This window comes from Bos grunniens, chromosome 2, assembly GCF_055505025.1.
Source record: "Bos grunniens cultivar Pamir isolate PY7600 chromosome 2, Bosgru_T2T1.0, whole genome shotgun sequence".
Taxonomy (NCBI): domain Eukaryota; kingdom Metazoa; phylum Chordata; class Mammalia; order Artiodactyla; family Bovidae; genus Bos; species Bos grunniens.
In genome coordinates, this window is record NC_141166.1 from 39,894,417 (window position 1) to 39,966,505 (window position 72,089).

Here is a 72,089-nt window from a genome sequence, read left to right on the forward strand (position 1 = left end):
TTTATAAATACCAATAATTGGTTTAAAAAGCACAAAAATCTGTGAGTCCAGCTGGAATAAAAATGAGTGATTACTAAGAATAAGGCTTGTTATCTACCAACATACTGTGAATAATTCCTTATGGTTATATCCACAGATCATGTAAATGTTTTCAGTACTCTATAACATGCTAACTTATTTCTTATAGTTGTGCTAATACTAGTAGTGAGAGTTATGCAGAAGAATACTAATATTTATTTTAGCAAAAATGTATATAAATAGTGGGAAATGTAGCAGGATAAGGGAAAAATACATAGGAAAAGGAGTCACTCTAGTTAAATTTCAATCAGGTGTATTTTCAAAAATCTGATGAAATTTATTAATTCAATAAAAATTCCACTACTTAAACAAAATCATGTTCTTAATTTTAAAAATTATTTATCTTACTTTCTGGTCTGATCATTAGTGTCAACTACTTACTTTTGTCTCATAGAATTAGTTATAACTTGAAATTATGCATTATAGGGAAAATGTTAAAATAGAAGGGACTCGGCCAATATTATTAATAATTTTATTAATTTTAATATGCTTATGTTTCTTTACTCCTTTCTGCTTGTATAGCTGCTTCCTAGCTATAATGACCCCAGTTCAAGTCCCATCCATTTAAAAAATTTTTTATTTTATACTGGGGTGTAGTTGATTTTGTATTTTGTCACAGCAGCTCTTACAAATTAATATACAACCCTAAGCAATCATAGTTAACATCACCAGTAATAAAACAAACAAACATTATGTTCTCTTGATATAATGCACCAAGAAACACACGTCACTTCTTTGGGATCTGGACAAAAATGAAAAATGTGAATTTTATAATGATGAAATGGAAGATAAATTCATATTGAGGGACATTCTATTTTAAAAAACTGGCTAGTATTCTTCATATATGTGTATGAAAGACATATCAGGAAAGTCAAGGAAAAACTGAGGAATTGTTTCAGATTAAAAGAGACAAATGAGATAAAACACATGAATATAATGGTTGACCTAGATTAAATTTTAGATCAGAAATAGCAAATTAGTGGGACTATTAGAAAACTTTAAATGAAGTATCTAGATCAGCTAATATTATTGTACAAATACTAATTTCCTCATTCTGATAATTATACTATGATTATATGAGATATTAATATTTGAGTAATCTTAACAGAGTTTATACAGAAATTCTTTGTACTATTTTTACAGCTTATTTGTGAGTCAGAAATTTTTTCAATGTGAATGTTAAAAACATTAAAACAAACACAGAAGTAAAAATAAAGTCATGCTACAGATGTAAGCCACCAGAGAAGTTTTCTTCCTTTATCTGAAAATTAAACCATTCCAGTTCTGCAAGGCAATGGATTAGAGGCAATTTTGAAAAGTTTTGTGTTACTCTACAGCCTTAGGTAGTATTATAACCAAGCTATGATAGCCCAGTAGTTTGGCAGAAAGATTCTAATATTAATTCCCCCTTTTTATGCCACTTAAAAATTCTTTCTCTGAGTATTTTTTTTCTGATTTTTAATTATTTTAAAGTCCTCAAAGTTTTGATGCATGAGACAGGGTGCTCAGGGTTGGTGCACTGGGATGACCCTGAGGGATGGGATGGGGAAGGAGGCGGGAGGAGGGTTCAGGATGGGGAACACATGTACACCATGGTTAAGTCATGTCAATGTATGGCAAAAACCACTATAATATTGTAAAGTAATCAGCCTCAAATTAAAATAAATAAATTAATTTAAAAAAAAAAAGAATGAACTCTTCTGACTATTCAAAATTTCACTTGCACATGGTAACACAGAGGGTGCATTTCAGAATCCTGGAAAGGATTTCACTACAAAGTAAGCTGCTGTGTTCTGAGGACCTGTAGAGAGAATTGAGAGCAGCTCCTGGAAAACAGACAGGAAAAAGGGGAATCTTATTCCTACAGCTGCAAAGAGATGAATTCTGCCAACCGTCTGAAGAAGGCTGGAGGTAGATGTTTTTCAATAGTGGCCAGATGAGAATGCAGCCCTGGTTAACACCTGGACTGAATTCAGGTAGACCCTGAAGCAGAGAAACAGCTAAAGGAACTCAGATTCCTGACCCACGGAAACCTACTAAATAATAAATGTATGTTGTTTTAAGCCATTAAACTTGCAGAAAGTTGCTATACATCAATAGAAAACTAACCTTCTCCCCCACACCTCTCCAAATCCTTATATTACCATGAAATACTTGACCTTACTTCAGGAGACAGCCAAAAATGTGTTCTTCACAAGAGGTGGGGAGTGCTTCCTGGTGGTACTTTGTTTTGTGTTTCCACATAGATAGGAAGGCTAGATGTTACATTGTAAATTTTGACTTAATTTTACACCAACAACTGCATATTCTTGAGCACTAAGGCTCCAGAAAAACATCTATTTCTGCTTTATTGACTATGCCAAAGCCTTTGACTGTGTGGATCACAATAAACTGTGGAAAATTCTGAAAGAGATGGGAATACCAGACCACCTGACCTGCCTCTTGAGAAACCTAATGCAGGTCAGGAAGCAACAGTTAGAACTGGACGTGGAACAACAGACTGTTTCCAAATAGGAAAAGCAGTATGCCAAGGCTGTATATTGTCACCCTGCTTATTTAACTTATATGCAGAGTACACCCTGTTTATTTAACTTTTATGCAGAGTACATCATGAGAAATGCTGGACTGGAAGAAACACAAGCTGGAATCAAGATTGCCGGGAGAAATAGCAATACCCTCAGATATGCAGATGACACCACCCTTATGGCAGAAAGTGAAGAAGAACTAAAAAGCCTCTTGATGAAGGTGAAAGTGGAGAGTGAAAAAGTTGGCTTAAAGCTCAACATTCAGAAAACGAAGATCATGGCATCTGGTCCCATCACTTTATGGGAAATAGATGGGGGAACAGTGGAAACAGTGGGTGACTTTATTTTTGGGGGCTCCAAAATCACTGCAGATGATGACTGTAGCCATGAAATTAAAAGGAGTGTTCCTTGGAAGAAAAGTTATGATCAACCTAGATAGCATATAGAAAAACAGAGACATTACTTTGCCAACAAAGGTCCATCTAGTCAAGGCTATGGTTTTTCCAGTGGTCATGTATGGATGTGAGAGTTGGACTGTGAATAAAACTGAGTGCTGAAGAATTGATGCTTTTGAACTGTGATGTTAGAGAAGACTCTTGAGAGTCCCTTAGACTGCAAGGAGATCCAACCAGTCCATTCTGAAGGAAATCAGCCCTGGGATTTCTTTGGAAGGAATGATGCTAAAGCTGAAACTCCAGTACTTTGACCACCTCATGCGAAGAGTTGACTCATTGGAAAAGAGTCTGATGCTGTGAGGGATTGGGGGCAGGAGGAGAAGGGGACGACAGAGGATGAGATGGCTGGATGGCATCACTGACTCAATGGACGTGAGTCTGAGTGAACTCCAGGAGTTGGTGATGGACAGGGAGGCCTGGCGTGCTTCGATTCATGGGGTCGCAAAGAGTTGGACATGACTGAGTGACTGAACTGAACTGAAAGATCATATATTCATTCACTTACATTAGAAAATTGTTGTTCAGTCACTAAGTTGTGTCCAGCTCTTTTGTGACCCCATGGATTGTAGCCCACCAGTCTTCTCTGTCTATAGGGTTTTCCAGGCAAGAATCTGGAGTGGGTTGCCATTTCCATCTTATGGGGATCTTCCCTACTCAGGGATCGAACCCATGTCTCTTGCATTGGCAGGTGGATTCTCTACCACTGAGCCAAACTTCCTGTGGCAAAAATTAGTCCTGCTCACCAAATACAAAAAGTGTTTCTCTATATTTCTCACCTCCTCCCAGTGCCCTGTGACTATTCTGCCCCATCCACATGTGAGCAGAAATTATGTGTTCACTTCCAGATTGGAATAGTGGAAAGCTTTTGAATGATGTCAATTCCTTTTATCCTTGTGATGACAACTGGTGTGACCACATGTTCCAGATGGCATGGCTAAAGATGATGAAAGCTTCTTTCAGCCCGTGTCTTGGAGATGCCTTTGGAAAAAAGCCTTTGCTGACCAATGTGGTGGATCTAGCATGATGGAGAAATAAAGATTTATTGTCATAAATCACTGGAATCAGAGGTTGTTTGCACAGCACAATCTAGCCTATCTTTATTAATCTAATCCCACAACAAAATAAAATAAAATTTTGATATTACAATTAATGTCAAATATTTGTCAATGCTTGAAGCTTTTAAAGAAATAGATAATAATAATAATAAGGGAATAATCTTAATAATAAGGGAATAATAGAGAAGAAGATCAATATGATAAGATTGTCTTACTTATGGAAGTGAAGCTGTAAGTTTATGTTTTCTTCTTAATGTGTAAGACTCTGAAACATCAAAAGTTAAAGGAAATATAAAAAAGAATGTAGTAACTAAAGAATTGTTGCTTTCAAACTGTGGTGTTGGAGAAGACTCTTGAGAGTCCCTCAGACTGCAAGATCAAACCTGTCAATCCTAAAAGAAATCAACCCTGAATATTCATTGGAAGGACTGATGCTGAAGCTGAAGTTGCAATACTTTGGCCATCTGATGCAAAAAGCAAGCTCATTGGAAAAGACTCTGATGCTGGAAAAGGTTGAGGATAGGAAGAGAAGGGGATGAAAGAGGACGAGATGGATGGGTGGCATAACCGACTCAATGGACATGAGTTTGAACAAACTCCAGGAGATGTTAAAAGGCAGGGAAGTCTGGCATGCTGCAGTCCATGGGGTTGCAAAGAGTTGAACATGACTGAGTGACAGAAAAGCAACAACAAACTAGAGAGCTATAGTTTCTGACAGTTTAAAAAATTCTGAAGTCTACAGATTTTACCACAGATGAATAAAATCTGAAAGGTACATTTTAAAGTATTTGAAAGAGCTAAATTTGGTTCATTCTAGATACAATTAATATTTTCTGTCCAAATTCTCTGCAATCAGAAGGTCTTGATCACAGGAGAAGCCAAATAACAGGGAGTAATGAGTCCTGAACTTGGGCAGCATCTCATCTATCAAGCTGTCAGTTTTAATCACTGGGTATTTTTTGCCACTTTATGAAAACAATTCTTGTCCTTAGCTTAAAATTGGAGAAATTCCAGGTAATACAATATAGAATGTTTATAAAAAGTAAATTATCTAATAGAATACTCTAACTATCCTAAAAATTGCCATTGTCCCAATGTTCAGACAATGGGACAGACAAGTATGAGTCTTCCGGGGCCTTCTCAAATACATAAGCCAAATGAGTTTTGTCTTAAGCCTGTGTTTTCAGACTTGTCTTTACACACATACACACACACACACATTCAGTCACTCACTTGTTCACTTATACATTGTATGGATAAGAATATCTGGATCTTGAGAGTGGGAAAAGATGTCCTTGGCCTCCATTGCTCTATAAGAGGTTAACAAGAAATTGGACGTGCTTTACAGCAAATTGTGCTGGATTGAATCATGTATATAATGGATGATTCAGACTGGGGATTTTGCTGGCAGTTTAGGACATTCTGTGCTTTGATGCTAGTTAACAGTCCAGTCATAAGAGTATTTTTGGGCTTCCCATGTGGCACAGTGGTAAAGAATCCTTCTGCCAATGGAAGAGACATAAAACATTAGGTTCAATCCCTGGGTCAGGAAGATCCCCTGGAGTAGGAAATGGCAACTCACTTCAGCATTCTTTCCTGGAGAATTCCACGGACAGAGGAATCTGGCGGTCTACAGTCCATGGGATCACAACAAAGTCAAACATAACCTACAGGCTGAACAACAACAAGAGATTTCTTATGGAGTAAAGAAATCAAGCACTCTATATTCTTCTGTTGCTATGGCCCTTCATGAAACATTAATGCACAGGAAACATACTGATTATCTTAAGTAGCTAATGACTAACACAGCACCTGGGTTGTCTCTTGGGAGGAAGTCTAAGTGTGTTTATTTTCTGCCTGGTCCAGTGTGAGCTCTGCCATGGGCTTACCCACATCAGATCAGATCAGTCACTCAGTCGTGTCCGACTCTTTGCGATCCCATGAATCGCAGCACGTCAGGCCTCCCTGTCCATCACCAACTCCCAGAGTTCACCCAGACTCACATCCATCAAGTCAGTGGTGCCATCCAGCCATCTCATCCTCTGTCGTCCCCTTCTCCTCCTGCCCCCAATCCCTCCTAGCATCAGACTCTTTTCCAATGAGTCAACTCTTCGCATGAGGTGGCCAAAGTACTGGAGTTTCAGCTTTAGCATCATTCCCTCCAAAGAAATCCCAGGGCTGATCTCCTTCAGAATGGACTGGTTGGATCTCCTTGCAGTCCAAGGGACTCTCAAGAGTCTTCTCCAACACCACAGTTCAAAAGCATCAATTCTCTGGCGCTCAGTTTTCTTCACAGTCCAACTCTCACATCCATACATGACCACAGGAAAAACCATAGCCTTGACTAGACGAACCTTTGCTGGTAAAGTAATGTCTCTGCTTTTGAATATGCTATCTAGGTTGGTCATAACCCACATAAATGGCCCAATTTACCCATCCTCCTCTTCTCTTCACCCTAGAATTCCCATTTCCTGATCTGCTGAAAGAACCAAGTCACTCTCTTAACTATTCAATGTTTACTAGAAAATATCCAATGTTGAACAGAAGGTTTATGTTGTAGAATAAATAAAAATGGAACTGTTTAGCAGAACTCAAAATTACTTTTTTACTTATATTCTATAAACATGTAGTTGCTGCTAAGTCAGTTCAGTCGTGTCCGACTCTATGCGACCCCATAGATGGCAGCCCACCAGGCTCCCCCGTCCCTGGGATTCTCCAGGCAAGAACACTGGAGTGGGTTGCCATTTCCTTCTCCAATGCATGAAAGTGAAAAGTGAAAGTGAAGTCGCTCAGTCGTGTCCGACTCTTAGCAACCCCATGGACTGCAGCCCACCAGGCTCCTCCATCCACGGGATTTTCCAGGCAAGAGTACTGGAGTGGGGTGCCATTGCCTTCTCCGAAACATGTAGTTAAGAGGCAACAATTGATGGAAATTCTGATACCATGGACTGCTATCTTCTGTTCTATATTTCAATAGTTAAAATGGAATGAAGAACATGGCACAAGTTATTCTTTCCTAATTGGTTACTGATTTTATTTTGTTATTATAAGATAAGCAATATAAAGACCCTATGCTATTCCATTATAAGTGTGTTTTGCTTCTTCTGAGAGAAAATAAGTCTCTGTGAAACAATTGCTTTCCCTCAAAAACCTCACTTGTTTTCTTTTTATTTGCATTGAGTGCACTATTTATCCACAAAGTCATGCGCTTAGGAGATTCTGACAACATCAAAGTTCTATAATCTGAGGAGAGAGAGCTCTGCTGGTTACAAACCTTAGAAATATCAGGGGGTCCGTGGGTAGTTGGGTCTACTGCACTCATGCTGTATTTGATGTAGGATCACTGGTGTTAAGCTGCTGAGCATGAATTTGTTCTCAGATTGATGTATCCTTTCTTACAAATAGGCAGCAATATAACATCTCATAAATGAGATACTTTATTCAGTGAGTGCTTTTCACTCAGAGACAGATTCAGGGTTTATGAGCTCTGAGGCTGATACATCCTTTTTATTGAAATCCCTGTTGTACAATGTGAAGGAAGGCAGGATTACTTTTGTAGCCTTCTAACTCAAGAGATACTTCAAACTCAGACTCACCTGGGATCTGTGCATATTAATCTAGGAACTCAAGGCTCATTGCAAACATTTACATTTTTCCATGTGTTTCAGGTAATTCTAATGTCAGGCAGCGTTGAAAGCATACAGTGGGCAACAGGAGACAAAATTTCAACTTAATATGTCTTTCTTAAGGTTCAATGGTTATTTTGCTATGAGTAATAGCATTTCTGGGCTAACCAGATGGCTCAGTGCTAAATAACCCTCCTGCCAAGGTAGAAGGTGCAGGTTCGATCCCTGGGTCAGGAAGATCCCCTGGAGAAGGAAATGGCAACCCACTCCAGTATTCTTGCCTGGGAAATCTTATAGACAGAGGAGCCTGGAGGACACAGTCCATGGGGTCGCAAGAGTCAGACACAACATAGCAAGCAAACAACAACAAATAGCATTTGTACTATATAAAAAAGCAATTTGCATCTTCACTTATAGTTTAATGAGCAGTAAAAAATTTAGAATGGTCACTATTTTATGCTTTTTTCTATTAAAAACTCTAAATGGGCCTTTGTAGCTTAAGTATGAATGTATACTCATATGACTAATTTTGTTCCTTAAGACTCAGACCACAGTCTTAGGGAAAATGTTTGTAAAGTATCATACTAACCTTTGTTTCCATTTAATGTCATCAATTTAAATCTTGCAATTAATTTTCTTCTAATTGAGCTATATGCTGTATCTAGCTCTAAAATTTAATTTCCACCCCATTTTCAGATATATAAATTATACCTTCAGATTTTTAAAAACATAATTGCAAAATATAATTTTTAAATATATTATTAACCTATTTTTCTCTTTCCTATTTCTCCAGTTTTCCTGTCTTTGTCTATTTCCTTTGCTGCATACCCTCCTCATTTTCACTTCAAAGATATTTTTATGACTTTTTGAAGCTGGCAAGTCAGAAGTGCTTTCTGGTATATTTATCTGCCAAGGATTTTGTATGTAGCAATTTCTTAAAAGAGTTTTAATGTCATACTTTTCATTTTAAAACGGTTGCATAAGAACTCTTAAGGTGTTTAATTCAAATCTCAAGTGCAGAATTATCATTTTGAAATATAAAAATGTGACTGAAAAACTGATGAAAGAAATTGCATGTTCTACTATTAACAAACAGGAAGGGAAATGATGATTTTCCTAACAGAGTTAATGGTTAGAATCAAGTAACACTCCAGACAAAATCACATGTGGAAACATGTTTCAATCAACTGATTGAAAGGTGCAAACTGAAATTTTTCCCCAAGGTGTTACACAAATATAGGAAGAAAAAGGAAATAGAAACAAGATTTTCAAAGGGCCTACTAGATGTTAAACATGGGGATAAGCATAACACATATGTTATTCTAATAGTCCTAACAAAAAGCCAGTGAAGTAAGTATTACACCTCTGCCTTAAAGATGAATAAACAAGGGCTCAGAAATCTCAGTAACTTTTGCAAATCACAGGAATAATATTTAGTATCTACTTGTATAAAACTTTGATTCTATTGTTCTACATTTTTAATGATTTTCAATATAATAAATATCTTCTCATCAGGCAAAAGAGAATGCCATTTAAAATTTTTGATCTATTAAGCTGATTAACTTAAGAAAAGCATAATCTGAATTAGTGACATTATCTCTCTTACTTCAGGACGTCTTACATCATTTCAAACATGCCAACCACCCTTTGGGTCTCTATTATGTACATTTGTTTTTCCCTGGACTTCTTTGCTTCTACACAATAAATATCATTCAAGCGAAAAGCAAAGGAAAAAGGAAAGATATACTCATTTGAATGCAGAGTTCCAAAGAATAGCAAAGAGAGATAAAGAAGCCTTCCTCAGCCATCAATGCAAAGAAATAGAGGAAAACAATAGAATGGGAAAGACTAGAGATCTCAAGAAAGTTAGAAATACCAAGGGAACATTTCATGCAAAGATGGGCTCAGTAAAAGACAGAAATGATAGGGACCTAACAGAAGCAGAAGATATTAAGAAGAGGTGGCAAGAATACACAGAAGAACTGTACAAAAAAGATCTTCACGACACAGATAATCACAATCGTGTGATCATTGACCTAGAGCCAGACATCCTGGAATGTGAAGTCAAGTGGGCCTTAGACAGCATCACTATGAACAAAGCTAGTGGAGGTGATAGAATTGTAGTTGAGCTATTTCAAATCCTGAAAGATGATGCTGTGAAAGTGCTGCACTCAATATGCCAGCAAATTTGGAAAACTCAGCAGTGGCCACAGGACTAGAAAAGCTCAGTTTTCATTCCAATCCCAAAGAAAGGCAATGCCAAAGAATGTACAAACTACTGCACAATTGCACTCATCTCACATGCTAGTCAGAGAAGGCAATGGCAGCCCACTGCAGTACTCTTGCCTGGAAAGTCCCATAGGCGGAGAAGCCTGGTAGGCCGCAGCCCATGAGGTCGCTAGGAGTCAGACACAACTGAGCGACTTCACTTTCACTTTTCACTTTCATGCACTGGAGAAGGAAATGGCAACCCACTCCAGTGTTCTTGCCTGGAGAATCCCAGGGACAGGGGAGCCTGGTAGGCTGCCGTCTATGGGGTCGCACAGAGTCAGACACAACTGAAGCGACTTAGCAGCAGCAGCAGCAGCAGACGCTAGTAAAGTGATGCTTAAAATACTCCACGGCAGGCTTCAGCAATGCATGAACCATGAAATTCCAGATTTTCAAGCTGGTTTTAGAAAAGGCAGAGGAACCAAAGATCAAATTGCCAACATCTGCTGGATCATGGAAAAAGCAAGAGAGTTCCAGAAAAACATCTATTTCTGCTTTATTGACTATGCCAAAGCCTTTGACTTTGTGGATCACAATAACCGTGGAAAATTCTGAAAGAAATGGGAATACCAGACCACCTGACCTGCCTCTTGAGAAACCGGTATGCAGGTCAGGAAACAACAGTTAGAACTGGACATGGAACAACAGACTGGTTCCAAATAGGAAAAGGAGTATGTCAAGGCTGTATATTGTTACCCTGCATATTTAACTTATATGCAGAGTACATCATGAGAAATTCTGGGCTGGAGAAAGCACAAGCTGGAATCAAGATTGCCAGGAGAAATATCAATAACCTCAGATATGCAGATGACACCACCCTTATGGCAGAAAGTGAAGAGGAACTAAAAAGCCTCTTGATGAAAGTGAAAGTGGAAAGTGAAAAAGTTGGCTTAAAACTCAACATTCAGAAAACTAAGATCATGGCATCCCATCACTTCATGGCAAATAGACGGGGAAACAGTGGAAACAGTGGCTGACTGTATTTTGGGGGGCTCCAAAGTCACTGCAGATAGTGATTGCAGCCATGAAATTAAAAGACACTTACTCCTTGGAAGGCAAGTTGTGACCAACCTAGACTGCATATTAAAAAGCAGAGACATTACTTTGCCAACAAAGGTCCGTCTAGTCAAGTCTATGGTTTCTCCAGTGGTCATGTATGGATGTGAGAGTTGGACTGTGAAGAAAGCTGAGCACTGAAGAATAGATGCTTTTGAACTGTGGTGTTGGAGAAGACTCTTGAGAGTCCCTTGTACTGCAAAGAAATCCAACCAATCCATCCTAAAGAAGATCAGTCCTGGGTGTTCATTGGAAGGACTGATGCTGAAGCTGAAATTCCAGTACTTTGGCCAGCTGATGGGAAGAGCTGACTCATTTGAAAAGACCCTGATGCTGGGAAAGATGAGAGCAAGAGGAGAAGGGGACAACAGAGGATAAGATGGTTGGATGGCATTACCACCTCAGTGGACATGGGTTTGGGTGGACTCCAGGAGTTGGTGATGGACAGGGAGGCCTGGCGTGCTGTGGTTCATGGGGTCACAAAGAGTCAGACATGACTGAGCGACTGAACTGAACTGAACCTTGCATCTATGGGGAATTTTTATTTTTCTCGTAAAACGACACTGAACATACAGTTTCACGAAAGAGAAGTGCAAGCTTTGATTAGTCATGATAGAAAGCCCAGGATTTTGTCATTGGAGAGAAATTTACACACTTGAGAGCTGATAAATTATCAGAAGAAGTATACTGATTGTCCTAAAGGATTTTTTTGCCAGTTTTTCAATAAATATGATTTTAATATAAAAGATAATAAATGGTTCATAATCTAAATAATATTTTTCCTTTTTATTTCAAATTTTAACTTACCCATAACAATTGGCTAAATTCCCAACAGAATAGCTGGGAACATATAACTCTCAGCTGTGAGAATGTACTGTGGGTATTACTTCTATTTTTGTTAGGGCATTGCTGTTGAATTGTATTGAAATGGAAGTAATTTTCCCCAGAAAAATCTTTTTAATATGGAAACATTATTTTGAACAAATGAAGAGCCATCAACCGCATGAGTTAGAAAAAGGGAACTACAAAGAGATAAGTAGTCAAGGACCATCATAATAGCATAACCATACAAACTAGACTGTATTTCTAGGACCTAGAATTTAGAAATATTATAATACAAATCTCCAAGAATCCTAAAAACAAGTTGATCATCTTTTCCTCAATTTCCTACATGTTTATGTATTCTAATTTTCTGATTGAAGTTTTTAGCTTATAATGAAAATGTCAGACTATTTCTCACATTGATATATTTTTTGTTTTGTTCTCTTTCTTAATATAGGACACATACAACAGAGATGTGATTGGTTTTGAAATGCACAGAATATTGAAAATTAGAAAGTTTCCACCATTTTATGTGCTGAAAATATCAGTTCTGTCTAGGAGCAATAAAGTGATCACACTCCTGATCCAGGGTAATAATAAAATTCAATTAATTGAAAATAATGATGTAGGATACCTTATATTAGAGCTCTAGTCAAACTTTAACACAGGAAATGTGTATCTGTATTTTGGCTCTTTGAAATCAACTATATCTCAGAAATGAGTGAATTTTTTCATTTTAATTTGAATTTCTGATCTTACTATACAGATAGCCTCAAAACCCTGGGATGTCATTAGGTGTTGAACGCACAAGTCTACCAGTGTGTGCCTTAGCAAATTGAAAGATACATTTTTCGCCTAAAGGATGTTGGCAAAGACTAATGGTGGGTGTAGGAGCATGTCATAAGGGGAAATTGGGAGACGGTTTAAAACCATTCAAAAGAATGCAATCCATATTTATTAGACATTAACATGACTAAGGCACTCTTCTAGATAACATAAGTTACCAACTGCAATCTCTACTACCAAATGGAACATCAATATAAAGAAATGATTCAGAGAAAGGCTTTCCTTTTATATTCATAAACTTAATAAACTTTGTGGGCTGTGGAACAAGTTTTATGACTAGAACCTTATAAGCTACCCTCAAATAAAATTACATATTGTAAATTTGCTTCTGCTGATTAGTTCATATGATAACATAAAATTTTAAATATACAAAGTGTTTTTCCAAAATATTTAATCTCCAATTACTTAGATTCCACCTATTGAAAATCATATATTTACCTCTTTAATTTATTTAGACTTATAATAAATACATAGAATAAGTGCAAATGCATTCATTTAAATTATAAGTTTTCAAAAATATATATATTATAACAATCTTTCTGGTTAATTTTCTTTGTAATACATTTTTACATTATCAACATACATAAAGAAGCCCAGATCTGTACCCAATAGCACAATATGTTGTTCGTATTATTTGGCAAAAGTACAATCATTGCTGATGAAAAAATACTAGAAAAAGCAAAAAGCTGAATGTTAATAATATGGTTTAAGTTTCATTTACTGTTTTGAATGTGTGATATTACGTAGAGCATTCACTTAGTTCTTAATAATTCATAAATACCACATTAAGGATTCTCAGGTTATAAGGAATAGGACGTGGCCAGGTAAATTATTTGGCATTTATAATCTGAACACAAGAAACTGGGAAGACTCAGATATGAGAAGACTCATATCTCATAAGATATGTTTTGCAGCTCTGGAGATATGAAACAACAGTTGAAACTGTCCCCAATTACTATTACTACTCTTGTGATCTAAAAGAAATACTAGACATTGCATGTCATTCTTTAGAAACCAGAATTTTGCTTCCTTCTGTTCTATTGATTTCATAATAATTATAACCATGCTTATTTACTGTTTTTACCTACTATGTGTGATAATATAGTTCCTGATTCTACTCCTCTCTATGAAATAATTTTTTTTCAAGAAGGAAGGTATAAGTAAATAATATTAGTCACTACCCAACATGAAGCAGAGTTCCTAAACCAGATTTTTTCAAAGACTGTGGGTTCTGGATTTCAGTTCAGTTCAGTCCCTCAGTCATGTCCAACTCTTTGAAATCCCATGGACTGAAGCATGCCTGGCTTCCCTGTCCATCACCAACTCCTGGAGCTTACTCAAATTCATGTCCATCGAGTTGGTTATGCCATCCAACCATCTCATCTTCTGTCATCCCCTTCTCCTCCCGCCTTCAATCTTTCCCAGCATCAGGGTCTTCCAAATGAGTCACTTCTTTGCATCACGTGGCCAAAGTATTGGAGTTTCAGCTTCAGCATCAGTTTTTCCAATGAATATTCAGCACTGATTTCTTTAGGATTGACTGGCTGGATCTCCTGGCAGTCCAAGGGACTCTCAAGAGTCTTCTCCAACACCACAGTTTAAAAGCATCAATTGTTCAGCACTCAGCTATCTTTATAGTCCAACTCTCATATCCGTACATGATTACTGGAAAAACCATAGCTTTGACTAGATGGACTTTTGTTGGCAAAGTAATGTCTCTGCTTTTTAACATGTTTTCTAGGTTGGTCATAGCTTTTCTTCCAAGGAACAAGTGTCTTTTAATTTCATGTGAAATTTAATTTCAATGCAATCACAATCTGCAGTGATTTTGGAGCCCTCCAAAATAAAGTCTCTTACTGTTTCCATTATTTCCCCATCTATTTGCCACGAAGTGATGGGGCTGGATGCCATGATCTTAGTTTTCTGAATGTTGAGTTTTAAACCAACTCTGTCACTCTCCTCTTTCACCTTCATCAAGAGGCACTTTAGTTCTTCTTCACTTTCTGCTATAAGGGTGGTGTCATCTGCATATCTGAGGTTATTGATATTTCTCCCTGCAATCTTGATTCCAGCTTGTGCTTCATCCAGCCTGGCATTTTGCGTGATGTACTCTGCATAGAAGTTAAATGAGCAGGGTGACAATATACAGCCTTGATGTACTCCTTTCCCAATTTGGAGCCAGTTTGTTGTTTCATGTCCAATTCTAACTCTTGCTTCCTGACCTCCACACAGATTTCTCAAGAGACAGATCAGGTGGTCTGGTATTCCCATCTCTTGAAGAATTTTCCATAGTTTGTTGTGATCCACACAGTCAAAGGTTTTGGCATAGTCAAAAAACAGAAATAGATGTTTTTCTGGAACTCTTTTTCTTTTTTGATGATCCAGTGGATGTTGGCAATTTGATCTTTGGTTCCTCTGTCTTTCCTAAATCCAGCTTGAACATCTGGAAGTTCATAGTTCTTGTACTGTTAGAACTTGGCTTGGAGAATTTTGAGCATTACTTTGCTAGCATGTGAGACGAGTGCAATTGTGCAGTAGTGAACATTCTTTAGCCTTTTCTTTCTTTGGGATTGGAATGAAAACTGAGCTTTTCTAGTCCTGTGGCCACTGCTGAGTTTTCCAAATTTGCTGGTGTATTGAGTGCAGCACTTTCACAGCATCAACTTTCAGGATTTGAAATAGCTCAACTGGAATTCCATCACCTCCACTAGCTTTGTTTGTAGTGATGCTTCCTAAGGCCCACTTGACTTCACATTCCAGGATGTCTGGCTCTAGGTCAGTGATCACACTATCGTGATTATCTGGATCATGAAGATCTTTTTTTGTATATTTCTTCTGTGTATTCCTGTCACCTCTTCTTAATATCTTTTGCTTCTGTTAGGTCCGTACCATTTCTGTCCTTAATTGTGTCCATCTTTGCAAGAAATGTTCCCTTGGTACCTCTAGTTTTCTGAGGAGATCCCTAGTCTTTCCCATTCTGCTGTTTTCCTCTGTTTCATTGCATTGATCTCTGAGGAAGCCTTTCTTATCTCTCCTTGCTATTCTTTGGAATAGCAATTCAAATGGGTATATCTTTCCTTTTCTACTTTGCCTTTAACTTCTCTTCTTTCCTCAGCAATTTGTAAGGTCTCCTCAGACAACCATTTTGCTTTTTTGCATTCCTTTTTCTTAGGGATGGTCTTGATTTCTGTCTCCTGTACAATGTCATGAACCTCCTTCCATCATTCTTCAGGCATCCTGTCTATCAACTCTAAGCTTTTGAATCTATTTCTCACTTCCACTGTATAATTGTAAGGGATTTGATTTAGGTCTTACCTGAATGATCTGGTGGTTTTCCATACTTTCTTCAATTTCAGTCTGAATTTGGCAATAAGGAGTTCATGATCTGAGCCACAGACTGCAACCGGTCTTGTTTTTGCCGACTGTATCAAGCTTCTCCATCTTTGGCTGCAAAGAATATAATCAGTCTGATTTCAGTATTGACCATCTGGTGATGTCCATGTGTAGAATCCTCTTGTTGGAAGAGGGTGTTTGCTATGACCAGTGCGTTTCTTTGGCAAAACTCTGTTAGCCTTTGACCTGCTTTGTTTTATACTCCAAGGCCAAGTTTTCCTGTTACTCCAGGTATCTATTGACTTCCTACTTTTGCATTCCAGTCCCCTATAATGAAAAGGATATCTTTTTTGGGTGTTAGTTCTATAAGGTCTTATAGGTCTTCATAGAACTGTTCAACTTCAGCTTCTTCAGCATTTCTGAAGAAGGATATCTAGACATGTAAAAAATGTCTGTTTGCTGAATCATTGGGTTGTATCTTTGGAAACCAAAACACTGACAAAATTCTTGGTAAATTATAAGAAGAAACTGTTTGTTGTTGTTCAGTCATTCAGTCATGTCTGACTTTTTGCAGCCCCATGGACTGCAGCATGCCAGGCTTCCCTTCCTTCACTACCTCCTGGAGTTTGCTCAAACTCATGTCCATTAAGTTGATGATACCATCCAACCATCTCATCCTCTGTCACCCCCTTTTCTTCTGCCCTCATTCTTTCCCAGCATCAGGAAAAGAATATTCAGGGTTGCAAGGAGATCCAACTAGTCCATCCTAAAGGAAGTCAGTCCTGAATATTCATTGGAAGGACTGATGCTGAAGCTGAAACTCCAATACTTTGGTCACCTGTTGTAAAGAACTGACTCATTTGAAAAGACCCTGATGCTAGGAAAGATTCAAGGCAGGAGGAGAAGGGGATGACAGAGGATGAGATGGTTAGATGGCATCATTGACTCAACAGACATGAGTTTGAGTAAACTCCAGGAGTTGGTGATGGACAGGGAAGCTTGGCGTGCTGCAGTTCATGGGGTTGCAAAGAGTCAGACACGACTGAGTGACTGAACTGAGCTGAATTGATTTCCTTTAGGTTTAACTGGTTTGATCTCATTTCTGTCCAAGGAACTCTCAAGAGTCTTCTGCAGCACCACAGATCAAAAGCATCAAGGCTTATCTGTCTGTGGAATTTCCCAGGCAAGAATACTGGAGTATTGCCAGTTCCCTCTCCAGGGCACCTTCTCAATCCTGGGATCAAACACGTATCTCCTGCACTGGCAGGGAGATTCTTTACCACTGAACCATCTGAGAAACCCTTAGAAACTGCTATGGCTACATTATTTAGTTGGGAGCACAGCCCCAGCAGTACTTAGTGCTTCATGGGCTTGTCTCCTGTTGTGCAAGGGTATATATTGAGGAAAATCCTGTTCTTTAAGGAGGTTTCCATCTGAACTCAGTTTTTAGGCACAACATTATTTAACTATCTTCTTAAGCGTTCTAGATTATCCTTTCTCTGTGTGTTTATGAGTTCCCACACTGAAACATCCAGGGTTCAATCTAACGTGGGTCATAAGAAATTATTTGAAAATGGGTGATCAACTTACTTCTTAAAAAAGTGTACTACTTTACTGAAGAGACTATGTCTTATCTATCATCTATTTATTATTTATCTATATCTATACATAAACACATATATATTAAACACTAAAAATCCTAGACTATATATGTATTTAAATGGTATAAAAATAATAATCAAGTTTTTTACAAATTACAAGAGAATTCTAGAAGGTATGACTAAGGCATTTCTTCAGCATGTAGACGCAGATATTTGGGGAATTAAACCACATTCCTTAATTTTTCAGAAGTGCTATATTCTTTATTTGCTGATGTTAAATACTATTACTGAATTGAAAATTCGTGATTTACCTCTGAGAAATCAAAGATTTTTGTAAGCAATATTATTCTCCAAATACAAACCCTTTAATTAAATCCTGATAAATCATGAAATTTTTTAAATTAGAAAATGCTACATGTTTCTAGATAAATACACATTCTTGATCAGCATATACTGAGTATTCACATCTCCATGAAGAAAATAAACCATTATGAGCTGTCACCTTACATTTTATGGTGATGTCCATCATCCTCATTGAACTATATGTTCCTTGAGATTTTACCTTTTATCTTTATAGCACCAGTACATGGAAAACTTAATTTCTACATGCTCTTTTCTTAATTTAGTTGCTTGGAAAAATAAATGACATCAATAATAAGCATAGTCCATAAGTTATTAGATTATTAGGCCCAGTTGCTTTAAGGGAAAATTATAGATGACCTTAGAAAAAGCAATTGAGGGCATCAGAAACCAGAAAGCAGTGAGTGAAGCGAGGTTAGTGAAAGTACTTCAGACCTTCACCAAGTTCTATAATGAGAGAATAAAAAAGAGCTGATTTAGTGCAAGAATGGAAGGAGATTTTGATTGATTGAGGATAATGAAATCAGTATATTTAGAGAGTTAAAACAGGAGAATTTGAAGTTGAGAAAAATAAGACCTATTCTTGTGGAAAGAAGTTAAAAAATGCAGCAGGAGACAGAAGAGAAAAGGGTTAGAGCAAAAGGGAACAAAAGAAGGGACTCTTTCCACTTTATTCTTGGATTGAAGATAATAAGGATATATTGTAAATAATACATACAGTTAGCCTACTGAATAAAATTTTATATACATATAATTTCTGAATTATATTCTGTCCTGTTGCATTGGCCTATGTGAAAAGTAGGAATAAAAAATCATTTTGAAAGTATTTGATTTTCTCCCTGACATCCATCAAATTCTTAATTCTTACATATATACATAAAATACAGGTACAAACATACATGTTGTACATATATATTTATATACGTATATACACAGGACTTCCCAGGTGGCGCTAGTGGTAAAGAACCCACCTGCCAATACAAGAGATGTTAGAGACATGTGTTTGATCCCTGGGTCGGGAAGAGCCCCTGGAGGAGGGCATGACAACCCACTCCAGTATTCTTGCCTGGAGAATCCCATGGACAAAGGAGCCTGGTGGGCTACAGTCCATAGGGTCTCAAAGAGTCAGAAATGACTGAAGTGACTTAGCATTCACACACATGTATACACATATACATACATATCTATTTATATATAAATTATTATATTTTATGTATGTACACATGTATAGCTTATATTTGTAATATATAAACATTTTCTCTGTAAAATGTAATATTACGTAAATTGTGAGTTTTAGTGTGCAGCACTAATACTATTAGAATTAAACATTGTAAATCTTTCTGTAAGATCGTTTAAGCATGAAAGCTTCTGAGTCAGCAATCCACTCATACTGCTACATAAATGAATAAGCTCATAAACAGAAATAGCTTCATTTATACACAATTTTAGCTTCCTTTTTCCCTTAATGGATCTTGCTTAAGACAAGGCAAACAAACAAATAAAAAAGCATTTCAGTATGGATCACCCAGAATATACTGATGAATATACACATGTGTACTCACATAAACATACACACATACAGCCATTAAGATAATTTTGAAGACTTTGTTTTCAAAAAATGTGGAAAGGCTTTGATACTAAGCAGATAAGCCATACTTGATTCATTCCGGAGGAACACTATATTCACTCAGTGGTTTTCACTGACAAGCCAAATATAAAGCTGAAATATAATGAAAAGTACACGCTATACTAAAGAGAAGCAGTAAACAAAACGTTGCTCCTGTGGGGAGACAAGGCATATGACAAAAAGCAAAATTCAAACCTTGATTAGCTCAGAGAGCTTTGAGCATGTCCACTGTGGCTGCAGAGCTCAGATTCCTCAGAAATATTTTATCTGCCACCTTCATATCACCTATACTTGTATTCAACTTTACATGCATGGAGAAATACAATGACCATGAGATCTTGCTCCATAGCAAATTCATTAGTATTAGAATAGAATTCATGTAATTTTTGCCTACAGAGCCTAAACAGGAGCTTAGCAGAGCTCCAACCTAACAATGGTGGTGGCATCCAAAGAAAGATGTGAATGACAGTGTTATCAAGAGACTGACAAGGTGTGCACTTCTCTCAGTCCTATGCCATAGACACTCTTAAGAAGGAGACCTTTGGCAGCAACCTGCTATTATCTTTTGGCAGGTGGAGTAATATTACTGGAGGTGATGATGATTTCAGATTGTGTGGGAGAGGAAGTCAATGTCAGCAAACAAAGGGGCCAAATGGGCTTCTTCTCAAAGGGGTTGCATAGTGAGACCAGATCCCCCATATTCTTTGTGTCCAAAAACCTGAAGAGAATCACACATACTGCAACCAATAATAAAAGAGCCATCTGTTAGAGTTGGACCCAATATGGAACAACTCTGATTTTCCAGACATACCTTCAACAGCACTTTCATCAATTTGTGAGGCTAATACCAAAAGACTATAGAAAATCCAGGACTCTGCCTCAGATTTCTTAGCCCCCAAGAATATTTATTTATTTATTTTCCAGAAGTCACGTATGAATGTGAGAGCTGGACCATAAGAAAGGCTGCAGTGCCAAAGAAATGATGGTTTTGAACTGTGGTGCTGGAGTAGACTGTTGAGAGTCCTTTGGACAGCAAGGAGATCAAATTAGTCAATCCCGAAGAAAATCAACCCTAAACATTCATTGGAAGGACTGATGCTGAAGTTGAAGCTCCAACACTTTGGCCACCTGATGGGAAGAGCTGACTCACTGGAAAATACCCTGATGCTAGGAAAGGTTGAGGGCAGGAGAAAGGGCTGACAGGATGAGATGGTTGGATGGCATCATCAACTCAATGGACATGAGTTTGAGCAAACTCCAGGAGATGATGAAGGACAGGGAAGCCTGGCATATTGCAGTCCATGTGGTCACAAAGAGTCAGAAACGACTTGGCAACTGAACAACAACAATATTTATTGTTCCAAAAGATGACACTTGATATAGGCCTAGAGGGTCACCATTTCTTGAAGGTCCATTAAAGGATGATTTTGCATTGAACTTACTAAAACCTAGGAAATATGTATCTGATCATATTACCATCAATTCTGTTTATGGCACTTACTGGAACTTCCATTTGGAGTGGAAACTTGTTAGCTATTGGCTTTAAATCCTTTTAAAGGAAAAATGAAAAAAAAAAGACTGGCTTTTATTTCCAAGGAGAAGCTTTTTTGTTAAATATTCAGCATATATATTTAGCTATAAGTAAATGGAATGGTGCAATTCTGTTTAATTTGGTTACAAATGCTATTCATCGAAAGGGTGATATAAACATGATTTTTTTCAAAATCGAACTAGAAAAGTCAATTAAAGTTTAAGAAGATTTTATTAGTTGCATTTTGTATATTTGATAGTGTTTATTTAACTCAAGTATTTGATTGTTTCATAATATTTAGATGCAGATACTATTGGCTATCTCTGTGCATAATTGTAAATTATAATTAATTGAAGGCTTTTTTAGTATTGCTCCATTCACTTTTACTTGATGGTGTTGATGAAGATGAAGATGATGGTGATTCTACAAGGTCTCCAGAGCAATGTACAGTGTTAATAGAAGGATTTTAGAGAAATAAATTTTCTAGAAATGTTTATGCCACATATGAATGCTAGAAATGAAAAATAAATGCTGCCAGTAGTACCCAAGATGACAGAGCATAAGAAAGACTTAGGGTGTATTTCACTGTCTTCAATAGGCAGAAAATGATTTGCCTAATTCTGTCAGAGATACAGAATGTGTAGCATTAGGAACTGAGAAAACGAGTTAAATTATGCCACACAGATGGCTTCCCTAGTGGCTCAAATGGTAAAGAATATGCCTGCAATACAGGAGACCCGGGTTCAATCCTTAAGTCAGGAAGATCCTCTGGAGAAGGAAATGGCAACCCTCTCCAGTACTCTTGCTGGGAGAATCCCATGGACAGAGGAGTCTGGTGGGCTACCATCCACAGGGTCACAAAGAGTCAGAGATAACTGAGCAACTAACTTTCACTTTCATGCCACACAGAAACTTTTATAACTGCTTATACAAAACAAAAACGTCTTTGCAACTTGTGAATTTTACACAAAATAAGCAACCAACAATGCATGATATTCATTAAAATCATGCATGGCTCTATATAATTTAAAACAGCAATTTTTAAATTAAAACATCATTTTTTTGTTCTTGCAAAATGATAAATGAGTCCCGTCATAGCTATAAATGGAAGTCACTAGACTCTTTCCCTTAATCATAAATAAATTTCTTTGAGCTTATGCTTTGATCCACTTAGATTTCCTTCTTTTCACATAGTAATGCTTGATTTTTATATTTGAGACAGAACTGTCACTTGCTGAAATGCTGAGTAAAGACAGTAAGTACTATTTATGAGGAATGTTATTATTCAAAAGAAGTAAAGGGATGTTTTAGTGTTCTGTATTGGAGAAGGTGATGGCACCCCACTCCAGTACTCTTGCCTGGAAAATCCTATGGACAGAGGAGCCCGGTAGGCTGCAGTCCATGGGATCGCTCAGAGTCGGTCAGGACTGAGCGACTTCACTTTCACTTTTCACCTTCATGCATTGGAGAAGGAAATGGCAACTCACTCCAGTATTCTTGCCTGGAGAATCCCAGGGACAGGGGAGCCTGGTGGGCTGCCATCTATGGGGTCTCACAGAGTCAGACACGACTGAAGCGACTTAGCAGCAGCAGCAGCAGCAGAGGACATGGCAATCTCAAGTACTCAGGCTCTGCCGAAGAAGGGGAACTGTTACCTAAACCCACTTATAAAGGCAGGTTTGCTCAAAAATACTGCAGGAAACAAAAATTACAGTGTAAAAAACAAGACTTATGAATGCAAAGAGAAACTGTCAACTGGGTGGTGGGAGGAGTAAAAAATGTCACAAAGGTATTACCTAAAGGAGATCCTCAAGAATGAGTTTTAGAATTCTTTGAGGAAATTGCAGTCTATGAGCTAAAATTAAATCTCTTCAGTACATGCTTTCAAAAATAACAAAGCTGACCTGCTATTAGCAAGACAGGATCTTTGAATACATTATTCAGGAATGATAATTACTTTTGCACCAAAGAATTTATTCTTTTTGTCTCTAATGTAGTCTGTAATTTCACACTTGCCAGGCTCCTGTCTGTCTCTTTTCATTACAATTTCCCCCTTTCTCAGCATACTGAACCCACTCCAGCAGACCAAGGCCACCTCTGTCCAGATTAAGTTTCTACACTGACACGAATAATATAAGGAGCATCCATCCTAGATGGGCTCCTGTGACCCAGTTTTTGAGTCTGACCTAATGGTCTGCTTGTAGATAGTTCTGATACCAACTTATCTTGTATAATAACCCCTGTGATTGATTACATTTGGTCCACCAGATAATCCAGGATAGTGTACCTCTCCATCTGAAGACTCTTAACTAAATCACATCTGTAACATTCTTTCTGCTGTGTAAGGGAACATCATATCAGGTTCAATGGATTAGGACATGGATATCTTTCCAAGAACAAGTGTTTTTTTCTATTGCAATCCTGTACCTCGATTCACCAGTTTTTAATATTTCATCATTCTTCTTTATAATTTCTCTTTTTCTCTCTTTCCTCACACACACTCTCCCTCCCTTTTGGTATTTATCATACCCTTTGTCAAATTTACCTCATAATAATTTATTATGTATTTGTTTCCTAAGAATAAGGACACATATCCACAATTAATTAAAATATTCAGAAAATCAAACATGGATACAATATATTATGATATCTAGACTATAGCCCATATTCTAATTTGGTCAACTATCCTAATAGCAATTTGCTGTGGTACTTTTCTCCCTCTAACACAGGAGCATACATTGTGTCTTGTGGTCACGTCTTTAATATCCTCTAATCTGACATGGCTCCTCAGCTGTCTCCTGCCTTGTACAGTACTGAGGAACGAAGATGATGTTTTACGGATCATGTATCCCTCTGGATTATTATGAGATTTCCTCATGTTTGGATGTATATTAGGCATCCCCAGACAAAAGACGACAAGCTGACCTGTCCTCCTCAGAATATCATATCCTGATCAGAAAGTCTATGTGTTCTTCACGCATAGTTGTAAATCATTACCAGGATTTGGGTGTATTACTTACACACAATCATATTCACATTTAGGTGTGAAATAGGATGAGTTTAACAAAAGTACACAACCGCATGAACTGCCTCCTAACAAAAAACAGAATGTCTCCATCACCCTCCAAAATTGCTTCACATCCCTTGGCAGGCAATTATCTTCCTCACCCCTTGACCCTGACAAACTTTGACTGGTTTTCTCATTACAGTTTTGTCTTTCCTAGAATCTCATAAAGATGAAATTATACAGTGTATGGCTTTTTTCCTGGTTGAACATAACGCTCTTGAGGTTTCATCCGTATTTCTGCTTCTTTTACTAGTAGCTCTTTTTCTTTTCTCTAAGTAAGATTTCATTTTATCAATATGCCACAATCTGCATTAATCAAACATTTAATTTCTTATATATTTTGGCTATTATGTATAAAGTGCCTATAAACATTTAAATGCAAATCTTTGCACAGAAATACCATTTCTGTAAGATAAATATCTGAGAATAGGAGTTTGGGTCATATGGTAAGTGAACATTTACCTTTATTTGAATATGCCAAACTGTTTTTCAAACTGTATGTTATATTTTGCATTTCCACCCCCTAGCCATGAGTTTATGACAGTGCCAATCACTCCAATCATCCAATACCAGGAATTGACATTGATATTACAAATCTTTTCTATTTTAGCCAAGATAATCAGTGTATGATGATATCTTATTGTGCCTCTGAGACTGAAAGATGCATAATAAAACTTCAGAACACAAATTCTAAAATTATATGGCTTCCAATGATGGAGAGAATAAATATCAAAGGAAAGCCAAAGCTTTAATGAAATCAAGAAGACTGAGATTAAAAGGGAGAAAATTGAAATAAGGCAGGAGCAGGGAAAAAAACTCCAAAATCAAGAGTAGAAATATAAACTTCTTTATCCAAAACAAGTAAGCCAAAGAGATGGAGTAGAAAACCAGATCAGAGATAGGAGGACAAACAACAAACTTCCAAGAAAAGAGAAGGAAAAACAAAGAAATAAAAAATGACTAGAGAGATCAGCAATATAGACAGCATAAACATATTTTGGAAAGGAAAGAAAGAGAATGAATAGATTAGTAAATTTGAAATAATCTCCAAAGTCGAAGCAGTGAATCCAAATTTAGTTCATTTATATTTCTTTACCCTTTCATGGATCACAGCCCTGTTGTGGTGAAGGGGCTTGCATAACTCAGTGAAGCTATGAGCCATGCCTTGTAGGGCTACTCAAGACTGACAGGTCATAGTGAAGAGTTCTGACAAAACATGGTCACTAGAAGAGGGAATGGCAAACCACTCCAGTATTCTTGCCAGATTTTATTTTCTTGACCTCCAAAATCACTGCAGATAGTGACTACAGCCATGAAATTAAGACACTTGCTCCTTGGAAGGGGCTTCCCAGGTGGTGCTGGTGGTAAAGAATTCACCTCCCAATGCAGGAGACATAAGAGACGTGGGTTTGATCCTTGGGTTGGGAAGATCCACTGGAAGAGGGCATGGTAACCCACTCCATTATTCTTGCCAATAGAATCCCATGAACAGAGGAGCTTGGCAGGCTACAGTCCATAGGGTTGCACAGTCATACATGATTGAAGCAACTTAGCATGCATGTACACTCTTTGGAAGGAAAGCTATACTAAAACTAGGGAGCATATTAAAAAGCAAAGACATCACTTTGCAGAAAAAGGTCCATATAGTCAAAGCTATGGTTTTTCCAGTAGTTATGTATGTATGTGACAGTTGGACCATAAAGCAGGCTGAGAACCTAAGAAATGATATTTTCGAATTGTGTTGCTGGATAAGACTCTTGAGAGTCCCTGGACAGCAAGGAGATCAAACCAGTCAATCCAAAAGGAAATCAGTCCTGATATTCACTGGAAGGACTGATGCTGAAGTTGAAGCTCCAATATTTTGGCCACCTAATGCGAAGAGTTCATGATTTGAGCCACAGTCAGCTCCCTGTCTTGTTTTTGTTGACTGTATAGAGCTTCTCCATTTTTGGCTGCAAAGAATATAATCAATCTGGTTTCAGTGTTGACCATCTGGTGATGCCATGTGTAGAGTTTTCTCTTGTGTTGTTGGAAGAGAGTGTTTGTTATGATCAGTGGGTTCTCTTGGCAAAACTCTATTAGCCTTTGCCCTGCTTCATTCTGTACTCCAAGGCCAAATTTGCCTGTTACTCCAGGTGTTTCTTGACTTCCTACTTTTGCATTCCAGTCCCCTATAATGAAAAGGATATCTTTTTTGGGTGCTAGTTCTATGACACCACCCTTATGGCAGAAAGTGAAGAGGAAAGAAAAAGCCTCTTGATGAAAGTGAAAGTGGAAAGTGAAAAAGTTGGCTTAAAGCTCAACATTCAGAAAACAAAGAACATGGCATCCAGTCCCATCACTTCATGGGAAATAGATGGGGAAACAGTGGAAACAGTGTCAGACTTTATTTTTTGGGCCTCCAAAATCACTGCAGATGGTGACTGCAGCCATGAAATTAAAAGACACTTACTCCTTGGAAGGAAAGTTATGACCAACCTAGATAGCATATTGAAAAGCAGAGACATTTCTTTGCCAACAAAGGTCTGTCTAGTCAAGGCTATGGTTTTTTCTGTGGCCATGTATGGATGTGAGAGTTGGATTGTGAAGAAGGCTGAGCGCCAAAGAATTGATGCTTTTGAACTGTGGTGTTGGAGAAGACTCTTGAGAGTTCCTTGGACTGCAAGGAGATCCAACCAGTCCATTCTGAAGGAGATCAGCCCTGGGATTTCTTTGGAAGAAATGATGCTAAAGCTGAAACTCCAGTACTTTGGCCACCTCATGCGAAGAGTTGACTCACTGGAAAAGACTCTGATGCTGTGAGGGATTGGGGGCAGGAGGAGAAGGGGACGACAGAGGATGAGATGGCTGGATGGCATCACTAACTCATTGGACGTGAGTCTGAGTGAACTCCGGGAGTTGGTGTTGGACAGGGAGGCCTGGCGTGCTGCTATTCATGGGGTCACAAAGAGTCGGACACGACTGAGCGACTGATCTGATCTGATCTGATCTGATCTAAAAGGTCTTGGAGGTCTTCATAGAACCGTTCAACTTCAGCTTCTTCAGTGTTACTGGTTGGGTCATAGGCTTGGATTACTGATATTGAACGGTTTGCTTTGGAAATGAACAGAGATCATTCTGTCATTTTTGAGATTGCATCCAAGAACTGCATTTCAGACTCTTTTGTTGACCATGATGGCTACTCCATTTTTTCTAAGGGATTCCTGATTGAAGAAAGTGGGGAAGACCACTAGACCACTCAGTTCAGTTCAGTTCAGTCGCTCAGTCATGTCCAACTCTTTGCGACCCCATGAATACCAGCACGCCAGGCCTCCCTGTCCATCACCAACTCCCAGAGTTCACTCAGACTCATGTCCATCGAGTGAGTGATGCCATCTAGCCATCTCATCCTTTGTCGTCCCCTTCTCCTCCTGCCCCCAATCCCTCACAGCATCAGAGTCTTTTCCAATGAGTCAACTCTTCTCATGAGGTGGCCAAAGTACTGGGGTTTCAACTTTAGCATCATGCCTTCCAAAGAAATCCCAGGGCTGATCTCCTTCAGAATGGACTGTTTGGATCTCCCTGCAGTCCAAGGGACTCTCAAGAGTCTTCTCCAACACCACAGTTCAAAGGCATCAGTTCTTCGGTGCTCAGCTTTCTTCACAGTCCAACTCTCACATCCATACATGACCACAGGAAAAACCATAGCCTTGACTAGACGGACCTTTGTTGGCAAAGAAATGTCTCTGCTTTTGAATATGCTATCTAGGTTGGTCATAACTTTTCTTCCAAGGAGTAAGTGTCTTTTAATTTCATGGCTGAAGTTCCCATCTGCAGTGATTTTGGAGCCCTAAAAAATAAAGTCTGACACGGTTTCCACTGTTTCCCCATCTATTTCCCATGAAGTGATGGAACCAGATGCCATGATCTTCTTTTTCTGAATGTTGGGCTTTAAGCCAACTTTTTCACTTTCCACTTTCACTTTCATCACGAGGCTTTTTCGTTCCTCTTCACTTTCTGCCATAAGGGTGATGTCATCTGCATATCTGAGGTTATTGATATTTCTCCCAGCAATCTTGATTCCAGCTTGTGTTTCTTCCAGCCCAGCGTTTCTCATGATGTACTCTGCATGTAAGTTAAATAATCAGGGTGACAATATACAGCCTTGATGTACTCCTTTCCCTATTTGGTACCAGTCTGTTGTTCCATGTCCAGTTCTAACTGTTGCTTCCTGACCTGCATACAGGTTTCTTAAGAGGCAGGTCAGGTGGTCTGGTATTCCCATCTCTTGAAGAGTTTTCCATAGTGTATTGTGATCCACACAATCAAAGGCTTTGGCAGAGTCAACAAAGCAGAAATAGATGTTTTTCTGGAACTCTCTTGCCTTTTTGCTGATCCAGCAGATGTTGGCAACTTGATCTCTGGTTCCTCTGCCTTTTCTAAAACCAGCTTGAACAACTGGAAGTTCACGGTTCACGTATTGCTGAAGCCTGGCTTGGAGAATTTTGAGCATTACTTTACTAGCGTGTGAGATGAGTGCAATGGTGCAGTAGTTTGAGCATTCTTTGGCATTGCCTTTCTTTGGGATTGGAATGAAAACTGACCTTTTCCAGTCGTGTGGCCACTGCTGAGTTTTCCAAATTTGCTGGCATATTGAGTGCAGCACTTTCACAGCATCATCTTTCAGGATTTGAAATAGCTCAACTGGAATTCCATCACCTCCACTAGCTTTGTTCGTAGTGATGCTTTCTAAGGCCCACTTGACTTCACATTCCAGGATGTCTGGCTCTAGGTGAGTGATGACACCATCGTGATTATCTGAGTCATGAAGATCTTTTTTGTACAGTTCTGTGTATTCTTGCCACCTCTTCTTAATATCTTCTGCTTCTGTTAGGTCCATACCATTTCTGTCCTTTATCGAGCCTATCTTTGCATGAAATGTTCCCTTGGTATCTCTAATTTTCCTGATGAGATCTTTAGTCTTTCCCATTGTGTTGTTTTCCTCTATTTCTTTGCATTGATTGCTGAGGAAGGCATTCTTATCTCTTCTTGCTATTCTTTGGAACTCTGCATTCAGATGCTTATATCTTTCCTTTTCTCCTTTGCTTTTCACTTCTCTTCTTTTCACAGCTATTTGTAAGGCCTCCCCAGACAGCCATTTTGCTTTTTTGCATTTCTTTTCCATGAGGATGGTCTTGATCACTGTCTCCTGTACAATGTTATGAACCTCAGTCCATAGTTCATCAGGCACTCTATCTATCAGATCTAGTCCCTTAAATCTATTTCTCACTTCCACTGTATAATCATAAGGGATTTGATTTAGGTCATACCTGAATGGTCTAGTGGTTTTCCCTACTTTCTTCAATTTCAGTCTGAATTTGGCAATAAAGAGTTCATGATCTGAGCCACAGTCAGCTCCTGGTCTTGTTTTTGCTGACTGTGTAGAGCTTCTCCATCTTTGGCTGCAAAGAATATAATTAATCTGATTTTGGTGTTGACCATATGGTGATGTCTATGTGTAGAGTCTTCTCTTGTGTTGTTGGAAGAGGGTGTTTGCTATGACCAGTGCATTTTCTTGGCAAAACTCTATTAGTCTTTGCCCTGCTTCTTTCCGTATTCCAAGGCCAAATTTGCCTGTTACTCCAGGTGTTTCTTGACTGCCTACTTTTGCATTCCAATCCCCTATAATGAAAAGGACATCTTTTTGGGGTGTTAGTTCTAAAAGGTCTTGTAGGTCTTCATAGAACCATTCAACTTCAGCTTCTTCAGCGTTACTGGTTGGGGCATAGACTTGGATTACTGTGATATTGAATGGTTTGCCTTGGAAACGAACAGAGATCATTCTGTCGTTTTTGAGATTGTATCCAAGTACTGCATTTCGAACTCTTTTGTTGACCATGATGGCTACTCCATTTCTTCTAAGGGATTCCTGCCCGCAGTAGTAGATATAATGGTCATCTGAGTTAAATTCACCCATTCCAGTCCATTTGAGTTCGCTGATTCCTAGAATGTTGACGTTTACTCTTGCCATCTCTTGTTTGACCACTTCCAATTTGCCTTGATTCATGGACCTGACATTCCAGGTTCCTATGCAATATTGCTCTTTACAGCATCAGACCTTGCTTCTATCACCAGTCACATCCACACCTGGGTATTGTTTTTGCTTTGGCTCCATCCCTTCATTCTTTCTGGTATTTTTTCTCCACTGATCTCCAGTAGCATATGGGGCACCTACTGACCTGGGGAGTTCCTCTTTCAGTATCCTATCCTTTTGTCTTTTCATACTGCTTATGAGGTTCTCAAGGCAAGAATACTGAAGTGGTTTGCCATTCCCTTCTCCAGTGGACCACATTCTGTCAGACCTCTCCACCATTGAGCGCAGGCAGCTGCGACCGGCGCATTTAGCGCGGTCGGCTACCCAACATCCAAGGTCAGGGGCAGAAGCCGGGAGGACCCCATGCCCGAGAGGAGGCCACCAAGGAGTTACCCCACGTCTGAGGTCAGGGGCGGCGGCCTGGAGGAGCTACCCGGTGTCCGAGGTCAGGGGTGGCGGCCGAGAGGAACTACCCACGTATGAGGCCAGGGGCGGTGGCCGGGAAGACCTACCCCATGCCCAAGGCCAGGGCCTGTGGCCAGAAGGAGCAATCCCACCTCCAAGGAGCGGTGGCTGCACAGGCACAGGAGAGCCTAGAGGAGCTATTCCACGTTCAGAGTCAGAAGGGGCAGCGGTGAGGAGATACCCCTCATCCAAGGTAAGGAGCAGCGGCTGCGCTTTGCTGGAGCAGCTGTGAAAGAGATACCCCACGTCCACGGTAAGAGAAAACCAAGTAAGACGGTAGGTGTTGCAAGAGGGCATTGGAGGGCAGACACACTGAAACCATACTCACAGAAAACTAGTCAATCTAATCACAGTAGGATCACAGCCTTGTCTAACTCAGTGAAACTAAGCCATGCCCATGGGGCCGCCCAGGACCATTCAGGTATGACCTAAATCAAATCCCTTATGATTATACAGTGGAAGTGAGAAATAGATTTAAGGGACTAGATCTGATAAATAGAGTGCCTGATGAACTATGGACAGAGGTTCGTGACACTGTACAGGAGACAGGGATTAAGACCATCCTCATGGAAAAGAAATGCAAAAAAGCAAAATGGCTGTCTGGGGAGGCCTTACAAATAGCTGTGAAAAGAAGAGAAGCGAAAAGCAAAGGAGAAAAAGAAAGATATAAGCATCTGAATGCAGAGTTCCAAAGAATAGCAAGGAGATAAGAAAGCCTTCCTCAGCAATCAATGCAAAGAAATAGAGGAAAACAACACAATGGGAAAGACTAAAGATCTCATCAAGAAAATTAGAGATACCAAGGGAACATTTCATGCAAAGATAGGCTCGATAAAGGACAGAAATGGTATGGACCTAACAGAAGCAGAAGATATTAAGAAGAGGTGGCAAGAATACACAGAAGAACTGTACAAAAAAGATCTTCATGACTCAGATAATCACGATGGTGTCATCACTCACCTAGAGCCAGACATCCTGGAATGTGAAGTCAAGTGGGCCTTAGAAAGCATCACTACTGAACTGATATGTGGCAGGAGATCAAACCAAGTCAATCCTAAAGGAAAACAACCCTGAATTTTAATTGGGAGGAATGGTGCTGGAGGTGATGGAATTCCAGTTGAGCTATTTCAAATCCTGAAAGATGGTGCTGTGAAAGTGCTGCACTCAATATGCCAGCAAATTTGGAAAACTCAGCAGTGGCCACACGACTGGAAAAGGTCAGTTTTCATTCCAATCCCAAAGAAAGGCAATGCCAAAGAATGCTCAAACTACTGCACCATTGCACTCATCTCACACGCTAGTAAAGTAATGCTCAAAATTCTCCAAGCCAGACTTCAGCAATACGTGAACCGTGAACTTCCAGTTGTTAAGCTGGTTTTAGAAAAGGCAGAGGAACCAGAGATCAAGTTGCCAACATCCGCTGGATCAGCAAAAAAGCAAGAGAGTTCCAGAAAAACATCTATTTCTGCTTTGTTGACTCTGCCAAAGCCTTTGATTGTGTGGATCACAATACACTATGGAAAACTCTTCAAGAGATGGGAATACCAGACCACCTGACCTGCCTCTTAAGAAACCTGTATGCAGGTCAGGAAGCAACAGTTAGAACTGGACATGGAACAACAGACTGGTACCAAATAGGGAAAGGAGTACGTCAAGGCTGTATATTGTCACCCTGATTATTTAACTTACATGCAGAGTACATCATGAGAAACGCTGGGCTGGAAGAAACACAAGCTGGAATCAAGATTGCTGGGAGAAATATCAATAACCTCAGATATGCAGATGACATCACCCTTATGGCAGAAAGTGAAGGGGAACTAAAAAGCCTGTTGATGAAAGTGAAAGAGGAGAGTGAAAAAGTTGACTTAAAGCCCAACATTCAGAAAACGAAGATCATGGCATCTGGTTCCATCACTTCATGGGAAATAGATGGGGAAACAGTGGAAACAATGTCTGACTTTATTTTTTGGGGCTCCAAAATCAATGCAGATGTTGATTGCAGCCATGAAATTAAAAGATGCTTACTCATTGGAAGGAAAGTTATGACCAACCTAGATAGCCTATTTGGAGAAGGCAGTGGCACCCTACTCCAGTACTCTTGCCTGGAAAATCCCATGGACGGAGGAGCCTGGTGGGCTACAGTCCATGGGTTCGCTAAGAGTCAGACACGACTGTGCGACTTCACTTTCACTTTTCACTTTCATGCATTGGAGAAGGAAATGGCAACCCACTCCAGTGTTCCTGCCTGGAGAATCCCAGGGACGGGGGAGCCTGGTGGGCTGCCGTCTATGGGGTCACACAGAGTCAGACACGACTGAAGCGACTTAGCAGCAGCAGCAGCAGATAGCCTATTCAAAAGCAAAGTCATTACTTTGCCAACAAAGGTTCGTCTAGTCACGGCTATGGTTTTTCCTGTGGTCATGTATGGATGTGAGAGTTGGACTGTGAAGAAAGCTGAGTGCGGAAGAATTGGTGCTTTTGAACTGTGGTGTTGGAGAAGACTCTTGCGAGTCCCTTGGACTGCAAGGAGATCCAACCAGTCCATTCTAAAGGAGATCAGTCCTGGGTGTTTATTGGAAGGAATGATGTTGAAACTGAAACTCCACTACTTTGGCCACGTGATGTGAAGAGCTGACTCATTTGAAAAGACCCTGATTCTGGGAAAGATTGAGGGCAGTAGGAAAAGGGGACAACAGAAGATAAGATTGTTGGATGGCATCACCAACTCAATGGACATGGGTTTGGGTGAACTCCAGGAGTTGGTGATGGACAGGGAGGCCTGGTGTGCTGTGATTCATGGGATCGCAAAGAGTCGGACAGGACTGAGCGACTGAATTGAACTGAACTGATATGTGGCAGGAGATCAAACCAAGTCAATCCTAAAGGAAAACAACCCTGAATTTTAATTGGGAGGAATGGTGCTGAAGCTAAGGCTGCAATACTTTGACCACCTGATGAGAAGAGCCAACTCAGCAGAAAAGACCTAGGGGAAGATTGAAGCCAGGAGAAGAGGGTGGCAGAGGATGAAATGGTTAGCATCACCCACTCAATGGACATGAATTTGAGCAAACTGTAGGAGATAGTGAAGGACAGAGGAGCCTGATGTGCTACAGTCTTACTTGGGTTTCTCTTACCTTGGACGAGGGTTATCTCCTCATGGCTGCCCTTCCTGACTTTGAACTTTGAACTCCTCTCGGCCCTCCTGCACCCATGCAGCCACCACTCTTTGGATGTGGGGTTGCTCCTCCTTCCACATATAGCTTCTCTCAAATCCATGAGGATATGTCACCCCAGTGATCAAGAGAAAAAGTAATATTTGGTGCAAATCATGAGAAAATTCTTAGACTCCTGCAACACTACATAGATATAAATGAAGAATGCATAAGAAGTGGTGGAGTCTAGAAAACTTTGCTCTGAAAATCACATAGCAGAGACCAAAGCAGCTCACATGAGCTTATGAGGTCAGTGGTCAGAGAGAGAGAGGACTGCACAGATGATGAGAGAAAAGCCTGGGAGCAGCACCGTCCAGGTCAGAGTGTTCAGCTCAGTCCATGGATCCATCCTTGTGGCCAAAAGGACCCAGGAGTTTAACAAAATCCAAAACCACAAATAACAAACATTTCTTCTCTGCATCACTTTACTTTCTGATTCTTACAGTTTATGTAAGAGGAATCCATAAAATTATTTCTCTAATTTATGCAGAGAGGAATCAAGAAAATGACTTTTTTCTAGCCAAGGCATGATCTTGAGAAACCTTGTCATATGCCAGCCAGGTTTTGGTGTTCATTTTGGACATGGCAGTGTAGTCAGAACCTCAGAGTCACACTGACATTTGAGACAGATGTGTAGATCTTAGAGGAAGCCAGCTCTCCCTCTGGGTTACCAGTCCTTGGTGTTTGAGGCAATAAACCACTGTATGCCTTTCACCTCATCGATAGATCAGAAAACACATCATCTTCACCTGCAGGAATTAATAAGGAGCCCAAGTAAAGTTACCCTTGAAGAAGGCTACTATTGTAGCAGCAGATCACAAAGGGTTCCAAAGGAATTATCGGTTTGGTGAAAAATTTCTAGAACGTGGTGCACAAAAAGATGGGGTTGTTGCAAATATGTATAATGTGTCTCAGTGCTCAAGACTTCCAAATATTGACCCATCACATAAAACTATTTTGAAGGGTTTTAGCACCTCAAAGAAAGAGTGGAAACTTTGTATTATTGGTGTCTTTATTAAAGATATTTGAGATATTTCTCCTTAGAACACTGCTTCATACTGCAGTTAAGAGTGTGCAAGTGAGAAAAAAAATGTGAAAGAATCAATGAGGGAAAGAGAGAGACAAATCTCGGTGGGTAAAATGGCAGAGAGTTGTCTGACATTTTCATCTGATGAAAATCTTCCCTTTTTTTCTTTTTCTGACTTACTCTCCTTTTGAACATGAAATTAAAAAACAAAAACTTTATCTCTTTCCTTAATTAACCTACTGAAGATAAAATTAGCTTTCTTTAAAAAGTACCTCTTATAAGGAAATATAAATTAATCTTTCAGGGGTTTGGAATAACTAACTCACCATTTGGAAGATAAATTATATGCCTGTCTGACCGAAAACTGTGCCTTTTACTCTGAGGAGCAAGATATGCAAAGTTTGTATCTGTCTAAATGTGATGACAAGTGAGATATATCTCAGGCAAATCACATAGAAAAAAACAAATGCGGGAATAAAAATACACTCAGAATAATTTTCCTCCCATCAGAGAACATAGAAAATCACATTAACCATTACTTGTTGAAATACACTTTGTTTTCCCTGTCAGTTAATACCAAATGAAACTAACCAGTGGAAAGAAAATTAGATGAAAAGCAGACCAAGGTAACAATTGTCCTTTGAAAAAAGAATAAATGTTTAAAACAAAATGTTTATACATATATATTTACCTCCTCTGATTTTCCAGAATCTCCTAAACTATACCTGCCTCCAACATCATTGTCCCAGTGCTCTATGGAATAATTTCCATAATTATTTCCAATTGCCAGAGTGTACAACATTTCTTTTGAGCCACAGGAATTAGGAAAATAAACAGCAGCAAGAGCAGTATCTTGCCAGCAGCTAAAATTCAATGTAACATTAGCAAAAACAAAAGGGGAAAAAAAAAAAAACAACAACAACCAGTGATCTCAGAATGTGAAACTAGTTGAGATGTGTGTACTAAGTCACTTCAGTCGTATCTGACTTTTTGAGACCCTATGGACTGTAGCCCACCAGGCTCCTCTGACCATGGGATTCTCCAGGCAAAAATACTGGAGTGGGTTGCCATTTCTTCCTTCAGGGGATCTTCCTGACCCAGGGACTGAACTTACCTCTCTTAAGTCTCTTATGTCTCCTGCATTGGTAGATGGGTTCTTTACCACTGGCAACACCTGGGAAGCCCAAGATGAGCAAGAGAGAGACTAAATCAAGATGGGGACAAAAAAAGAATGTTTCAGGAGAAGATGGCTGGTTAGAATCCCAGGCAGTGGTAAATATCATTAGTGATCACCACATCCATGCAGCCTTCTCTACCAGGGCATATCACTGGACCCACACTCCTCAAAGTGTGGAGGCTGGACAAGGGGTTACTCTATAAATTATTATTCATCTGTGATGCTGTAGGGAGCTAATACTGGGCTTCCCTGGTAGCTCAGCTGGTAAAGAATCCACCTGCAATGCAGGAAACCCCGGTTCAATTCCTGGGTCAGGAAGATCCCCTGGAGGAGGGATAGGCTACCCATTCTAGTATTCATGGGCTTCCCTGGTGGCTCAGATGGTAAAGAATCAGTGTAGGAGACCTGGGTTCAATCCCTGGTTTGGGAAGATCCCCTGGAGGAGGGCATGGCAACCCACTCCAGTATTCCTGCGTGGTGAATCCCACTGAACAGAGGAGCCTGGTGGGCTACAGTCCATGGGGTCGCAAAGAGTCAGACACGATTGAGTGACTATGCACACGAGGAGCTAATACTAATTTGTAAAGCAACTGCTTCACCAAGCACACAGTTAAGTTCAGCTTATATTTTTTCTGCAGAAAAACTTTCTCAATGAGGGAAGCGATATATTGACTTATATTCTTATTTTATTCAAGAATTTAATAGAACAGTTACTTTGTGCAGCACTGTACAAGACAACATTTCCCAAATTCCTCAGATCTCATTGAGGACACCTAACCAGTTCTCACTAATGCAATGTGAGCAGAAATGAGTGAGTCAACTCCAAAACAGGGAATTTCTAGTGGACAATGGATTGTGCCACCCAGATCTCCTGCTTTGACATTAAAATTCTCATCCACCAGCCATTGTCAGTGCTGACACTCCCAGTGACTGACTTTGTCTGAAAAGAGTTGCATCCCCTGCTCCTCCCTATCACAGGGTGACATTGACTTCTTTACTTGCATTTTTGTTGCATTTATCAGTTTGTGAGTGTAAAGTCCTAAAGTGAAAGTGAAAGTCGCTCCGTTGTGTCCGACTATTTGTGACCCCATGGACTATACAGTCTATGGAATTCTCCAGGCCAGAATACTGGAGTGGGTAGCCTTTCCCTTCTCCAGGGGATCTTCCCAACCCAGGGATTGAACCCAGGTCTCCCGCATTGCAGGCGGTTTCTTTACCAGCTGAGCCACAAGGGAAGCCCAAGACTACTGGAATGGGTAGCCTATCCCTTTTCCAGGGGATCTTCCCGAGCCAGGAATTGAACCAGGGTCTCCTGCATTGCAGGCAGATTCTTTACCAACTTAGCCATGAGGGAAGCCTCTGCCTTAAATTTTGAACAGTTCTTAGGGGCCATTTCAGCTCAAGAGCTCCCTGTGGGTCAGCTGAGAACTTTGTTTTGACTACATCACAGCTCAGCTTCTCTTTCCGCCCATCAGGTTTCTTTCATTCTTTCACAATTTTGATTCTTAGAGCACTCTCCTCAAATACTCCTGAACACAAATCTTCATCCCAGAGAGTATTTCCCAAGGAACCCACCCTGCCATAGAGGTGAAAACCAGATGCAACCTCTCCTAAGTCTTTCTCTTCTCTGGGCTGACAGTCTTACATAGAAGACTTCACCGGAGGCCTTAGAAGGTGGAAGAGTCATATGATGAGTCCTTAATCCCCAAAGGATTCCCTGGAGCCTGAGCCAACTTATGAACCAGTATCAGCCCAGGATAGGACAAGCTTTGCCATTTATTTGTTAAGCACCTGAGGTTCATTTTTATGTGCTGAAATACTTAATCCACACGGACTAACAAAAAGCCTAGATTATTGACTCATTTGTAACGAAATGTTAAGCAGACATTTTATCCTAGCCCCAAAATGCCATTTTTCCCCTCCATTTTTTTTTGACAGTCAATTAGGACTACAGATAAAAAGAATATTTATTTAATTTTGTTAGGTGATCTTTCCTTTTCATCTTTACCTTTAACTTTCAATCATATCTGTGTTTTGTGGCTGGAAGAGGAGCTCATCCATCATGATGAGTACCCAGTTAGCTCGTGTTTATTGTTACTTTTCCCTCTGATGTGCCCTTGAAGTCACAGTGATTGTTTAATGGGCCAGAAAACATCTGATGATAACACAGGACCTCTGGGCTCCTGGATTCCAGTGAATGTCTCAGATTCTTTCATTTGGCTTCTGCTGTAGAGCTGACACTCTGTGAGATTAATGGGCTGACCTAATTGAGGCCACTAATGAGCTATTCTTCTCTCGTGGAGGAACATTCTGTCCAATTTCTACACATACAGAGTACACCATCAGAGAGGTTCATTTTTTCTAGCTTCGTTGCTTTATAATAGCATGGAGTGTCCTGAGAATTATTAAAAGCATCATCATAGATACACAGACATGTCATCTACCTGGCCTCTATGAGCATTTGAATTTGAGACTACTTAAAAGACAGTAATGAAAAAGAGATGGGGAATACTAACCTGTACTTTTTCACCTATTAATCATAGTAGATATGGAACCAAATCCTAGCTAACAGCAGATTTTTCCTCTTTTAGGAAGAGTCTGGGTAGAAGTGATTGATTTAATGGATGCAAAACATGCAAGGTATGAGAACATATATTTTACTCAATAAATCAATAAAGAAACTGCACAGTACCCATTATATTAATGGTTAGGAGAGATACAAAGTAGATAGTAGATATAAAGTAGGAACAAATTATTTTTAATAGTGTATAACCTGTGAGGAGAAAAAAAAGATATCGAGAGGTGAAAAGTTCAGCAGAAAATGAGACAAAGTAAAATAGATGGTAAGAAGAAAACATATGTCATAAGGAATAGCCAGTTACCAACTGGCAAGGTTTAAGGGTTTCAGTGTTCAGAGAGAGAGGCCTTCAGGCAGGGGGTGATCAGAGAAAGTATCTTATTCAAGGATGGCAGCTGGTTGTAGGTCAGTGTTGAGAATATTTGTGTTCCAAGGGAGAAGACCTTAGAAGGGAGAGAAACTACAGTAATTGTCTTTGCATAGTCTTTTACCTGGATATCTAGAATTAAGTAGGACTCTAAGTACATTTGAGAGCTATTACCAATTTTAGCTCAGAAAGAAAGTAATTATATGAAAGCTATTATTTGAATAATCCAGAAAATATTAGAATGCCCATCCAAACACATAAATGGGAACACTTTTTTTCCCATTTATGAAAAAATAGTTTTAGAACTTCCCTGGTAGTCTAGTGATTAAGAATCCACCTGTCAATGCAGGGGACATGGGTTTGATCTCTGGTCCAGGAAGATCCCACATGCCATAGGGCAACTAAGCCTGTGCACCACAAGTACTGAGCCTACTTGCCATGCCTACTGAAGCCCATGCAACTCGAACCTGTGCTCTACAACAAAGAAGCCACAGCAATGAGAAGCCCATGCCCCACCATAAAGAGTAGCCCCTGCCCTCAACCTGGATTTACCTTTGGGGGAAAAAAGGATTATTTATTTTTTCATTTTACTTATTTTGCATGTATATATTTATTCGACATACATATAAGTACCTGCTCTGTGTCAGACATTGGGCAAAACATTCATAATAGAGAGATGAAAAGCCAGATTCCCTGCTTTGAAGATATTCTTTAGTGAAGAAGACACATGAGTTAACAGAAATTATAATATATATATATAATACAGATGGGGCTTCCCTGGTGGCTCAGATGGTAAAGAATCTGCCTGCAATGCAGGAGATCTGGGTTTGATCCCTGGGTCAGGAAGATTCCCTGGAGAAGGGAATGGCTACCTACTCCAGTATTCTTGCCTAGAGAATTCCACGCACAGAGGAGCCTGGAGGGTTATAGTCCATGGGGTCTCAAAGAGTCAGACACGACTGAGTGACTAACACTTACCAAGTATATACAGATATCATAGGTGCAGAGAGTTGCCAGGAGGCTCCAGCCTCCAGTTAACTGCATCGACCACAGAAATTCTTTCTCTGCCTTTCCTTAAGGCTGGAGCTGGTTGCTATGACACCAATTGTCCAACTTGGAGACACAGTGTACTCCCAGTTTGAAGTAACATTCTATCCATTAAAGAAAAAAAACATAATTTAAGGGTAGTAGAAATGTAATTTTTAAAGACATTCATTAGTTTTGCCAGTCTAAAATTCCTTCTCCATTTTTCTGGCATCAGAATCCCTCTTTCTTGAGGGCATTTTGAACAGTCAGGGTGGTCTGACTGCATCCTCTGCCGTTGGCTGGGTGCATGATTCAACTGAAACAAAACAGAATCTTGTTTTCCACCTGAGCTACTCAAGTAGAAGCTCCTTCTTCTGTGAAGTTCAGTTCAGTTCAGTTCAGTCACTCAGTCTTGTCTGACTCTTTGTGATCCCATGGACTGCAGCACATCAGACTACCCTATCCATCACCAACACCTGGAGCTTACTCAAACTCATGTCCATTGAGTCGGTGATGCCATCCAACCATCTCATCCTCTGTCGTACCCTTCTCCTCCCATCTGGAATCTTTCCCAGCATCAGGGTCTTTTCAAATGAGTCAGATCTTCACATCAGGTGCCCAAATTATTGGAGTTTCAGCTTCAATATCAGTCCTTCCAATGAATATTGAGGACTGATTTCCTTTAGGATGGGCTGGTTGGATCTCCTTGAAGTCCAAGGGACTCTCAAGAGTCTTCTCCAACACCACAGTTCAAAAGCATCAATTCTTCAGCACTCAGATTTCTTTATAGTCCAACTCTCACATCTGTACATGACTACTGGAAAAACCACAGCTTTGACTAGACAGACCTTTGTTGGCAAAGTAATGTCTCTGCTTTTTAAGATGCTGTCTAGGTTGGTCATAGCTTTTCTTTCAAGCAGCAAGCGTCTTTTAATTTCATGGCTGCAGTCACCATCTGCATTGATTTTGGAGCCCAAAATAATAAAATCTCTCACTGTTTCCATTATTTCTCCATCAATTTGCCATGAAGTGATGGGACCAGATGCCATGATCTTAGTTTTCTGAATGTTGAGTTTTAAGCCAACTTCTTCACTCTCCTCTTTCACTTTCATCAAGAGGCTCTTTAATTCTTCTTCACTTTCTGCCATAAGGGTGGTTGCCGGGAGCCGGCGAGAGACATTCCACTGGTGACAAAGGTCGTGAGGAAGGAGGCTTGGCATACGCAAAGGCGGGATCGAGCCTCGGGAGTCCCCCCAGGATATTCTCGAGCATCTTCCCCCAAAAACCAGAGTCTGCCTACTTTATTGCTTTGTGCTCTCACCTCTGACTTTACTGGGGGCTGTCCCCCACCACCATCTCGCTCTCTCTGTCAAAGAGTTAACTTACAGCTCCAATTAATAAAGTTCCTGGGCAATTAGGAGTGTTTAAATCCAAACCCCTCAGATGGCTCTCTAACTCGCCTGACAAGTTTACCCGGACTCCTACAGCTATGCATACAATTGTTTACAGTCTCCCAGCCTCGAGAGGCATGGGAAGCTTAAGATATTCAAATAGCTTAGAGCCTCTCAGAGAGTTAGAAACTGTCAGAATAAAACTAGTAAAAGATTTCATTGATGAGCCAATGCTTGGCTGCCAAGTTTCCACATCCCCAGAATTGTATCCTTGAATGTGTATTAATTAATATAGTTGGTATGTAGAAAAAATAAGTAGTGGCCTTGGTGTTAGTAACTTTAGACCCTTAAGGTAATAAATTCTTTCCTTTGTTGTAAACCCATTACACATCCGCCCTATAGGAATGCAATTTTATCTTCGGAAGATGGCGCCAAACCTTAAAATAATTACTCTTAGGGAAAATAAGTCTTTGTTGATAAGTCCTTGTCAAGAGTCATAAAATGTTAATAGGCCTTCTGGCCAGAAGATGATGTAAATCACCTAAACCATTTGTATACATAAATTTGCAGGAAAGAAACCCTGGTTTTTGATAAGGATCAAAAACTGCTGACTTTGCATCCCCTATTATCCTCTATGTGTAACTTAGGGTATATAAGCCCCTGTTGAAAATAAAGCTACGGGCCTTGCTCACCAACGCTTGGTCTCCCCATGTCATTTTTCTCCTTAACCTCCAGCTGAGTCTCCATCTGGAGCGCGGATATCCTCTGCGACCATTTATTTGCCTGGGCTTCTAAGACCCACTCGAGAAGGTGTCTAAGGTGGGGCACCTTCCGCTATTCGAGAGGGCGCCTGCGGCCTCCGGGTCAGAGATAACCTAGTGTCACGAGTTATATTGATTTTCCACGTAAACCAAGCTACTCAGCTTCTTTTCTCCGCTGAATTTTCCTACTGAGCTATCCTCATTCTATTACTCTTTATATCTCTAATTAACATTTGAATAGGTCGCCTAAGCCGTCTCCCCTTCAAATAACCTGGATCAGCGGGGCTGGTCCTCGGCAGGTGGTGCTATCTGCATATCTGAGGTTATTGATATTTCTCCCAGAAATCTTGATTCCAGCTTGTGCTTCATCTAGCCTGGCATTTCTCATGATGTACTCTGCATAGAAGTTAAATAAGCAGGGTGACAATATACAGCCTTGACGTACTCCTTTCCCGATTTGGAACCAGTCTGTTGTTCCTTGTCCAGTTCTAACTGTTGCTTCTTGACCTGCATACAGATTTCTCAGATGGCAGGTAAGGTGTTCTGGTATTCCCATCTCTTGAAGAATTTTCCACAGTTTTGTTTTTTTTTTTTTTTGACCCACACAGTCAAAGGCTTTGGCATAGTCAATAAAGCAGAAGTAGATGTTTTTCTGGAATTCCAGTTGAACTATTACAAATCCTAAAAGATGGTGCTGTGAAAGTGCTGCACTCAATATGCCAACAAATTTGGAAAACTCAGCAGTGGTCACAGGACTGCTAAAGGTCAGTTTTCATTCCAATCCCAAAGAAAGACAATGCCAAAGAATGTTCAAACTACCGCACAATTGTACTCATCTCACACGCTAGCAAAGTAATGCTCAAAATTCTGTGAAGTTACTGAACGGTTAATATATGAGCTTGGAGCTATGAGGGTCTCCTCTGCTACCAGGAAGGATGCCTGCCAGAGGATGACAACCACACGGATAAAACAGAGCTTAAAGATGAAGACATACAGACTTGAAGATTCTGTTTGAACCTTAAGATCCAGCCACACCTGAATTGGTATATCTCTTTGGGTTTCTACTTATATGAGTTAATATAGTTACTTTTGTTACTTAATCTGCTTTAAATTAGGTTTTGATCATGTGTGGGCTTCCTTGATGGCTCAGATGGTAAAGAATCTGCCTGCAATGCAGGAGACCTGGGTTCAGTCCCTGGATTGGGAAGATCCCCTGGAGAAGGAAACAGCTACCCACTCCAGTAGTTTTGCCAGGAGAATTCCATGGACAGAGGATCCTGGCAGGCTATGATCCATGGGGTCGCAAAGAGTCAAACATGACAGAGTGGCTTTCATTTTGATCTCTTGTAAATGAGAGCTATTAATATAATCTGAAAAGTAGCTGTGAAGCTTCCATTATCTTCTCCTTCCAGGAAGTTGGACTACAGAGAAAGCTGAAACGGTCCTGGTCTGCAGTGTGTCTGTGATAAATCGGGAAGTTAGCAATCCAATGTAGAAGACCTTATTAGTTTTACCTTATGTCTTTCTTAACACAGTCACTTTCTTCTCCATTTTCTCTATCTACTATATGCACCTTATAGTGAATTGAGCTCATTATTGATTCTGTAAGCACAAGGCAGAAAATCCTGTTCTGCTCAATGTTGACAAAACTGGCTTTGTCTCCAGCATACAGACCACCTGTTCAGCTTAATGATTTACTTCCCATCTTTGACTTAGCTGGGTAGAGAAGGAGAGGGGAATTCATGATTTTATACTGTTACACACACAGACACAGATTTAGAAAACTGAAGATAGAAATGGAGAGAATTGAGTTTCCATGGAGTTAAGTAGAATTATTCTGCCGTAAATAGCTTGGCTTCCTTAGCGTCAAAAGTACATTATACTGATGGATACTTTTAAATGCAAATATTTTCTATGCTGGGGGAAAGCAAACAGAATGAAACAAATATTTTGATGTGTTTTCTGAGTGAAATGTGAAAAAGGAAATCTCGTGTGTCTCTAGAAATGGTCTTGAAAGGAGATTTGAGTGGGAGCAATGGCTGAGTAGTTAAGGTGTTGGACTTGAAAGAAGGTTGATAGTCCTGCCTTGAGTGTTCAATTAAGTGTTAGTTATGGTTTGAGTAAACTCCAGGAGTTGGTGATGGACAGGGAGGCATGGCATGCTGCAGTCCATGGGATCCCAATAAGTTGGACATGACTGAGCGACTGAACTGAACTGAACTGAACTGATAAAACAGAAGCTTGTTAAACTTTGAATACAATGAATTAAGTTATCAATATATAAAATTGTTATCCAAGGCCATAAGCCAAAGTTAACTCTTAAACTGACAAAGAAAAAAGTATCAGAGTACAGTGGCAAATAAAAATCAAAGTGATCAAAAGGAAAAAATCATTCTTGTCACTGTCCTACTATCCAGAGATTTTGAAAAATGGAGTAAAGTGAAATAAAAATAAATTCTTGGTTTGGATAGAACCATTCTTGCCATCTGGATATCAGTTCAGTTCAGTCACTCAGTCATGTCCTACTCTTTGCAACCCCATAGACTGTAGCTCACCAGGATCCCCTGTCCATCACCAACTTCTGGAGCTTACTCAAACTCATATCCATCAAGTCAGTGATGCCATCCAACCATCTCATCCTCTGTCATCCCCTTCTCCTCCTGCCTTCAATCTTTACCAGCATCACGGTCTTTTGCAATGAGTCAGTTCTTCACATCAGTTGGCCAAAGTATTGGAGTTTCAGCTTCAACATCAGTCCTTCCTGAATATTCAGGACTGATTTCCTTTAGGATGGACTGGTTGGATCTCCTTGCAGTCCAACAGACTCTCAAGAGTGTTCTGCAACACGACAGCTCAAAAGCATCAATTTTTTGGCACTCAGCTTTCTTTATAGTCCAACTCTCACATCCATACATGTGGAAAAAACACAGCTTTGACTAGATGGACCTTTGTTGGCAAAGTAATGTCTTTGCTTTTTAATATGCTGTCTAGGTTGGTCATAGTTTTTCTTCCAAGCAGCAAGCGTCTTTTAATTTCATGGCTGCAGTCACCATCTGCAGTGATTTTGGAGCCCTAATTAATAAAGTCTCTACTGTTTCCATTATTTCTCCATCTATTTGTCATGAAGTGATGGGACCAGATGTCATGATCTTAGTCTTCTGAATGTTGAATTTTAAGCCACGTTTTTCATTCTCGTCTTTCACTTTCATCAAGAGGCCCTTTAGTTCTGCTTCCCTTTCTGCCATAAGGGTGGTGTCATCTGCATATGTGAGGTTATTGATATTTCTCCCAAAAATCTTGATTCCAGCTTGTGCTTCATCCAGCCTGGCATTTCGCATGATGTACTCTGCATATAAGTTAAATAAGGAGGTGAAAATATACAGCCTTAATGTACTCCTTTCCTGATTTGGAACCAGTCTGTTGTTTCATGTCCAGTTCTAACTATTGCTTCTTGACCTGCATACAGATTTCACAGGAGGCAGGTCAGGTGGTCTGGTATTCCCATCTCTTGAAGAATTTTCCACAGTTTGCTGTGATCCACACAGTCAAAGTCTTTTGGATAGTCAATGAAACAGAAATAGATGATTTTATGGAACTCTCTTGCTTTTTTGATGATCCAGTGGATGTTGGCAATCTGATCTCTGGTTCCTCTGCCTTTTCTAAATCCAGTTTGAACATCTGGAAGTTCACGGTTCACGTACTGTTAGAACCTGGCTTGGAGAATTTTGAACATTACTTTGCTAGCGTGTGAGATGAGTGCAATTGTGTGGTATTTTGAACATTCTTTGGCATTGCCTTTCTTTGGGATTGATATGAAAAGATTTAACAGATCTGGAATTTCTTTCAGCGATGTTTTATGGTTTTCAATGTGCTATTCTTTCATATTTCTTTATATTTGTTCTTAGGTACTTTATATTTTTGCTTGCCAGTGAAAAAGATCACTTTTTGTATATTAGTCTTCTATCCTACAAACTTTGTTAAATCACTTTTGGTTTTTGCAGACTTCCTAGGATTTTTGTGTTTTCAACCATGACATCTGCAAATAGTGACTGTTCTACTGTTTCTTTTCTGAATGTTATGCTTTTTGTTCTTTATTTTTTTTATACCATCTTTCATTGGATAGTAAAATATTGCACAGAGATGAACAGAGGGAATAATCTTGCCTGTGCCCTATATGAGAGAGAAAGCATTCATTAATTCACCATTAGGTATGATGCTGGCTATAGGTTTTTGTAGGTGATTCTCATCAGCATGAGGATGTTCTTATTCATAGTTTGCCATGGATATTTTTCAAGATTAGGTTGGATTGTTTCAATGGCCTTTTTCACATTTTTTGAGATGATCATATGTTTCTTCTTTCAAAAATAAAATCATCATGAAGTACATTGATTTGTGGGGGAGGAATTTAAACTAACATTGCATTGCAGAGATAAACCCCACTTGGTCCTGATTTATTTTCCGTTCCATATATTTCTGGGTTTATTTGCTAATGTTTGATTGAGGACTGTTATAGTCACAACATTTACTGTTCTATTAGATTATACTGACCTCATTTATTGTTCTATTAGATTATACTGAAGGAATATTTGTGCAGAATTGGTATTACATCTTTTTAAATTATTTGATAGAATTCACCAGTGACACTATCTGAGTTAGGAGTTCTTTTCGTGTGAAAGTTTTGATTATGAATTCAGCTTCCTGAAGGTAAAGAGTGTTTTAAATTTTCTGTTTCTTCTTTTTCGTAACTTGTATTAATCAAGGACGTTGTCCATTTCTTCTAGTATTAAAGGTATTGGCATCAAATTGTTTATAACATTTTTTTTACTATCCTTTAAATATTTGCATGATATAAAGTGATGTTCACTCCTCTTTCTTTATATTGGCAATTTTCTATAAGATTTTACTGTCAGGGCCTACTGATGTGGTTGACCTTTAAGAGAGCATTTCCTTTGTATGACTTTTCCTTTGCAAAGTGTCAGGAGGACCCTCTGGGATATGCCCCTACCTAGAAGGGCTTGATAAGGGAAGAAAGGAACCTTAACACAATGAGCTGCAAATGTTAGCCAGCATCCACTAACACAAGCTAAGAAAATAACTGTGGGACTGGACATTTTTGGTGATTCATGAACGGGAACTGGACTATAAGTCTGAAAAAGGGAGCGTTTATGGGCTTGAGAGTACTTTCTAAGGATATATTATTGAACACTTAGCAAACACCCCAGTAGATAGCTTCAGCTTTTTGCTAGAGTGGCTTCTGGAAGCTAAGAGAAAATGAGGGCTTATGCAGAGCAATGTTGCAATATTTACATTGCTGTAGAAGAAAGTGGTAGAAAAAAAGGGTCAAGAGAGTGAGCATGCTAAAGTGGATGTGAGAACAAAGGATATGCTCAGGTCTTACATTCCATAAGGAAGTCCTGGAGGACATCCATTTACCAAGGCCATCCAGACTGTGCTGGTAAGAGAAACACCTGCATGATGAGTGGTGGCTATTCAGGCCTGTACTGATTGTATGAGAGGATTCTCAGATGTTGGTTTGCTAATGGCAGTGGGGATTATGAGGGTTCAAACCAAGAAAGCCCAGTTAAGTGGCTCCTAACAGCCCTAGTCCAAGGTGTTTCTATCATTTTAATGATCAGCCAGATCAGTATCTAAGGGGGCTTGACCTTCAGAGAAATATGGGGATGGTTAACGTAACACAGCTTTCCTGGAAGAAATAGATGCATAGTCAACAAGGACGGTTTAAATTATATGATGAAAAGAATTCCCAGGTGGTGCTAGTGGTAAAAAACCTGCCTGCCAATGCAGAATACATGAGATGTGAGTTTGATCCCTGGGTCAGGAAGGTCCCGTGGAGAAGGGTATGGCAACCCATTCTGGTACTCTTGCCTGGAGAATCGCATGGACAGAGGAGCCTGGTGGGCTACAGTACATGGGATCGCAGATCTGGACATGACTGAAGTGACTTAGCATGTACACATGATGTAAAGAAAGTCAAAATGGAGTTGTGAGGTGAATAGCACTGGATGACATAGTTGAAATAGTGCCAAAGCTTGATCAATAAAAACAATTACAGTGTTTTTTTTTTTCATACTGTCTTAAGATTCCAAACAGCACTATGAGCCCTTTCATGATATTTCATTAGATGTCTATGTCTTTATTCATCTAGATTTCCCCCGTTTCCTCAGTCAGTTAACACTTCAGCATATTGGAACTTAATAAGCAATTCACTTCAGCTTTTTCTATGAAGCTGTGTATTCAAGTCTTCATTTCACAGGGCACTGATGCTTATTTGCTTAAGCTGAATGGATACAAAAACAAGACCCCTACATATGTTGTCTACAAGAGACCCACCTCAAAACAGGGGACCAATACAGACTGAAAGTGAAGGGCTGGAAAAAGATTTTCCATGAAAATAGGGACAAAAAGAAAGCAGGAGTAGCAATACTCATTACAGATAAAATAGACTTTAAAACAAAGGCTGTGAAAAGAGACAAGGTCACTACATAATGATCAAAGGATCAATCCAAGAAGAAGATATAACAATTATAAATATATATGCACCCAACACGGGAGCACCACAGTATGTAAAACAAATGCTAACAAGTATGAAAGGAGAAATTAACAATAACAAAATAATAGTGGGAGACTTTAATACCCCACTCACAGCTATGGATAGATCAACTAAACAGAAAATTAACAAGGAAACACAAACTTTAAACGATACAATAGACCAGTTAGGCCTAATTGATATCTATAGGACATTTCATCCCAAAACAATGAATTTCACCTTTTTCTCAAGTGCACATGGAACCTTCTCCAGGATAGATCACATCCTGGGCCATAAATCTAGCCTTGGTAAATTCAAAAAAATAGAAATCATTCCAAGCATCTTTTCTGACCACAATGCAGTAAGATTAGATCTCAATTACAGGAGAAAAACTATTAAAAATTCCAACATATGGAGGCTGAACAACACGCTGCTGAATAACCAACAAATCACAGAAGAAATCAAAAAAGAAATCAAAATTTGCATAGAAATGAATGAAAATGAAAACACAACCCAAAACCTGTGGGACACGGTAAAAGCAGTCCTAAGGGGAAAGTTCATAGCAATACAGGCACACCTCAAGAAACAAGAAAAAAGTCAAATAAATAACCTAACTCTACACCTAAAGTAACTAGAAAAGGAAGAAATGAAGAACCCCAGGGTTAGTAGAAGGAAAGAAATCTTAAAAATTAGGGCAGAAATAAATGCAAAAGAAACAAAAGAGACCATAGCAAAAATCAACAAAACCAAAAGCTGGTTCTTTGAAAGGATAAATAAAATTGGCAAACCATTAGCCAGACTCATCAAGAAACAAAGGGAGAAAAATCAAATCAATAAAATTAGAAACGAAAATGGAGAGATCACAACAGACAACACAGAAATACAAAGGATCATAAGAGACTACTATCAGCAATTATATACCAATAAAATGGACAACGTGGAAGAAATGGACAAATTCTTAGAAAAGTACAACCTTCCAAAACTCAACCAGGAAGAAATAGAAAATCTTAACAGACCCATCACAAGCACGGAAATTGAAACTGTAACCAAAAATCTTCCAGCAAACAAAAGCCCTGGTCCAGACCGCTTCACAGCTGAATTCTACCAAAAATTTAGAGAAGAGCTAACACCTGTCCTGCTCAAACTCTTCCAGAAAATTGCAGAGGAAGGTAAACTTCCAAACTCATTCTATGAAGCCACCATCACCCTAATACCAAAACCTGACAAAGATGCCACAAAAAAAGAAAACTATAGGCCAATATCACTGATGAACATAGATGCAAAAATCCTTAACAAAATTCTAGCAATCAGAATCCAACAACACATTTAAAAGATCATACACAATGACCAAGTGGGCTTTATCCCAGGATTGCAAGGATTCTTCAATATCCACAAATCAATCAATGTAGTACACCACATTAACAAACTGAAAAATAAAAACCATATGATTATCTCAATAGATGCAGAGAAAGCCTTTGACAAAATTCAACATCCATTTATGATAAGAACTCTCCAGAAAGCAGGAATAGAAGGAACATACCTCAACATAATAAAAGCTATATATGACAAACCCACAGCAAACATTATCCTCAATGGTGAAAAACTGAAAGCATTTCCTCTAAAGTCAGGAACAAGACAAGGGTGCCCACTTTCACCATTACTATTCAACATAGTTTTGGAAGTTTTGGCCACAGCAATCAGAGCAGAAAAAGAAATACAAGGAATCCAAATTGGAAAAGAAGAAGTAAAACTCTCACTGTTTGCAGACGACATGATCCTCTACATAGAAAACCCTAAAGACTCCACCAGAAAGTTACTAGAACTAATCAATGACTATAGTAAAGTTGCAGGATATAAAATCAACACACAGAAATCCCTTGCATTCCTATACACTAATAATGAGAAAATAGAAAGAGAAATTAAGGAAACAATTCCATTCACCATTGCAACGGAAAGAATAAAATACTTAGGAATATATCTACCTAAAGAAACTAAAGACCTATATATAGAAAACTATAAAACACTGGTGAAAGACATCAAAGAGGACACTAATAGATGGAGAAATATACCATGTTCATGGATTGGAAGAATCAATATAGTGAAAATGAGTATACTACCCAAAGCAATTTATAGATTCAACGCAATCCCTATCAAGCTACCAACAGTATTCTTCACAGAGCTAGAACAAATAATTTCACAATTTGTATGGATATACAAAAAACCTCGAATAGCCAAAGCAATCTTGAGAAAGAAGAATGGAACTGGAGGAATCAACCTACCTGACTTCAGGCTCTACTACAAAGCCACAGTCATCAAGACAGTATGGTACTGGCACAAAGACAGAAATATAGATCAATGGAACAAAATAGAAAGCCCAGAGATAAATCCACGCACATATGGACACCTTATCTTTGACAAAGGAGGCAAGAATATACAATGGATTAAAGACAATCTCTTTAACAAGTGGTGCTGGGAAATCTGGTCAACCACTTGTAAAAGAATGAAACTAGAACACTTTCTAACACCATACACAAAAATAAACTCAAAATGGATTAAAGATCTCAACGTAAGACCAGAAACTATAAAACTCCTAGAGGAGAACATAGGCAAAACACTCTCTGACGTACATCACAGCAGGATCCTCTATGACCCACCTCCCAGAATATTGGAAATAAAAGCAAAAATAAACAAATGGGACCTAATTAACCTTAAAAGCTTCTGCACATCAAAGGAAACTATTAGCAAGGTGAAAAGACAGCCTTCAGAATGGGAGAAAATAATAGCAAATGAAGCAACTGACAAACAACTAATCTCAAAAATATACAAGCAACTCCTACAGCTCAACTCCAGAAAAATAAATGACCCAATCAAAAAATGGGCCAAAGAACTAAATAGACATTTCTCCAAAGAAGACATACAGATGGCTAACAAACACATGAAAAGATGCTCAACATCACTCATTATCAGAGAAATGCAAATCAAAACCACTATGAGGTACCATTTCACACCAGTCAGAATGGCTGCGATCCAAAAGTCTACAAATAATAAATGCTGGAGAGGGTGTGGAGAAAAGGGAACCCTCTTACACTGTTGGTGGGAATGCAAACTAGTACAGCCACTATGGAAAACAGTGTGGAGATTCCTTTAAAAAACTGGAAATAGAACTGCTTTATGATCCAGCAATCCCACTGCTGGGCATACACACTGAGGAAACCAGAAGGGAAAGAGACACGTGTATCCCAATGTTCATCGCAGCACTGTTTATAATAGCCAGGACATGGAAGCAACCTAGATGCCCATCAGCAGATGAATGGATAAGAAAGTGGTGGTACATATACACAATGGAGTATTACTCAGCCATTAAAAAGAATACATTTGAATCAGTTCTAATGAGGTGGATGAAACTGGAGCCTATTATACAGAGTGAAGTAAGCCAGAAAGAAAAACACCAATACAGTATACTAACGCATAAATGGAATTTAGAAAGATGGTAACAATAACCCTGTGTACGAGACAGCAAAAGAGACACTGATGTATAGAACAGTCTTATGGACTCTGTGGGAGAGGGAGAGGGTGGAAAGATTTGGGAGAATGGCATTGAAACATGTGAAATATCATGTATGAAACGAGTTGCCAGTCCAGGTTTGATGCACGATACTGGATGCTTGGGGCTAGTGCACTGGGACGACCTAGAGGGATGGTATGGGGAGGGAGGAGGGAGGAGGGTTCAGGATGGGGAACACATGTATATCTGTGGTGGATTCATTTTGATATTTGGCAAAACTAATACAATTATGTAAAGTTTAAAAATAAAATAAAATTTAAAAAAAATAAAATACATGCAAACACAGTTTTTCAGCTATGCACTGGCATGCTTGGTAGTATTGACTCCTGTCTCCCACTGGGAACAGAGTTGTAATAGATATTTCCAGATCTGCCTAGGATTTTACGCATGACTCTTAAAACTTTCTGTCTCATTCATCATGTGTACTTATGTAGAAAATTATAATACTGTATATCCAGACATTATACCACGGGAAAATTTCATGCAAAGATGGGCACAATAAAGGACAGAAATGATATGGACCTGACAGAAGCAGACGATATTAAAAAGAGGTGACAAGAATACACAGAAGAAATATACAAAAAAGATCTTCATGACCCAGATAATCACAATGGTGTGATCACTCACCTAGAGCCAGACATCCTGGAATGCGAAGTCAAGTGGGCCTTAGGAAGCATCACTATGAGCAAAGCTAGTGGAGGTGATGGAATTGCAGTTGAGCTATTTCAAATCCTGAAAGATGATGCTGTGAAAGTCCTGCACTCAATATGCCAGCAAATGTGGAAAACTCAGCAGTGGCCACAGGACTAGAATTCCTAGAATTCCTAGAATATGTTCCTATGTAAGAGGATCTGATTTTAAGATAACAGGTTGCAGTGCTTTCCCAAAGAACATCCCAACAACAGATTTTTTTGGTAGAAGTTGAAAAGCTGATTATAAAATTTGTATTCAAATTAATATGATCTAGAATAGCCAAAATAATCTTTAAAGGGGAAAACAAAGTGGAAATACTTATGTTATTAGACTTTTAAAATTAACAAAAAGTCAATAAGGTATTGATGTAAAGATGAGCAAATAGATTGATGTAACCAAGAGACATACCATATTTGATCAATATATTTTTAATACTGCAAAATATATTTTCAATGCAATTCAGTGAGTAAAGAAAAAGAAAACATATTTCAACAAATGATGCTGGGATGACTCTATACCTTTATTTTAAAAAGAAAAAACTCAATCTTATTTCACATAACACACAAAAATTAATTTGAGATGGGTCAGGGACCAAAACCTAAGTCAGAACTGTAAAGTTTATAGGAGAAACTTCAAATATCTTTGTAATCTTGGTGTGGGCAAACATTTGTTAGGACACAGAAAGTATAGCCATAAAATAAAACTTGATAAAGCAGACTATCAAAATTAAGATTATTAACACCTCTCTTTATAAAACAGGCAAAAGTGTTGAAGAGGTATTTCACAGAAGATAATCAGATTGACTGTTTAGCACATAAATAGTTGCACAATAAAATGTCATTAACAAAATGCAAATTAAAACCACAATGACAGAAACAAATGTATATTAATGCATATGTATGGAATCTAGAAAAATGGTACCGATGAACCTATTTCCAGGGCAGAAATAAAGATGCAGACCTAGAGCACAGACTTGTGGACACGGTGCAGAAAGGTGCAAGCTGGATGAAGTGAGAGAGTAGCATCGACATATATATGCTACATGTGTAAAAAAGATAGCTAGTGGGAAATTGCTGTATAACTCAAAGAACACAGCTCCATGTTCTGTGACAGCCTAGAGGGTTGGGATGAGGGCTGGGGTGGGAATGAGGCACAAGAAGGAGGAGATACATGTATACTTAAGACTTCCCTGGCAGCTCAGATGGTAAAGAATCTGCCTGCAGTGCAGCAGACCCGGGTTAAACAAGGGAATGGCTCCCCACTCCAGTATTCTTGTCTAGAGAATTCCACAGAGAGAGGAGCATAGCGGGCTACAATCCATGAGATGGCAAAGAATTGGACACAACTGAGCAACTAACTAACTGAGCAAGCAACTCAACTAACTAAAGAGCCTCTAGATGAAAGTGAAAGAGGAGAGTGAAAAAGTTGGCTTAAAGCTCAACATTCAGAAAACTAAGATCGTGGCATCCAGTCCCATCACTTCATGGGAAATAGATGGGGAAACAGTGGAAACAGTGTCAGACTTTATTTTGAGGGGCTCCAAAATCACTGCAGATGGTGACTGCAGCCATGAAATTAAAAGACACTTACTCCTTGGAAGAAAAGTTATGACCAACCTAGATTGCATATTAAAAAGAAGAGACATTACTTTGCCAACAAAGGTCCGTTAGTCAAGGTTATGATTTTTCCAGTGGTCATGTATGGATGTGAGAGTTGGACTGTGAAGAAAGCTGAGCGCCAAAGAATTGATGCTTTTGAACTGTGGTGTTGAAGAAGACTCTTGAGAGTCCCTTGGACTGCAAGATCAACCAGTCCATCCTAAAGGAGATCAGTCCTGGGTGTTCATTGGAAGGACTGATGCTAAAGCTGAAACTCCAATACTTTGGCCACCTGAGGCGAAGAGCTGACTCATTGGAAAAGACTCTGATGCTGGGAGGGATTGGGGGCAGGAGGAGAAGGGGACGACAGAGGATGAGATGGCTGGATGACATCACCGACTCAATGGACATGAGTTTGAGTGAACTCTGGGAGTTGGTGATGGACAGGGAGGCCTGGAGTGCTGTGATTCATGGGGTCGCAAAGAGTCTGACACGACTCAGCGACTGAACTGAACTGAGCAACTAACACTCACACACACACACACACAGCTGATTCACATTGTTGTACAACAGAAACCAACACAATATTGTAAAGCAATTATCCTCCAATTAAAATTAAAAAAAAATTTTTTTAACTATAATGAGATAACACTATACACCCACTAGAGTTACTGATATTAAAAAGAGTTGGTAAAGAATCCACCTGTCACGTGGTAGACCTGGGTTCGATCCCTGAGTTGAGATCCCCTGGAAAAGGGAATGGGCACCCACTCCAGTATTCTGGCCTGGAGAATCCCATGGACTGTATAGTCCGTGGGGTTGCAAATAGTCAGACACTGACTGAGCGACTTTCACTTTCACCAATTAGTGAGGCTATAGAGCAAATGGATCTCATATCATTTGTAAAAGTAAAAATGATAAACCCCTTTGAAAATTATTTGGCAATCTTATAACATTAAATATATATATCCTCAAAATAAATGATGTGAGGATATTAATAGCCACTTATTGAGAGTCTAACTGAACTACTTTATAATACTGTTCCCTCCATGTGTATTTTGTGTGGCCAAGCAGCCTGCAGGGACTTTGAACTGACACCAGCCCCTCCTGAAGGGGCATGCCCTACATAACAGCCTGCAGGGTCACAAGTAAGTTCCTGATATGACTCCCTTAATGACCTTGTGATAAGCCCAAGCCTTCCCTTTGTATTTCGATAAGACATCCTCCCTCCGTCCCTGCCCCACTACCCCAGGAAATGTTAGTCGTCAGTAATGTTGGACTCCTTGTGACCCCATGGACAGCCTGCCAGGCTCTTTTGTCCACGGGATTCTCCAGGCAAGGATACTAGAGTGGGTTGCCATTTCCTTCTCCAGGGGATCTTCCCAACCGGGACAGGATCCAACTGGGGCCTCCCTCATTGCAGGCAAATTCTTTATCATCTGAGCCACCAGGGAAACCCAATATTCTTTTTGGTTTGACCAGCTTTAGCTTGGGAATCCCAAGGCACTCCACCCTAACAAAGGCACACATATGTGTGCCCCACGTCCTGCCACACTCTGTCTACCTGCACCCAAACTTGATGTCTCCACGGGGCCACTCAGGGCAACTGTGAGTAATTAACTTCTCTCTCTCACGTTCCCTCTCAGTTTCTTGTTGAACTTTGGCTCACCATCTGATACGCTGGGCCTCTATGTAACAAATGTTAATTTAACAGTCACAACACCTCCATATCCACAATAGCTAAAAACTGAAACAACCTAAATGTCCAACACCTGGAAAATAAGTAACCAAATTGTGTTATATTCACATGTACCACATATATTGCTGGAATACTTCTCGGCAATAAAAAGGAATGAATTACTGAACTGCACAGCGTGGTTGAATCTCTAAATACTATGTTGAGCAAAAGAATTCAGATCCCCCCAAAAATGCGTGATATATGATTTCATCTATATGACGTTTGAGAATAGACAAAATTGATCTGTGGTGATAGATACCAGAAAATGATTCCTGAGGGCAGGAAGAGGAGGAGATTGCCTGAGAAAACAGCACAGGGAGTGTTCTATGGTGGCAGAAATGTTTTATACACTGATTGTTGTTGTTTGAAATGGATGTATACATTTACCAAAATCCAGGAAATAATATATGTATATTTTGTGCATTTCAGAGTATATAAATTGAATGTCAATAAAACTAAAAAAATATATATTCTTTTTCTCTATCCTGAATCTGGTTCAGAATTTCTAATCTCATTGTGCTTATCTACAATATAAGTCTGAAGTATGACAGAAAGAGTGAGTATGTAATTTCAACCATAATTCTTGTGTATACATATAGTTTTAGCAATAGTCATAGGGTCTTAAAAATGTTGTAATCTTTAAGACTCTATTGTAAAGTAAAAAAAAAAAAAAATAGAATCCATTATAAAAAAAACTCACAAGACTTATCTGGAGTCACTTCGGTTTTGGAGTCACTCCTGGGATCCCAATAAGCATGAAATATAATAAAGCTCCTGTTTCATAACAGTCTTCTTGCCAAAAAACTGATTTTTCTTTAGTATTTGACATTTGTATTTTTTAATTACAAATTTAATGATAATTGCTGCACTAATGGAACCCACTCCCTGCTTAACAAATCTCTTTTTCACACATTCATAGCAAGCAAATATGTCTTCTTTGTTGCATCACTATTTGCTAAATTAATAGGCGATTTAACTTTTAAATTAACGTGAAAATGTTAACTTTTTGCCAAGGATGTAGGCTCTGTTCCCCAAATAAAAGAGACAATTTCCTCTGGTGACTTAAAAATGTTTCTGTTATGAAATATAAACAGTGATGGGCTGAAACCAGTTGCATTGTCAAACCCTCACATCAAACAGTACAAAGCCCTACATTGCTCTGGCCAAGTCTTCTGGAATCATTCTTGCTGCCTTGCTGTGCCTTGCCATATCTATTTTGTCCATCACCGTATCTGTTTTGTATTTTGCAAGGTCTATGCCTTCTCCTTTCCATTGGGAGGTACTTGCAAGCAGTGGATACAACTATTAGGGATCCACAATTGGTCATTCAAAATGCATTATATGTACATATTTAAAAATCACATCAAAAGTTTCTCAGATTTGTTGTTTCCTTCACAATATATTTATGTTTTAAAATATAAAGTTTTTAAGATTAATTTTTACACAACAAAGAACAGGATTTCACTTAATTTCCAGTTGAAGGTTGAGACCTGAAATTGGAGAACATTGTTAAGGGGTGTCATTGTTAAGGGATGTCATGCATACCACTGGACTTTTAAATGTAAGCTTAAAGGAAACCAGACTTTTACATTTTGTTAGAGCAAACCTCTACAGAGCTTGTGAGAGTGATCTATCAACAGGTGTCTATGTCAGTCAGCTTAAGAAGGATGCATAGGGCAAAAGGTATTATCCTCCATGGATGAATTGATACTCTGCCACTCTGAATTTTTCTGAAAGTAAGGTTTTTCAGTATTTATTTTTAAATGACTCATTCTCCGTAAGTTTGTGGTGCTGAATTTATTATTTCTGAACTTGAGAGAATTCAAATCAAGTGTCTCTGAGATTTCCTGTGGTGAGGGGAGCTTCACAATGGCCTTTGGTGATAGTTTGCTCACTGTTGACATTCATTTGATTAAATCCTAGAAGCATAGCTAGCAAAACAAACAAACCAAGAAGCATGTTTGGGATTTAATATCTGGGAAAAGTAACAGAGACATAGGAAGGAATACTTTGTTAATAATCAATTATTCTAAATTACAAATGTATATTTTCTAACTTGCCTTATTTTATATGAGAAAAGAGTAATGACAGACCACTGCAATAATTTTTAAGACAAAATATTAATTAGTACTTTGGCATAAACCTCTTCTTTCAAGGATTATCTTTTCAAATACTATATTAAATCTCTCTAAACAAATCTTGTCTTCAGAGTGATTTAGTCATTTAGGTGTGTACTAATTTATATGAAATAGCCCAGAAGACACTGCCAAGTAAGCTGACATTCTACAGCAATTCTCCTAATTAGTTTGTTAGTACAAAGATATTTTTGTCATATAATTTTTTAGCTCTACTTAATTGTGAAATATATCTAGGAGAGATATATGAAAGATGAAATAACAATCATTAATGGAATTCCTTGCTATTACCACCCATATTAAGAGAAAGAAAAACACCAGTACTGTAAACATCACTCCCACTTCCCATCTCTCCTACATCACGTACCATTTTCTGTCTTGTAGTAGTAATTGCTATACTGACTTCTACTATAATAAATTCCTCACTTTTCATCATAGTTTTATCACATGTATCACTAAGCAATATTGTTGAATTTTGTCTGATTTTAAAACTTGGTTACACATAAATTCTGACTACATGTTTTGTTCTGTACTTTTAGCTAACATTCTGTTTCTGAGATTAATTTACATTAACATGCAACTCAAGTTTTATTTCTGCTGTTGTATGTTATTCTGGTGCACAAATGCACCATAAACTATTTACCTGATGTACAATCAATAGATAAACGGGTCATTTTCAGTCTGCAACTATTATAAACATTATTTTCTTTTCCTTGGTGCACATGTACAAAACTCTCTCTAGGACTGGAATTGCTAAATCATATTATATGGATATTTTCAACTTATCTAGAGAAGGTAAACTTTTTTGCACTGTGGTTGTACCAAGTACACTTGAACCAGCACTGCGAAAGGGCCCTTTTTTCACATCTTCACATCAATGATGCTATCAGACTTTTAAATTTCTGTATTAAAGGGAAATTTTAATTTTCATTTCTGTAATCATTAATCAAGTTGAATAATGTGTCAGTATGTTTATTAGCCATTTGGGTTTCCTCTTTTGCGAAAGATTTGCTCAAGTCTTTGCCTATTTTTTTATTGTCAGTTAGAATTGATTTTATTCTGTATATTATTGCCCTGGTGCATCTATACTTATGTTTATTCTGAATAACATTTTAAATGTTATCTTTTTAAAATGTATTTAATTTTTAAAATTAATAATCTGTTGCTAGCTTGTAGAAATATATCATGTGCAACAACTTTTCATAAATGGATTTGTACCCAACCAATCTGCAAAACTCTCTTACTGATCTCAATATTCTATCTTCAGATTCTCTCAGACTTTTTTTATGTACAAAATAATGCCATCTTCGAGTTATGATAGTTTTATAACTTCCTTTTTAATATTTATACTATTTATTTTTTCTAACTTTAATGTATGACTGAGAGTACCCACCATAGATATTAGATGAATAGAAATGGAGGTAAAGTAGAGGCATCAGATTTCCTTGTCCTGTTCTGATTTCAAAGGGAAAGCTTTCAAAGTTTCAGCATGAATTTTGCTTTTTTTTTTTTTTTTTTGTAGATTATCTTCATCATATTACTGAATTTCCTTTCTACTTCTAGTTTCCAAAGAGATATCATCATGGATGTATGTTAGTTTTATTAAATGCTTTTTGCATCTAGTAAAATGATAATGTGGTTTACTCCATTTATCTTTTCTTATGAAAATTGCATTGTTTAAACAATATTAAATCCACTTTGCATGCCTGGAATTAGCAGTCCACAGGGTCCCAAAAGAGGCAGACATGACTTAGCAACTAAACAACAACATGATGGCATGTGATCATATTTTTTTAATTCAGTGCTGGATCCAGTTCTTTGTAGTTGATTTAGGGTCTTTGTATCCTTATTCTTAAATAATATTATATTTCAGCATTTCTTTCTCAGTCTCATTTGTCAAGTTTTGGTGTCATGATCTTGCAGGTTAATGAATAAGTTAGAGAGTATTTTTTTTTTTAATTCTCTGGAAGAGATCATGTAAGAATAAAAATTTCTTTCTTGAATGTTTTGTATCATTCTTGGCCCTCATTGGGGGTAGGGTAAAATTATTAAGAGAGATTTATTTAGCATTCAAGAGATTTCCTGCTATTTCAAAATAGCAGTTTGAAAATAATTTCCATTGAGCATTTTTTATTGTTGTATAGTAGGAACTCTTCATAATATTTAGTGTGCCATATTGCCAACAGAAACAATATCTAAATTTAGTTTAAAATATGTTTCAGATTATTGTTGGACCTCTAACTGGAACATAAGTAGGTAGTTGGATGCTAGTTGGATGCTACTGGATAACATAGAATATGTCCTTGTTGATTTATAAGTCTTTCTTGTGAAGGAATTTCTTGAAATCAGAGAGTAACCAAGTTTTTCTTGTATGCACATGCAAAGAAGAGAAGATGATGATTAACTTCCTTCACAGATGTGGAATTAGTTGAGAATCTAGTGAAGACCTTGGAGAAGGATTGGTAAGAGCTGTTCAAAGACAGCCATAGCAATGACACATGACATTGTATTCACTCTGTGTCAAAAGGAAATAATAGTATTCACTTAGACTTATATAGGGCTGATTATTATGTAGAATATGTTTTAAATGCTTTACATATGTCATTTCATTTGCTGTTCATAACCCTATAAGACAGGGTTAGTAAAGCAAGAAAAATAGACTAACAAAATCGCCACACTGGTATTTGCAACTGGCAAGTCTGACTAGAAGTCAAGCCATTAATCCTGTTCTACACTGCCTCTAAATGCTTTAGTGAACAAACTTTTATAAGAATTACATTTCGAGGTCTATAACTGACTCCCTTACTGAATGAACTTTTAATTTTGTGTCAGCATGATTTTATGTCAACATGTTTTTATAAAAGAACTCTCATCAGCAGGGTACAATATGAAGCTGACACACTTGGAGTAAATTCGTTTCATCCCTAATGAAAGTCAAAATAACCCTACACTGGACTAAAACCATGGCTTCCCTAGGCCTTCTACCTTCATCAGTGGGAGAGGAGGCCTGTACACTTGAAGTTTCAACTCCATCAACAGAAATTAATTCAGAACCAGGACCCTTGGGACAAGCCTAACCTTTCCCACTAAGTATATACAACCACTTTTTTGTCCTCTTTTGGAGAAGGAAATAGCAACCCACTCCAGTATTCTGGCCTGGAGAATTCCATGGACAGAAGAGCCTGGCAGGCTGCAGTCCAAGGGGTCTCAAAGGGTTGGATACGATTGAGTGACTTTCACTCACTTTCACTTTTTTGTCCTATTTTCAAAACGTGTTTAAAATGAGATTGTTTCTCATTAGTTTTATGTTGCTATGTTGGTGTGAGCCACCATCATCATGTCACTGGATTCCTGCAATTGTCTTCTTACTTGTCCCCCTGATTCTGCTCTTATCTCTTCATTCAGTCTATTAAAAACACAACCAAAAAATTGATCTGATCCTTTGAAAATGTAAATTAGATGCCTGCTCAAAATTTTCCAAAGACTCTACGCTTTACTCAGAACACAAGCCAAGGTCTTTACAGTGATCTTGAAAGCCTCCAGCTCTCCTATTATTCATCTGATTCTTTCTCTGGCCACTCTCCTCCTTACTCACCAGCCTCAATGTTCCTCTTTGCTCCAACAAACCAGACACATCTTATTTTAGAGCCTTTGCAAAGATTACTCTTCCCACTGGAGATGTTCCTCTCCTGAGATGGCCTCACAACTAACTCTCCAACCTCTTAAGTGTTTGTTCAGATGCTCAATGAGCTCTTCCTTGAGCATCTATTTAAGTTTGCAATTAACTCCCTTCACTCTGCCCCTCAGCACTCTTGGTCACACTTTCCTGCTTTGTTCCATCTTTTTTCTATAATGCTGATCATCATTAACATACTATATAACATATACATTTATTCTGTTGGTTGTTAGTTGCCTGCCCCCTTCTATTATGTGGGGGGATTCATGTGCACCCGTGGCTGATTCATGTAGATGTATGGTAAAAGCCATCACAATATTATAAAGCAATTATCCTCCAATTAAAATAAATTAATTAATTTAAAAGAAAAAAGAAAGAGCAATCTCCTCAAGCACAATTTCTCTTTGTCACACATACATAGGTCAATGCCCCACCCACAGAATACACTCAATAGATATCTGCTGACAAACCAACCAACTGAATGACTGAATAAAGTAGCTATTACAGAATTTCATTTTCCATCCCATTCATATTCCTTATAGAGACGTCACTTTTCTTTCTGAATTTTAAAAACAAGGAAACTGTTTTAACTCTTCTTTTGACTTTCACTATTAAAGGGTTTGTAATCATGGTGATTTAACTCTGATAAAGATAACTGAGTCACATGTTTTCAGAGGGAAACTATTTAAGAAAACAAAAAGGGCAACATTTAAGAACTTTGGAATTTAGAGATTAACTGTGGTGGAATTCAGAAAGTAAGTATTCATAACAGTAAAACATTAATCATGGAGGTATTTCATTCCCTTGATGGAGTAGGTAGTTTAATTATTTTGAGACCTATTGAAATGATGCAAGATTTTAAAACACATTCGTCTAATAAATAATACCTTTCTGTTAATGTGATCTTCACCAGAGTGATCTGTTAATTTATCTATTAAAATGAGAGATAATCTGGAAAACAAGAACAAGGCAAATAAATATCATTTTTAGCTCCCTTTCATGCAAAAAGAGAGCTCAATACAACTACTCCAGCTGTATATTCATATTGATACCTGACTTCAAATATTATTCTGTTATGAAATAAAGTAATATCTCAAGGATGTTCCCTGAATTTAAATAGCTCAAACCCTTCAATTAATAGAGAGAGAAACGAGTGATTATATCAGCTACCTAGTTATTTGCCTAATTAAAAACATAACTGACTCATTTAAAATATTCTCTGCCACACGATCCTTTGAAAAATAATATTAATTATTCTCTTGCCTTTTATTTGATAAATTTTCTTGCATTATCTTTCAATGCTAAGTTAACTTTAAGTTAAATTCAGTATTTTTATTTTCCTTCTTCAAAAAACAGGCTTCTGTTTTTGAGTTTGCTTTATAGAATTACATATTTAATTTACCATGATAGAGACTCATAGATAAAAACAGGTTAATTAATTGGCACACATTTTCCTCCAGGATTCAAAGATACTTTGATGTCTGTGCCATGGGAGTGATTAAGACATGGATGCTGGTAATTTGAAGAAGTGCACTGTTACATAAGAACCTGTCTTGTACTAAACTCTTGTTTCCCCACACTTTTTTTCTCTTGGGTTTGATTGACTTCTTTTTAAGGACCAAATTTAGTAGAATGAATATGTTAATAGCAAAAAAAATTATTATATTTTGATCCTTGGTTTAAAAATTTCATAAATAATAAAATAGAATGAAGATTCATATCCTTTAATTTCTTCCTTGTCTTTTTGTCTCTTCCCCTCACCCTTAATCTTAATGTCAGAATTTCTTTCTGATGAACCTATTTTCAGCTAGAGATCCATGGAATCTGATGCCTTCATTCTAACATCTGTTTTTCAATGCCTTGCAAGTAGATGATACTTTATACATTTTTTTGGATACTATATACTTCATAATGTTTGGAACAAATAAACTCAAGCAACAGATTGATAGCTAACCCATAAACACATCAGAGATGTCCAAGGAGAGTGTGGGATAAGTGATGAAGATTACTGTGGTTTAGAGGGACGTGCCTGGTAGTCCAGTGGTTAAGAATCCACACTTCCAAGGCAGGGAACAAGGGTTTGATCCCTGGTCAGGGGACAGATCCCACATGCCACATGGTGTGGTCAAAAAAAAGATTGGCAAGGGTATGGGCTTATGAAACAGATAAGAGAGGCTCCTGTTGATCTAATAAAAATAAACTGATGAAAAAAATTAAAAGGTAGATCAACTGAAAATAAACATGGAGAAAAGTTGTACAATCTGGTAATCATTAAAAGCTTCAGTTGCATAGGGTCAAGAGGTTAGTTGCAAATATTAGAAAAGCTCGATGTCCCTTTCAAGTGCTATCTTCTTGCTATTTGCTGATAGTACCCATTCACCTATCAAAACAGGTCAGATAGGGAAGAGTCCAATTAAAGACTTCTGGAATTGTTAAAATTTTCAGCGTGTGAGACCAGAAGTATAACTTGGCAAACTGAGAACACAAAATGCTTCTTGCTCTATTCATTGGTCTAAAACATCCATAAGCCTTTGCCCAGTCTTCAGAATAAATTTCCATCCCAAATATGGGAAGACAACAGAAACTTGCTCCTCAACTTCCAATAAAGAAGGATTCAAAGGGAGAGATTTTTTTTCCCTTAGAGATATGGCCTTTGTGATATTTTCCAGCAACTGGTATGGTTGGAGATATTTGTCAAAGAGTTGGTTGAGAGAAACACTTTATAAAATGACATATGAGAATAAGGGCTATTTTGAGAAATCTATGGACAATTTGTTAACATGTTCAGTATAAAACTGGGGCTTCTGGTTGCATGGATTTTTAAATAATAGCAGTTTATTCATGCTTTAAACAAAGAGCTGATATAGCAAAGGCAGAGAAAAAAGACATGTCAAAAAGGGAAACTTTTTTTACATCAGCAGTTGGTTTCTAAGTCAGTGCAAGTAGTTTGTTTAACAAGATGCAGGCTGTAGAAAGTTTGAGAATATTTACACTGAACACACAATTATTTTCTTCCTATAACATATGTGCCCCTAGGGAGATGCTGCCAGGCTTGCCAATTGATGGACTTCTCCGTTAGCCAAGAAAAACAGAATTTTGATGAATATTTTTTGACTTCAGCTAAATTGTTTACAGCACTTTAGATGTAAACAGCTTACCTCTTGGAGATATAACATGACCCTTTGACAAAAAGGAGGTAGTAGGGTTCCTTTTCTATTTCATTTTATTTCTTGATTTTGTGTTTATGGGTCATGAAAAAAGGAATCATGTCCATTTTCTTCCTTTTTATTATGATAATTTTGACTGTTGCTGTTCAGTTACTAAGTCGTGTTCAACTCTTTTCTACCCCATGGACTATAGCATGCCAGGCTCCCCTGTCTTTCACTGTTTCTTGGAGTCTGCTCAAATTCATGTCCATTGAGTCAGTGATGCTATCTAACCATCTAATCCTCTTCTGCCCACTTCTTTTGCCTTCAATCCTTCCCAGCATCAGGAAATAAGTCAGCTCTTTATATCAGGTGGCTAAATTATTGGAGCTTCAGTTTTGGCATCAGTCCTTCCAATGAATATTCAGGACTGATTTCCTTTAGGATTGACTGGTTTGGTCTCCTTGCAGTCCAAGGGACTCTCAAGAGTCCTCTCCAGCACCACAATTCAAAAGCATCAATTCTTCAGTGTTCAACCTTCTTTATAGTCCAACTCTCACATCTGTACGTGACTACTTGAAAAACCATAGCTTTGACTATACAGACTTTGTCAGCAAAGTGACATCTCTGTTTTTTAATATGCTGTCTAGGTTTATTATAGCTTTCCTTCCAAGGAACAAGTGTCTTTTCATTTCATGGCTGCAGTCATGGTCCACAGTGATTTTGGAGCCCAAGGAAAGAAAATCTGTCACTGCTTCCAATTTTTCCCCTTCTGTTTGCCATGAAGTGATGGGACCAGATGCTATGATGTTAGTTTTTTTAATATTTGATTTTAACCAGCTTTTTCATTGTCCTCTTTCATCCTCATCAAGAGGCTCTTTAGTTCCTCTTCACTTTCTGCCATTCGAATGGTTATGTCTGCATATCTAAGGTTATTGATATTTCTCCCAGCAATCTTGATTCCAGCTTATGCTTCCTCCAGCCTGCATTTCACATGATGTACTCTGCATGTAACTTAAATAAGCAGGGTGACAATATACAGCCTTGTCGTACTCCTTTCCCAATTTGGAACCAGCCCGTTGTTCCATGTCTGATTCTAACTGTTGCTTCTTAGCCTGCAAACAGGTTTCTCAAGAGGCAGGTAATGTGGCCTGGTATTCCCATCACTTCAAGAATTTTCCACAGATTCTTGTGATCCACACAGTCAAAGGCTTTAGCATAGTCAATGAAACAGAAGTAGATGTTTTTCTGGAATTCTCTTGCTTTCTCTGTGATCCAGTAGATTTTGGCAATTTGATCTCTGGTTCTTCTGCCTTTTATAAGCCCAGCTTGTACATCTGGAAGTTCTCGGTTCATATGCTGCTGAAGCCTAGCTCAAAGGAAAATTTTGATACATGTATGGAAGTACAGAGGAAAGCATAATGACACAGCTTCAACAGTTTTCAATTCCTAGGCATTTTTGTTTCACATATACCCCTTCTCAGTATGCCATTGTGTGGATGCACCATGCTTTATTGAATGAATTGACTGTTGATAGACTTTTTTGAGGTTTTCCATTTTTTTGCTAGGAGCTCACAAAGAGTGCTCCCATGAATAGCATATGACATATGAATAACATGACTTTTTCATGTTTTCTGTGGGTAGATATCTGACTTGGGATTTCTCTGAGACAGGCTAAAAGCAATTCTTATTTTGCTAGATATTGTAGGTTATTTGCAAATACGACCTCAACTATTCTCCTATCTATATTTACATACCCTGGCCCTGAGTCTCTGTGACTCCTCCCATCAACTGATAGTCTATTTCCCCACTTATTGCATTAGCTAGCCTTGTGCCTTGCTTTGTTCAGTAGAATGTGGTGAAAGTGATCACGTGCAATTTTGATCCTATGCTTCAAATAGCCTTGCTGTACATCTGCTCCCTTTCAGGATTCTTGCTTCCAAGAGGTAAACAATTTCAATCAAGCCTACTGCTGCTGCTGCTGCTGCTTCTACTAAGTCACTTCAGTCGTGTCTGACTCTGTGCAACCCCATAGATGGCAGTCCTCGGGGTTCCCCCATCCCTGGGATTCTCCAGGCAAGAACACTGGAGTGGGTCACCATTTCCTTCTCCAATGCATGAAAGTGAAAAGTGAAAATGAAGTCACTCAGTCATGTCTGACTCTTAGCGACCCCATGGACTGTAGCCCACCAGGCTCCTCTGTGCATGGGATTTTCCAGGCAAGTGTACTGAAGTGGGGTGTCATTGCCTTCTCTGTCAATCAAGCCTACTGAAGGATAAAACAACACTTAGATAAGAGCTAAATCAACTTGCTTCTCTCAGCCAATGCCCCAGATAAGTGAGATGGTCTAACTATGGTCAACCAATTCAATCTTCAAAAGATTACTTTCTCTAAGTAGTGAACTAAGCAAAGAGAACCAAGCAAAGAACTGAAGAACTACTCAGCTGAGTGCAACTTAAATTTCTAATTCATAGAACTGTGAACTGAATACATGGTTATCATTTTAAGCTCTTAAATATAGTGTATACATTAGTTATAGCTGGTGTAGATTGTTATCCAGCAATAATTAATTTATACACTGCATAACTACCAGATTTTCCTGTAGGTATATTTTACCATTTGATAATCCCAACAATAATATTTGAGAGAAAAAATACTCCTGCCATAGAGTATGTCATTTAAATTTTGGATTTTTCCCATCTAAAAGGTAAAAAACAACATACCAATACTGTCTTATTTGCATCTCTCTTATTAGAAATGAGGTCAAATGTCTCTTCAGATAATTAAGTATCACTCAATTTGTTATTTCATCAAAACTTTACTTTCCTGTATACCATTAGCATATTTATCAGAGCATGTGAACACATCCAACAAAGGAATAGAAATTAATTTAAAATCATGACTTAAGGTAAGCTTCCCAAAATTTTTGACCTATTTATTAAATTCCTTATATCTTCAGCTCCTAGTGAATTGTTTTTTCAAGAGCTAATGGACTCTATTAATTTCATGAAAACTTTTTTCAATAAATAGGCTTATTTATTGAACAAGAAATATAAGATAAATCAAGATTGTTGATTCTCCATGCAAAAGGAGTACTCTGAAAAGCCCCATTTAGGACCAAATCAGATATTTCCAGTTCAAATGTAATATGCATATGACATATATTGTTGTTGCTATTTAGTCCTTAAGTTGTGTCCAACTCTTTGGTGACCCCATGAACTGTAGCCTGCCAGGCTCCTCTGTCCATGGGATTTCCAGGGCAAGAATACTGGAATTGATTGCCATTTCCTTCTCCAGCAGATCTTCCTGACCCAGAGATTGAATCTGCATCTCCTGTTGGCAGGAGGATTCTTTACCACTGAGCCACCTGGGAAGGCCATACATATGGTGTGTACTTAATGTACTTAATACTTCATCCCAAAGTATTAGAAATCCAACTCACTCTAGCGGTTAGAGAAAATCAAATTATATACCAAATTTTCCTCCTTCAAAGTTAACTTAAGCCTTTGACTGTGTGGATCGCAATAAACTGTGGAAAATTCTGAAAGAGATGGGAATACCAGACCACCTGACCTGCCTCTTGAGAAATCTGTATGCAGGTCAGGAAGCAACACTTAGAACTGGACATGGAACAACAGACTGGTTCCAAATAGGAAAAGGAGTACATCAAGGCTGTATATTGTCACCCTGCTTATTTAACTTCTATGCAGAGTACATCATGAGAAACGCTGGGCTGGAGGAAGCACAAGCTGGAATCAAGATTGCCAGGAGAAATATCAATAACCTCAGATATGCAGATGACACCACCCTTATGGCAGAAAGGGAAGAAGAATTAAAAAGCCTCTTGATGAAAGTGAAAGAGGAGAGTGAAAAAGTTGGCTTAAAGCTCAACATTCAGAAAACTAAGATCATGGCATCCGGTCCCATAACTTCATGGCAAATAGATGGGGAAATAGTGGAAACAGTGAGAGATTTTATTTTTCTGGGCTCCAAAATCACTGCAGATGGTGATTATAGCCATGAAATTAAAAGACGCTTACTCCTTGGAAGGAAAGTTATGACCAACCTAGACAGCATATTGAGAAGCAGAGACATTACTTTGTCAACAAAGGTCCGTCTAGTCAAGGCTATGGTTTTTCCAGTGGTCATGTATGGATGTGAGAGTTGGACTATAAAGAAAACTGAGCACTGAAGAATTGATGCTTTTGAACTGTGGTGTTGGAGAAGACTCTTAGAGTCCCTTGGACTGCAAGGAGATCCAACCAGTCTATCCTAAAGGAGATCAGTCCTGGGTGTTCATTGGAAGGACTAATGCTGAAGCTGAAACTCCAATACTTTGGCCACCTGATGCGAAGAGCTGACTCATCTGAAAAGACCCTGATGCTAGGAGAGATTGAGGGTAGGAGGAGAAGGGGACAACAGAGGATGAGATGGCTGGATGGCATCACTGACTCAATGGACATGGGTTTGGGTGAACTCCAGGAGTTGGTGATGGACAGGGAGGCCTGGCATGCTGCGGTTCATGGGGTCGCAAAGAGTTGGACACGACTGAGCGACTGAACTGAACTGAAGTTAACCTACCAAGTTACACAGAAAAGACACAAGCATGCAAATAGTGTAGGCAAAAAAACAGAGTTTATCTGCTCATATCCTTCTTTTCTAAGAGCCACAGAAAGGATGGACCATGGGAAGATCTGTGAATTGGGAATCTGGGCCATCTGTTCCAGGGGAGCCCACCACCTGTACATCACCACCTTTCTGTACCCTCCTCTATCTTATCTCATATCCTGGTAAGTGGGAACCATCTGCTTATTCATCTCTCTCTTTAGGGCAACTGGACAGCACACTTTTGTTCAGCTAAACATCCCCAGCCATTATTCCAGTACCTGAAATGATAGACATCTAACAAATATTCATTAAGCTGAAATAAAGTATAACTGCCAGCATAATTTGTTATCCAATTTAATAGTAGTTATCAATATATAAATCACATAACTTTCAGATCTTGCTATATAAACAAGGCCCAACTCAAACATACTTATGGGTTTTACAGACATTCATATATATATATCATTTACATAGTGATGCCAACGAAGGAAGGATGGGCTTAATACATTGTAACGAAGACCCTATGAATTATAAAATTCTTTTATAATCATGATTTCACTATGAAAAGGTCCTGATGTTGACATCATATAAGAGAGGGAGAAGGAGTATATGCAGGAAAGAAAATGGATTCTTTCAGAAGGGGTAATATTGAACCATATTTGTTTCATGGACATAGGATGTGGAGCATTTTCTAAATCACTTTCTCAAGACATACACTTTCTCAGCCCATTCATAAGTGGAGAAAGGACATGATACACTTCCCAGTCTACGAATTTATTATGTGTATTTCATGTCCTTGTCATTAATTGCTCTTAGGTGCTTTGCTGTTTCACAAAATGATGTTCAAGATTACTAAAAACTTAGCCCCAATAACAATGGTATATTGAAGTCTGAAAAACTTTCATCCAAAGTGACACAGTTTTTGCCCAGAGGAGTAAGGTGGGGTCAGAAATATCTGATTTTAACTTCTTGTGCCTCTATGCACACCCGTGTGATCTTGGACTTACTATCTACCTTCTCAAACTCTTAATTTCCTCATCTAGAAAAATGGGAATTTTAAGATGCCATAAACAAATCTGCCAAGCAGGTGCCAGGTGAAAACTGGGCGTTCAATAACTAGTGATGATTTTCCCACCTCCCTGAAAATGATCATCCTATTAATGTAAGGATTCATGACAAATCACATCTAAGGCACTGAAAAACACTACTCATCAAGCTGTAGAAGACTGACACTGGTTTGAACTTGGACAAGTTGCTTAGTCTCTGAGCCTCTGTTTCCTCGTCAGTAAAATGGGGATATTGAGAGAAGTAAAAGCACCTGCCAGAGTGCCTGGCATAGAGTAACAAGTCAAATGAATGTTAATTTCTTTCTTTATTTAGAATTAGTGTACTTGGAATTTGTAACTGACTTTAGTAGTTTGATAGGACACAGGAAAACTAAAAATTAACTTACTATAGTTGGTTTTCCCTGATCTGCCATCACTGAGTGCAAAATAAGAAAAAAAAAAAAACATAGCTTAGAGTAAAATTTCTTGGTTCTCTGAACTCTGATAATGCTTTATGACATTACTAAAAGGATTTCACGCAATGCATATTTATTTTATATTCATCAGTAAGTTGTTTCACAGCCCAGGAAATGTTCTCATAGTACAGTAAACTCAGGGTTTAGCATCCACTTTTAAAATGTCACTTGTGCCAGCCCTGTTCTTTTCTTTCTTTCGTTTTGTACCAGAAACATGATGGAGAAGAAAGGAAAGGAAATAAGCCCTCCCTAAGGGGTTCTTCCGGGAGAGGACAGACAGTGAACATTTGAACTGAAACCTGGCATGATCTGAGAAACAAAACCCTGGCTTATTTTGTCTTTTAGCCGCAACCACTCTAGTTGGTCAGTATGATGCAACATGAAACAAGTGCTGGAGAGAAATGGAAATCTCCCTTTTAGGGATCAGGGAATAGACACTGATGCAATGATTATGCATTCAGCAAAAAGAAACAATCTCTTTCAGGATAAAAACTGTGACTGAACACAGAGGAGTGGGTGAGTCACTTAAG